This window comes from Haemorhous mexicanus, chromosome 6, assembly GCF_027477595.1.
Source record: "Haemorhous mexicanus isolate bHaeMex1 chromosome 6, bHaeMex1.pri, whole genome shotgun sequence".
Taxonomy (NCBI): domain Eukaryota; kingdom Metazoa; phylum Chordata; class Aves; order Passeriformes; family Fringillidae; genus Haemorhous; species Haemorhous mexicanus.
In genome coordinates, this window is record NC_082346.1 from 61996138 (window position 1) to 62067319 (window position 71182).

The following is a 71182-nucleotide window of genomic DNA, read 5'->3' on the forward strand; positions in this document are numbered from 1 at the left end:
TGGCCCCAGGGACCTGCAGTGAGGGCATCCTCCTGCAGCTCCCCCTCACCCCAAACCTCCAGCTGCTGCTCTTGGGCTCTTGGCTTTACAGAGTAAAACTCTCTGAGAAGGGAACACGGACAGGAGGGGGGATTGGGGAGTGTGAGGAGCCTGTCAGGATTTTGGCAGCACCTGGGTAAAACACCTGATAAAGCACCATAGGCTTGAGCATCCACGAGGGTTTCCACTGCTCCCACACTGCATCCATCACTGCATTTCATTCAGGATTTTCCCAAGCTGCTTAACAGGAATGACCTGTTCTCAGCTGGGAGGGAAGGTAAATAAAATAAAAAGCATAAATAGACAGTGAGCACTGAGACACTTGGGAGGGAAGCAGGGTGATGATTTTACATTTTCATCTGAAAAGAAGAAGGAAAAAACAAAATAACACAGGCCAGGCTGCTCTGCTCCCTTGTGCCCTGTGAGACCTGGGAAAAGCAAAGTCATGAGAGATGTTGGTGCTTTGTGGCTGGAAACATGAACTGGTTGGGATTTTCCAGGGGTGAGTATTTTCTCCTGGGGGCAACCAGGTCTAGTGGAAAGTGTCCCTGCCCATGGCAGGGGGGTGGAACTGGAAGATCTTTAAGGTCCTTTCCAACCCAAACCCTTCTAAAATCCTATGCTTTTATGAACTATCAAATATGACTCACTTTTACCAATATTCTCAGCTTTGTCCTAAAGCTGTATTTTTTCCAGCAGTGCCTCCAGCCAGCAGCAGCAAAGGTGGGGGAAGCTGCTGGGCCAGGCTTTATTTCTAGGCCAGGCTTTATTCCCTGGATGCTTCTCCCATGCAGGATGGGAAACACTTTAACCCTTCTGGAGCTCCAGGGATTGAATTTCCTTCCAAAACCTGAAGATTGAGCAAAAGACCTGCTTGAAGAAATACCTGCAGGCCAGCTGAGGTGGTGGCCTGGTTGAAAATCACTTGTAGGTAAAAACCAAAGTTTCTCCAGGGCTTGGCACTGGCTCCTGAGCTGCTTCCCCCTCTGTCCTCCCTGCAGGGGAATGGCTGGGGATGGGTCAATGTTTAACCAAGCTGGGAAGGACATCTGTGGGAGCTGGCAGGGAGCTGCCTGGGCTCTGGGTGGCTCACAGAGATCCCTCTCCATGCCCAGGGAGGATGGTGCCTGAGGGGTTTTCCTGCTCCTCTCCAAGCCCTGGCTCTGCAGGATGGGCCTGAGCTCCTCCAGGGCGCAGCCCAGGGTGACCAGGGTGGCCCCAGTGCCCAGCCAGGGGGATGTGGCTGCTGTGGGTGCCCTGCAGGGGCTGCCCAGAGAGCCAGGCCAGCCCTCAGCCTGGGCAAAGCCCATCTTCCAGCTGGAACTGCCTCCTCTGCGGGAGACCTGGTACGGGAGAGCCTCGGCAGGTGAGGGGGCACTGCTGGGACATTGTCACCTGGGCTCTGGGTTTGCTGCCTGCACTGGGGAGGGTGCAGGGGGCAGCTGTCCTGCCTCAGCAGCTTTGTGCCATTTTTGCCATTTCCAGGGTGAAAAAAATGCTAATCGCCTGTTTTTAAAATTTTAAAAGTTTAAGAGTAATAAAATAGTTATAAAAATAGTAATATGGTTAGAGTAATCATAATTTGGACAATTTGGATTAGGACAATATGAGACAATAAGAACAAAGAGTTATGGACAGTCTGGGTATCTTTTCTGGGCAAAATAAGCCCGAAAAAGGACCCACATTAACAGAGGATTAACCCTTAAAAACAACAGCCTGTTGTATATTCATACACCTCATCCATGATGCATAAATTCCATTCAAACACAGGATTCTGTCTGGTCAGTGTCAGCTTCTTCCTCTGAATCCTGATGGCATCTTCAGGGCTGAGCAAGGCAGGAAGAAGTTCATTTCTTTGGATAATGGAGCAATAAATTCTCTTTTTCTGAAAGATTTAGGTGTCCTGTGGCTGCTATCTCACTGTGAGTCCTTTCTTTAGAAAAAAATGTATCTTACATAGCACAGCTTCCATTTTAACCTTATGTTATAACCTAAAACTATATTTAACACACAACTTAAAGAAATTATTACAGCATCACTTTCTAACATAACACATCTAATATTCATGTCAATATTTGCCAAAAGCCAATCATAAAATAGGCATTTTTCACACCAGGGTGTTTCAGCTTTGAGAAAACTTATTTTTCCCCTTCCACTGTTTTGGAAAGTGTCTCAGTCAGCAGAGCCCAGCTCCTTGCTCTCATCAGGCACCCCCTGGGAAGAGCCCAGCATCCCCCTGGCACCCACCTGTGACCCCATCCCAGCCCTGTCCTGCTCTCCTGCCCCTGCTGGGCACAGCTCTGCCCTAACCAGAATCAGATCCTGGCCAGGGAGAACTCAGCCCTGGATCAGTGACAGATTTCCAGGAGCAGAGGAAGGCAGACAGCCTGGCTGGCTGTGCTTCCCTACAAGCAGCCTCTAAACCCCATCCACTCCCAAATCCTTCCCAGAGCTCTGCATCCATCTGGAAGAGGAGGTGCAGCCCTCCACAACGAGCTGGATGCTGACAATTGCTTCCCACAGCTCTCAGGGGAGTGTGGGGAGAAACATCCATGAAAACCAGGGTGGGGGAGGAAGGGCGAGGCAGAGGGAGGAGGATCTGCACCCCCAGCACCCCCTCCCTGCTTCTCCACTCCCAAAAATCAATTTCTAACCCACACCAAGAGGTGTTAAGCACTGCTGCTTCACCAGAGGCTGGATATTTCCTCCTGGATCGTTCATCAGGTGGCATCAGGAAGCAGGGAAAGCAAATAAACCTCTGGAGTGATAGCAGTGACATTCCCAGAACTGAGGTTTTGGGGAGAATACAAATCAGAGCTTGCTGTAGAAAAGCAGGTTTTATGTGCTCCACGAGAGCAAGAACAACCAAATGTTCCTGTTCTGGAAAATTGTCACTGGGCATTTAACAAATGCTTGTTATAAAAAGTGTATTTTATAAAAAAATTAATAAATGCAATCTTCCATTACTTTCTATTTTCAGAAACAAGATGAGTATGCTCAGGAGGACTTGAGTGAAGTATTAACTCGAGCTGCTGTCTAAATAAGCAAAGCCTCCCAGAGAATAGGTTTTATTTGGTTTATGAGGGTTCAGCTTGACTTATTTTAAATCCAGATTCCCCCAGAGGGGAGGATCTGCTGCTGCTCAAGTGCAAGGGTGAAAAAGAGGAGAACAGGAGCCACAAGGATGCCTTGAGCTGGGGTTTGGTGATCTGGGGACAGCCAGCCCCCAGCCCCAGCTCTGTATCTGCAGAGGATAAGGACAAATGTCCTACAGGCCCCTTTGCATGGATAGGATGGGAGGGAAAAACTCAAAACAACCCCAAACACAAACCATCAAAGCTCATAAGGGAGAAATAACTTCCTCAAAGCCCTACCCTTCACCTGGACAAGCTTCTCCCAAGTCACAGCCACCTCCCTGTGTCTTGTCCCTGCTCCCATCTCTGTGGGACACCTCCTTCCCTTTTCCTGTCCCCTCAGAAATTCCCTGTGCACCCACTGCCTGCAGACAGAGGCAATAACCCCCTTTTTCTCTAACAAGCTGCTATTCCACCACGTGTTCCCTGCAGGTGAGGTTTGTCTCCAGAGGAGCCTCCTGTGCTGGAAATTTTCCTCTCAGGCTCCCATTCCTGCATGTGTGGAGCAGCCAGAGCTTCACTCCGTGGTTAAACATTGCCAGGGCTCTGCAAAACATTTACCTGGTGGAGGAGTCACCACCTCCCAGATCCCAGCACCCTCACAGGAGGAAGAAATTCCTCCCTCTGGGGGTGGTGGGGCGCTGGCACAGGGTGCCCAGAGAAGCTATGGCTGCTCCTGGATCCCTGGAAGTGCCCAGGTGTTCCAAGGATGGGGCTTGGAGCCACCTGGGACAGTGGAAAGTGACCCTGCCCACGGCAGGGGGTGAGGAAAAAAAAGATCTTTAGAGTCACTTCCAACCCAAACCATTCCATGGTTCTGTGATTGTCTTCTCTCTCTTCCCCAAGAGCCCAGCCTGGGGATCTTCCATGAGGTTCAAGGAAGTTCTCCATAAACTGACCTCCAAAATACTGCTTTTCTTGTTAAATATGACTAAAATTTGATTAAATTTGGCATCAGCTGTAATGTTCTTCCTGCACTTTATCCCCAGCTCTCCTGCCCTGTCACCTCCTCAGGAGCTGCTCAGCCACACCCCTCGGAGCTCCAGGTGTAAAATGTCATTTGAATGCAGCAGGAGGGTCTGCTGGGGTGGAAAGGTGGGATAAGCAGATAAACTGCTGTGTGAAAGAAACACTTGCTGCACATGCAAGTATTTATTTGTGCAAGAAGAGAACAAAAGGGGCAGTGGTGTCCAGCTGAGAGCACCAGCACAGAACAGCCCCGAGCCCAGATCCTGCCCAGGTCTCAGAGCAAGCTCTGCCCTAATAACTAACAGGGATCACTGGGGTGTGAGATGTTCTTTGGGCTGAGGTCAGGGTCTGGGAGTGCACCCAGCCCTTTCACTGCTGCTGCTGCTGCTGCTGCAGCCCAGCTCTGCCACCTCTGGCAGTAAATCAGCAGAGGTATTGCTCAGTCCCACCAAAAACACAACAATAATCAGGGGCTGAGCAGCAGGAAAAGACCCAAACTGCTGCCTGGGCCTGACTTCCACAGGGCAGGCAGCAGAGATCAGGGTTGCTTGGCCAGCTGATGGTTACAGGGCATGGGATGAGAAGAATCCCTTGCCCACCCAAATCCCAGGGGCTGGGAGGTGCCACAGGAGACACAGGGATGGCGATGGTCATGGTTAGAAGCATGAGTGGCTGCAGAGGGAAGCTGGAGAGGTGTTTGTTAGAGATCACAGGCACACCCACTTAACTCCTATAGAATATTCCAAGTGTTACTGGAATACACAGCCAGGGGCTTCAGTGGGACCTCCACCCAAAACACAGGGCACAAAGCTATTGCTGAGTGCACCTGATCACCCCAAAGTAACTTCATCCATTTCTTTAACCCTGAAGGGCCCCTCTCTTGGAACACCTTGCCAGGACAGGATGGCACCAGCATCATCAAGCAGCACCCACCTCGGAGGCCTCAGGTAAGGCAAATTGAAATTTGGGTCTCCTCAAGCCAGGTCTCACAAGCTCTTGGAGATCTATTTCACACCCAAGGTAGCTCAGCTACCTTAGAAGGCATAAAACCAGCAGGATGGCTTCTGTGGGAGTGTTGGAAACAAAAAGGTTTTACTAAAAGGCAAAATAACAAAACTCTTTACAGAGAAAAACCCAGCCAGGTGCAAGAGGTCCTCCTGCCCCTGGTAAAACACCTCACAAAAGTGATTGGTTTCTTTGTTCTCTTCTTTTTCTAGTAAATTGCTCAGGTGGGATCTTTTGGCTCCTGTCCTGTTGGCTATCCTTAAGTTTGAGGTGAAGTCCCCCAGGTCCTGTGAGGTGTCTTTTTTGCTGAGGAGAGAAACTTTTGGGCTTTTTTCTCTTTTAAGGAGACAAAGGACAGTTTTGTCACTCCATCAACAGGGGGGACATTCCTACATTGAGTGTGGAGCTCCCTGGGAGCTGCTCTGATGGACCTCTCCCCGTGGGCTTTTTGGGGACAGGGACATGTGTCACAGCACCATGGGGGGAAGAAAATACCCTACAGGACATACCCTACAGCAAATAATAGCCTCCACCAAAGGGCTACCCTGACATAACTAAAGCTCAGAAACATCCTCAAATCTTTATTTCTCTCCCCTGTACTTTGTGGTGATTGTGAGGGTTCCCAGGATGAGGTGAGAGATGAGAATTTGACTCCATGTTCTCAGAAGGCTTATATTATATTATATTATATTATATTATATTATATTATATTATATTATATTATATTATATTATATTATATTATATTATATTATATTATATTATATTATATTATATTATATTATATTATATTATATTTCTAAAACTATACTAAAGAAAGAGAAGGGATACATCAGAAGACTTCACAAGAATGACAATGAAAGCTGGTGACTGACTCCTCAGAGTCCAACCCAGCTGATGGTGATTGGTCATTAATTACAAACAATTCACATGGAACCAATCAAAGAAGCACCTGTTGATAAACAATTTCCAGACCACATTCCCAATCAATCAGATAATTATTGTTTTCATTCTTTTCTGAAGCTTCTCACCTTCCCAGAAGAAGAAATCCTGGCAAAAGATTTTTTCAGAAAATATCATGGTGAGAGCACTTGTCACTGGTGAGGCCACAGCTCAAATCCAGTGTTCATTCATGGGCATTTCTTCCTAATATCCAGCCTGAATCCAGTTGGAGCCTGGTCTAGTGAAAGGGCTCCCTGCTCATGACAGGGGTTGGTCCTTAAAGTCCCTCCCAACCCAAAAAATTCAAGTTTCCATGATCCTGTGAACAGTAAACCCACTGGAGCAAGGATCCTTTGCTGGAGACCACCTTGCTGTGATTATGATCTTTTAAATATAATAAAGAACAGAAGAGCCACCAAATAGGGTCACTTAAACCTGTTCCCCCAGGGCTGTGGCTCTGGGTGACACTGGTGGCTTCAGGGCTCAGAGATGGCCACCAGCTGTGGAATAACTTGTCCCTGGGTCTGGTGGGATGCTGCAACAGTGGCATCTGAACTGAGCCCACCTGCACCCTGAAAACTGGGAGAAACCCCAATAGCTTGTTTTTAAAATTTTAGAAGTTTAAAAGTTTAATAGTAATAAAATGGTTATTAAAATAGTAATATGATTAGAGTAATCATAATTTGGACAAGTTGGATTAGGACAATATGAGACAATAAAAACAAAGAGTTAGGGACAGTCTGGGTATCTTTTCTGGGCGAAATAAGCCTGAAAAAGGACCCACGTTAACAGAGGATTAACCCTTAAAAGCAACAGCCTGTTGCATATTCATACATCTCATCCATGATGCATAAATTCCATTCAAACACAGGATTCTGTCTGGTCAGTGTCAGCTTCTTCCTCTGGATCCTCACAGCATCTTCAGGGCTGAGCAAGGTGGGAAGAAGTTCATTTCTTCTGATAATGGGGCAAGAAACTCTCTTTCTCTGAAAGATTTAGGTGTCCTGTGACTTCCTCACTGCAAGTCCTTTCTTTAAAAAAGTATCCTACATAGCACAGTTTCTATTTTAACCTTATGTTATAACCTAAACCTGTATTTAACACACTACTTAAGAGAATTAACACAGCATCACTTTCTAACACAACACATCTAATATTCATTTTAATATTTGCCAAAAGGCAATCATAAAATACGCTTTTTTCACAAAAACTCTCATATGGAACCACAGTTTCCTTCAGAAACCTCTGACCAGCATGGAATTTTTAATGACTGATTTAATTTCCATCCACTGTGTGTTATTAAGACACTCACTGTTAGCACTTACCTCAGGACACAGACTCTGCCAATCCTACCCTGTTCTGCTGCTGCTGCTCTTTGGGAGTGTCCCCAGCTCCAGGAAAAGCCTTTTCCCTGGGGGAACACTCTCAAAGGCAGAGGAGCAGGAGGACGTGGCCTTCTCAAGGACTTGGAGGATCTTGGTCAGAGAATCTCTGCAGACAAAAATCTGTCATGTTCACAAAAACTAAAGGGAAAAGTCAATTTTACAGCCTGGGACAGAGTTTAACCCGTTTTGGTTTTTTTTTTGGCTTGCCCAGCAGGGCAGGGTGATGGGCTGGGGGAGGATTTCTGCCTCCAGCCAGCCCTGCTGGTGGCCTCGGTGCCTTCCTGGGGTGATGCCAGCCTGGAGCACGGCTTGTGGTGGCACATGCTGCCATCTAGTGCCACCTTCAGCTTCATATTTGGCTTTGTGGGGTTTTTTGATGCTAAGATGTGCACTAGGCTGTCACTGTCATATTCTCTGAAAAATTCCTTCGCCAGGATTCCTTCTCCTGGCAAGCTGAGAAGCCTCAGAGAAGAATGAAGACAATAATTATCTGATTTCTTCTCCTGTGTTTTGCTCTTTGGAATGTGGTTGGAGATTGTTTATCCAACAGGTGAATGTTTGATTGGTTCCATGTGAATTGTTTTTACCTAATGACCAATCACCATCAGCTGTGTTGGACTCTGAGGAGTCAGTCACAAGTTTTTATTCTCATTCTTGGTAACTTTCTGTCTGTATCCTTTCTGTGTTCTTTAGTATTGTTTTAGTATAGCATTCTAATATGGAATGGAATGGAATGGAATGGAATAGAATATATAATCCTTCTAAGAACATGGAGTCAGACTCATCTCTTCACCTCGTCCTGGGGACCCTGCAAATGCCACACTTGGCACTGGGGACTAGTGGGGAATTGTCCCTTTAGCTGACACTGATTTTTCCCTCCTGCATTTTTACAAGGATCCTAAATGACAGCTCAGGATTCAGCAGCAGTTCAGTGCAGACATGGCCCTGTTGAGTCTTAACTTTTTTTGGTGAGGGTTGGGATTAAATGTGCGAGATGGTATTTTTTGTTTGGATTTAGATGTTTATTAGTTTTTATTTATATTATATCATCTTATAAGTTGTGAGTTTTATAGTGTTTTATTTTAGTAAATTAAAAAAATTGAGTTGTATCTTTTTTATAATGTTTTTAAGGATAAATTGTTTAATTAAGAAATGACACTTAAATTATTTTTATTTTTAACTTAATACCTCAGTATTTGTGGTTTGTAATGTAGACTTTTAAATTTAATTTTATAATATTACTTACACTTATGAAGAAGGTGAAGAAGAAGGATTAGTTTTTGCTATAAAATTTTTATCTTAATATATATTTTAAATAATATGTTTTCAAATAGAAATATGAAATAGCAAATATAATGTAATAATAATGAATTATATAATAAATTTATTATAAAATATCAAATAATGGATAAAATTTTTAACAAATATTTTAATATCTATTTTAAAACTTTAAACTCTAAGTTCTCTACTATTTGATATTATATACTTTTATTTAAATTATATACTCATAATCTTAGTTCTATTATTTAATTTTGGGAGCCTTCTCTACATCCTCAGGTCAAATGCAGTGTTCCTTTGGGGCTCAGTGCCTGTCAGCACAGAAAATCTAAATTTCTCAGTAACCTGGGTTCCAGCATGTCCCCATTTATTGGCCACTTGTTCACAATCAAGGAGTCAATGGTGCCCCAAATAAAACACAAGTCAGGTGTTACAAAGTCCTTTATGATGTCCCCTTTAATTTTTATTGAGCTGTACTGAGCTCCCCTCCTGGAAGGGAACTCCAGGTGGAATCACCACCCCTGGGAGTGTTCCAAAATCCTGTGGATGTGGCACTTGGGGACATGGCTTAGTGCTGGACCTGGCAGTGCTGGGATAATGGTTGGGCTTGGTGGTCTGAGGGGTCCTTTCCAACCTGGTGATTCCATGGATTCCAAGCCAGCACCACCTCAGAGCTTGGCATGATTTAAGGAGGCTCCTTAGGATAAAATCCAGGCTCAGAGCAGCCTGTAGAGCAAGGCTCTGCCTGCTTTCACCAGCCACCAGCAAAGGAACTTTGTACCATGCATGGTTCTGCAGAGAGAAGTCTTATTTAGGCCAATAAGAGGCCTTATTTGGGCTGGACAGAAGGACAGAAGGTGCTCCAGGTCTCCTCTAATTGGGATCTGCCCTCTGATGACCTGAGAGGATTCTCAAGATTTAATTAGACACATTCAGCTTTGCCATGAAGCAATCTGAGCTGTGGTTTGGCTTCACTCTGGGCTTGGATGGAGCTTTGGGTGCTGTTGGGGCTCAAAGAGAAATACCTGCAGGGATGGATTACTGTCAAACTGGGGCTTTGCTGCCTGTGCTGAAATGCGAAGGATTTCCCCAGTTTTGCCACTCCTGAGGGACCAAATGATGCTCATGCCCCTGAGATGCCAAACTCCTTCCTGTATCCCAGGCAGCTGGGCCAGAATTAGAGCTGGAAGAACATCAAGGCAGTTTCATATCCTGTTTTATGATCCTGTGGAATGAGCAATGCTAAATATTATAAATACTGGACTTGCAGAGGCTTGAACCTGCCATCCCTCCACAAGCAATCACTCCTGCCAAGCCCTGGAGTCAGCCAGGCGTGGCTGCAAGCCCAAAGCCAAAGGTAAGTGCATGAGTTTGTGCCCTTCCCCAAGCCATTCCTGGCTGCAGGCTCCTTTCCCTCCCCCTTGGGGCACCCTGAAGGGCAGAAGTTGGTGTTTAACCACTGGCTGTGCCACTGTCCCTGGCTGAGCCCAGGACACTGAGCTGGAACGCTGGCCCGTGAGTGAGAGGATCCAAAATAAGGAGAAAGCTGCCTGATCTCCAGCACGACAGTTCCCTGGATGAGATGGACCTGCTGAGCCAGGATATTGAATATTTTAGAGGCTGAAAGTATGAGAGGCACGTTTTTTAATGACTTTCTTGAGCACCCATCACCTGCAGTTGGTGGGGAGAGGGAGAGACCTCCTTGTTCTCCCTGACAGGAATTTGGAGCCAGGTGGGGCTCAGGCTCTGCTCCCGGAAAACAAGAGATGACCTTGTGCCAGGAGAGGTTTAGATTGGATTTTAGGGAAAATTCCTTCACTGAAAGCATTGTCAGGCATTAGAACAGGCTGCCTAGAGAAATGGTGGAGTCCCCATCCCTGGAGGGATTTCAAAGCCACGTGGATGTGGCACTTGGGGACATGGCTCAGGGGTGGCCTTGGCAGAGCTGGGGGGACAGTTGGACTCCATGATCCTAGATACCTTTTCCAACCTTAACAATTCCATAAGTCTGATTTAGAGGCTGCAAACACTGTGTGCCACAAACAGCCCCTGCAGCCCCAAACATGCAAATGCCATTCTTCCATTTGGACCATGAGATTATCTTGGAGAGCCAACTCAAGGCAGTAACACCTGGGGGGGGCAGAAGCACGAATGCATTGTTTTAATGAAGTTTTTCCCCCTCTGGCCCCTGAGCTGTGGGATAAATTGCAAGCACAGTGAAAATCTGAGCTGAATTCCTGCAAGCTGGCAACACTGGGAGATGCTGGCTGCCTTTATCTGGGAGTGCCTGGGGGGTCTGTGAGCTGGTGGCTCTTCCTTTCTCTTTCAGAAAGTGCAGGTGTATTTATTTGCATCTTTAAATACCTTGTAGGTGCTGGAGAAGAGGGGGCAAAGCCTGAATCCCCTCCCTGGCAGGAGGCAGCACCTGCACAAGCTTCAGATGCTGGACTTGACCCGCAAGCGACGAGAGGTAACGCCAAGGCGGATTTGGGGAGGGGATGGGGGTGTCTCTCCCACGGACCAGGAGGCTTCAGACCTCTTGCTGGGAAGGTGAAAGGAAGCTTTCCCTGGGTCTTAGGCAGAGGGTTGGTGGGGAGCATCCCCAGGGCCCCTGTGATCAGCAATGACCTGTGATTTTTCCAACGCTTTGCCCTCATTTGGCTGTGACTCACAGCGAAACCACAAATCCCTGTCCCAGTCATGTCCTGTCATGTACCCAGTCTGGCAAATTCCATTTGCTTGGGTTAAAGCACTCGGCTGTGCAATTATTCCCAGGGCCAACCCCCTAACGCTGCGCCACGCCGAGCTATTAAAGCACATTAAAACACATTCGCACCTCTGCTGCTCCTGTTGACAACTCATTTGCAAACCCAGGCGGAGCTGAAGAGGAATCTCCACAGGGAGGCGAAAATCAATAAGCAAAACATCAAGGAATTCAGCCCCAAGGATGTCCTTGACAGTCCCCAGAGAGGTGACAGCACCAGAAGCCCGGACCCCATCCCTGCTGGGCACCATCAGCGTTTTCCTGAAGACAGCCCTGGTGAGTAATTTTCCAAGGCGATGTAAAACTCACCAGCCCTCCTTAATGTTCTCTGAGAAGTTTCCCCGTGGAAGATTATTCCACTGCTCCACCTCCTGCAGTGATGAGAAGCAGGTTCAGGGGGAAAAGGCTGTGTTTGCAGGACAAAGCATTGGAATTGTTATAAATAAGAAGCTTGACTAGGCCAATATTCAAGCAGCAATCAATTTATTAATTAATATGGTAAAGTATGAGCAACACAGTGCTGGGTACCGTGGGGGAAGTTTTCCCTCACACTGCACACCGATAGCTGGGGCTTACAGGTATTTATAGGGGAACCCATAGGCTTTCTCAGCAGTTTCTATTCCCAATTTTTATGTCACAGTTGTATACACTATTGTGATTTAGTTTTTCTCAGGATGTATCCTAGCTGGTGGTCCAGTGAAAGAAGGAAGGAGTATTTCATCTGGTGAAGTCCAGTTTCCAGATGTGGGTTCACCTTTTGATTGCAAGGACTATAAATCTCATAACAGTGATGTCCAGCTTCCCTTGGTTGAACCTATTAATCCTTGAGTTGATGTCCATCTTCCTTTCTCAAGCTGCTTTTCACTGTTTTGTTAAGTCATGAGATAAGCAGGTTTCCTTTCTATACATTCCAAAGCTGTAGTTTCAAAAGATCCTTACTGCAAGCAATATTCCAAAAATTCCAAATATTCCAAAAATATTCCAGTTATTATTGCAGAACTCTTAAAGGCTTCACTACAAGCAGAAAATTATTGTCAAAAAGCAACATCTTAAAACTTTAATTCAAATGCTCCTAAATCAATTTAAGACTTATAAAGGTTAATTGCAAACAAAGGAAAGGTTCAAAGGCCTTCCTCCATGCTTTATTCTTCTCAGTCTTTATTAGAATTCCTCTTTATAACTGTCCCATGGTTGGTTTCCACACATATCACAATCACAAATACCCACGTTGCCTGTCTGTACCTGACACGAAACACAGCTCTGTATTTCACAGAATGCTTCAGAGAGCTCTCGGGGGTAAATGTGACACTCCCTGAGGCTGATCACTTTTTGGGTTTAGGGGTTTTTTTCCCCACTGTCCCTAAGGAAATGGATCTCAGCCACCTCTTCCTCCTGAGCTGCCCAAGGCAGGAGCCCCGTCCTGCTCTGCCTGCATGTGACAACCTTTGGCACAGGCTGGGAATGTTCCACCGAGGCTGAAAGTGCTAAAATCAGTGAAAAACTCACCTGAGGCTGAACTTCCACCAGGAGGAAGGGCAACAAACCTGGCTTCCCATTCCCCTGTGGTTCTCCACCTCAGCTCTGTTCCCCTGGGGGATAAATCCATATTGCCAGACTCTGTAATTCACCAAACACAGCACTGAGTGTGTCACACCTCCCCCTGCCCCAGACGCGGGGTCTGCTCCTACAGGGAGCTCTCAGGATTTTCCTTAGGTGCCTCCAGCTGTCCACAGCCATTCCCAGCTCAGCTCCAGCTGACTGAGCAGCACTGCAAACCCATGATATTTTATTTTTTTTCTCTTCCCTAGGAAGCACGTGGGCTGGAGGACTCTGCAGGGCTGAATCCTCTCCAGACAGGAGGGGGAAGGTTGACCTGTGGTTCTGCAGGGAGCCACGGAGCAAGGATCTGTTCTGGGACTCCTCCAGCACAGGCTCAGAGGAGTGGGAAGAGAGGGAAGAGAGGATTCACCACAAACCCACGCTCGTGAGGACCAAGACAGAGAGAATTTCCCTCTTTGATGACTTCTTTGACAGGGATTTCTAGTGGCATGTGCCAAAGAAACCCCCCCAGCTCTGGAGGGGCTGGATCCCCCCAGATGGACGGGCGGAGGATGGAGGCAGTGAGTGTGGAGGAGTGAGGGGAAGATAGGAAAAGGCAGATATTTCTAGTTAAAAAATACAAATTTGAGCTAAAGGGGACATTGCAGTTAAGTTCTGTACCTGTCCCAGATGCCATCCTTGTTCTAGACCACAGTCCCCTGGCTTCTCAACCAGGGATGTAATTGTGGCTTCTGAAAGCATTTTATCATAGAATGGTTTGCATTGGAAGGGACCTTAAATATCATCTAATTCCAACTCTGTAAGTGTTGGAAGTGGAATATCTGTGAGTATGGGCCAGTGGGAAGGACATCTGGAAATGAGGAGCTCACTGATGAGGGGTGAACAAAAACCCTCTGGGTTGTGTGGCTAAATCAAAATATCTGGGCAAGAAAGCCTTGGATGGAGCAGCAGTGAAATGGGGGTGGAGAGAGGAGGAGGGGGCTGGGGAAAGTTCTGGGTTAACCTCAAATATCAAATTTCAACTGAAATGAAATGTTTCTCTTGCCTTTGAGTTACTCAATCCTCCTGGTTAAATTGGGGTTAACCTTTCCTAAACCACAAACCCCAGTTCAAAATGCAATGTAAAATGATTCATTTAGAATGCCTTTAAATTACATTTTTTTTCACATTTCTAAAATTCCTCTTTCACTTTTGTGGCTTTTGGTGGATTTTTTTTTTTTTCTTTTCAGTTTGTGGGGGTTTTTTTGTTTGTTGTTTTTGGTTTTTTGGGTTTTTTATTATTTCCTCTCCTCCCTGTCCTGCACACAGAAATACACGCACTTGCTTCAGAACTAACCTCCAGATTTATATATAATCTGAAAAATCTGGCTTTGGTTCACTTTTTTTCCCTGTCCAGGGTTCAGTGCTGGGGAGTGACTGATGGAAATGGAGAAATCTCCATCTTTTTCCTGCAGACACTCTCCCAGGGATGCTGATCAAGGCTGCAGCAACTCCTAGGGATTTTAACAAGCTGCCCTGTTGCAATCTGACATTTCCAACCACATTGAAAAATAGGGTTCTATGAAGGTGTCTGATCTATCAAAAATGCTCTTGCAGTTTCCATCTCACATAAACAGAATTTTTTTATTATATGATCTCATTTTCCTTACAAAAAAATAATTTGTTACCTGAGAGGGAACTTCACTCAATTCTCTGTATCCCATCTGGTTGTCCCTGGAGGTCCAGAAAGGCCACCAAGTTTGTGGCTTCACAGCACTTATATAAAAGGAGATTTCAGTTAAATATCAGTTATTTTAACGTGGCAAACTGGATAGGAAGAGGACTGGTGAAACACAAGGGAGGGGGAGATTTCCCCAGCAGCCCTGGGGGGCAGACAGCTCTGATTGCCAGCACCAGCCTTGCCTCTGTTGGCAGCTGCAGAGCTGACCACGGGCACTGACTCTTCCTGGTGCCTCCTGCTTGTCTCCCTCCCTTCCCACCTGGTCTTTTTGGAACTACCAGGGGGACAAAACATCTTCAGATCAGCTCCTTGCTGCAGGGCAGGGCTCCAGGTGTAGCAAATATCATTACCATTGTAGCCTCTCTCCGGCGGCCGCGGGGCTGTGCGGGAGCCCGGCTGGGTGCCCCCGGCCCGGCCGAAGATGGCCACACGCAGTGCCACTCCCGGATCCCCTCCGGTAACCTGGGCAGTGGGTACCGTCTGCTGCGTGCATGGTGCAGGCGGGATCTCGGCTACGAGGTACCGAAGCAAAGGAAGGAGGAGGGACGCCTGTATAAGTACCAAGGATCTTTCAATCTCCTTTCCCCGCGGGTTCCGGGACAGGCGACAAAAGGGATCCGAAAGGGGGGCGCTGATAAAGGGAGTGGGTGTGATGGGAGGAGACACAAAGCTTACCAATAGCAAGGACCCAGGGAGGAGCGTGGGTTACAGGTAAGCCACTGAGGATCACACAGGGGAGGGAAAAAACCCCAGGGGCAAATCATACATCAAATTAAGGAATGACTGACACAGAGAATTCTCGAGATAAGGGGGGTGGTCACCATGACAGGCAGGGGAGGGGGCAGCTCCCATAGGGAGAAACCATTGTGAGGGAAGTACATGGGGGGGGAACCGAGGACCGAACCATTATTGAATTACAAAAGGAATAACCCATTCTAAAAACACACAATGCCACATACCATCACAGCACTTTCAGCTGGAAATCCGATCCTCTCATTGTTCAAGCCAGAAGAACAAGATCGGAGTCAGTTCTGGGTTCCCCAGGACCAGCAGAGCTCGGGACAGGTGAGGCTTGTCCTGCATCCCTGTGCCAAACCTGTGCTCCCTCCCACAAAGCTGCTGTGGTGTGTCCGCACTGCACCCTGAGATTCCTGATTTCCACAGCCAGGAAAAGAGCAGGAGACACATTTTTACACTTATTTAAGGGAATGAGACACCCGTGGCTGACTCACTTTCACCAGTATTTATCTTTATTGAAAATCTCAGGCAGAGCAGGAGCTGGAAATCACAGAGCCCTAAATCAAGCTGGAGCCTCCAGCCAGGCTGCCCAGGACTGAGCTGCTGTGTCCTGATTTCACCTGTTTCTGACATCCCTAAATGGATGGCCCATTACAGAATGTCTGCCTGCTCCGTGGGGAAAGCTGCACTTTGGAGAAAGCCCACACACCATGTGGGATTCCACCACAAAAACACAAAAACAAACCCCAGCACAGGGAAGGAAGAAGAAGAGGAATCATTTTAATGAGAAGGAGCTGCTCATGGCTAATGAGTCCATGTCTACAGTCTGTGTGTTTTAAAATGCCCCAAGAACTTTGCTGATGAACACAGTCAGTCTGTGTGAGCTGGAAATGCCCTGAGAGCTTCAGAACTCAGTGTTGAGGGTGTGCTGAAAAGGTCAATGATTTAATGGGCTGGAACAATTAATCTGGCACTTGTCTATACACCTGTTCTCTTAATGATGTGACACATCGTCCTTCTGTGTTCCCATCTGTCAACAATTAAGCTATAATTGGTGGAAATGCCATTTATCTCAGATAGAGCTGATTTGTTTTCCAATAATGGTGTTGCCAGCCTTGGGGAAGAGTGCTGCCCACGGAGAAGTGTCTGTGGACCACTCCATCCATTTCAGAGCCTGTGCAGAGAGGCTCTCTGAGCATTAATTTATCAATGTGCAGTGTGCAAAATCTGCTCTTACAGAAGGGATAAAATCAGCAAAGCTGCTCCCATCGCAGGGGGAATGGCTTCCCACTGGCAGAGGGCAGGGGGAGATGGGATTTGGGAAGAATTCCTGACTCTGAAGGTGGGGAGGCCCTGGCACAGGGTGCCCAGAGAAGCTGTGGCTGCCCCTGGATCCCTGGAAGTGTCCAAGGCCAGGCTGGATGGGGCTTGGAGCAGCCTGGGATAGTAGAAGATGTCCCTGTCCATGGCAGGGGTGGAACTGGATGAGCTTTAGGGTCCCTTCCAACCCAAACCATTCTGTGAGCCTGTGAAATATTTCTGGGGCTCAAAACTGTTTGACTGTGCTGTTCTTGATTGTATCAATTGATCACAACCTGTGGAGAGGCAGGTGGCATCTCATCCTCTGCTCATGTTTTCTGACATCCTTCCAGACACTGGAAATGAAAACATTTTCTTTGTGACTAAAGGTGAAACACAGACCTTTCTACAAACTGCAGAAGATGGGGGGGGGGGGGGGGGGAACCCCCAACCAAGCTCCCACAATGTGTGTTCTGCAACTCAGCCATGGAGATTTTAGGGAGAGGCTTTCAGCCCCCACTTCCAAATGCTGGAATCACCTGAAGGCTGAGCCAGTCCAGGCAGCTCTGGAGGGGACACAGTTGGCACTCACCATGTCTGAGCACACTCAGCTCCAACCCCAGTGACACCCACAGGAACCAGAGACGGTGTCCAGCAGAGCCTCTCACCCCCTGTGCCTCCCCAGGCTGAAAATTTGCTTTTGTGGCTGTCCCACACTACCCAAAGCTTTAAGGCAAGGCTGGACCCTTCCTACAGCTTAGAGGAGTCTCCACACAGGAGCTGTGCTGGAGCACCTGCTCAGCCCAGATCCAGCACCTTCAGAGAATTCAGATTATCATTTTTCACCAAAACAGCAAAGAATGGAGATTTTAACACTTAATGATGTGGGGATGGATAGCAGCAAATGGTACAGCCCCTACAGGAGATGTAGGTCAGATCCCTGTCCCAAAGGACATTGGATGTCCCCAGGGAAATTGTTATAGGATGTTTTTGTCAAACGTGGCCAGAGCAAGCTAAGTTCTTTCAGCTCAGGATTAGCTGAACTGGTTTTGCTGAAATGTGAAATCAAAGTGATAATGCTCAGCCTGAAGTCAGCACCAGCCTGGCAAAATCATTAGCAATTAAATGTACAATTTATAAGAGGAAATGTCAATGAACTGCACTTCTGTATTTAAAAAAGGAGCCAGGGTTGCTGTAACACCTCTGTTACTGTTCTTGAGGAAAATAAAATTAATTACACTTAGCAAAGAGAGGTGTTAGGTAAATAAAGCTGAACAAAGCCAGACTGTAACTGGATCTCACTGACTAGTCTGGATTAATGGGATTTTCTAAGCTCCCTGGGCTCAGTCCCACCTGGTGCTCAGAGCACTTGACCTGCTCAGGAATGTCTGAGTCTCCTGCATCACATCACATCCCCCTTCCCCGGTGCACACAGGCATTCCAAAGCAGGGAACACCCCACCATCTGAGCCACTGGGATCCATCAGCAGCCCTGTTAAAGCCTCCCTGGAAGATGTGTGACAGGCTGGGATTGCTGCAATCTGCTTACACAAAGCTGCACAGAAAAGCCCCCGGGAGCAGCGACTTGAGCAGCTCCTTTTCAGGCTGTACACCAAGATTAAAGCTTTAGCACCAGCTTGAAAAAATACCCAGCTTGGCAGGTTTTTGTTTGCCAAACCAGGTGCCCTCAGACTGCTCTGCCACAGCCCAGCCCCAGAGCTGCTGCTTTCCCTCAGTCACAGCCCCCAGCTTCCTTTAAATAATTCCTGAAAAAGGTCAAGCGATGGCACAAGGGTCCTCTGGTGAATTAAGAGGAAGGAGGCAGCTCCTGTTTGTCTCTGAGCCTCTTTACCTGCTCTGTTCCTGATCTGAGCTGGCTCTCCCTGGCAGCAGCTGCTGCAGGATCTCTGTCCCAGTGGGAACACAATCCACAGGGCTGCCCACAGAACCCTACTGCTCTTGAAAGAGGCAGGAAAAATATATTTATTTCTTGCTTAGTACAAGGGTTGGAGCTTTTTGCCACCTACTGACACGTTGTGGGAACAGCTCAGCCAGAGAATTCCTGCAGGAAGGCTCAGTCCTGCCCTGGCTCTGGCACCCAGTCCGTTGGGAAAGCAAAGCAACCCCGACAATGGGGAGAAAATTATGCACCTGACTCCACTGAGATCAGAAGGCTAATTAATTACTTGATTAAACGATATTATTCTATACTGTATTACACTGAATCTGCCAAGCACTCAGCTCCACCCAACTGCCCAGAATCTTGTGACTGCCAGCCACACACCTGGAGTAAGTTGGTCAGTGAATCAAAACACTCACACCAGAACCCAATTAACAACTCCCTCCAGGTAAACCACCCTCCAGGGTGCATTCCACTTGTGAACAACAAGAGCAACAGCAATTGAGATGAGAATTGTTCTTCCTTTCTCTGAGGTTCAGAGAATGTGAATCCCAGGAATATCCGTGGGAAGTTGTGCCTTGCTTTTCTCTGTGAGGAGAAACGTGGCCACCCCAGTCCTGGCTGAGAGGGACATGAGAATAAAGCCAGGAGTGAACAGGGCACTTGGTGAGAGCAACACTTGTCCCACAGAATCCTTCAACATCCTGGCCTGGAAGGGACTCTCAAACATCATCAAATTCAACTCCTGTCCCTGCACAGACCCCCCCAGCAATCCCCCCCTGAGCCAGGGAGCACTGTCCAAACCCTCCAGGAGCTCTGGCAGCCTCGGGGCTGTGCCCATTCCCTGGGCAGCCTGGGCAGTGCCCAGCACCCTCTGGGGGAAGAACTTTTTCCTAATATCCAACCTGACCCCCACTGACACAGCTGCAAGTCCTTAGGCCCAATATTTGATTTGTCCTAGCCGTAATTCCCTCTTTTCTCAGCCTCTGAGCACCTCATTTCATCATTCCAGAGGAGAGGAACATGTGAGAAATCATTTTCCTGCTGGCAAAACCAAGCCTTGCTTTCTTCCCCTTCTATCTTGCCTCAGTTCATTTATTTTTTCCCCCTTTCTCTCCGCCTAAATTCCCTTTCTGACCAGGTTGGATGGGGCTTGGAGCAACCTGGTTTGGTGGGAGGTGTCCCTGCCTGTGGAATTGAAATTAAAGATGATTTTAAGGTCCCTTCCAAGCCAAACCATTCTGGGATTCTGTGGCATGGGCCTTTACAAAGTGTCCCCACAGGAGATCTCTGTGCCAGTCCAGGGGAGCTGTAAATCTGGGCATCCCCCACCTGCCCAGAGCTTCTCCCACCTTTTGCTCCCTACTTTTGTTCACTCCCATCAATGCTGATTCTCCCCCTCAGGGATGGGGCAGAGCAAACCCTGCTGTGCTCCTGATCCAGCCCCAAATTTCCCTGATTTCCCCAAATTTCCCTGTTCCTCCTGACTCACAGCTGATACCCACCCTGGCATTAACTGCTGGTCCATGCAGCTGTGATTTAACACCCAAAATTATCCATTTTACTCCATTAAAATATTAAATTACCACTGTTCTGTGAGAAAAGTGACAAAAAGGAGCAGTTTTGCAGTCACCCCTCGCAGATACACATTTCTAATTAAACACTGAGGACCAAGCAGTTGTCTCTCACTGGTGGCCCCTTGTCCCCAGCTCCAAACAGCACCCAAACCACCCAGCACAGCTTTGGACTTCCACAAATTCAGGCTGAGCTTAAAAACCAGGCATTACTCCTACTTAACACACAAACCACCTCCTTCAGTTTAGCCAAGTTGACCTAAAAATGCAGATTTTTGCCACACAAAGATGCCTTTCAGAGCTGCTGGAGCTGATTTTTTTTTTTTTTTTTCAGTGCTCAGGAAAAAGCTTCTGAAGCTTCATTTGGCTCCATTGCACTAGACAGGGGCTGTGAGGCCATGGCTGCTGCCCTGGGGTGGGGATTGATAAAATAAGACACTTAATTCTTAATTTTCTTAATTTTTCTTAATTTTTCTTAATTTTCAAAATGTGTCTGTAGGTCTTTGCAAAATGTATTTTCGAAAATTCTGCTTTTCCCTAAGAATCTCCCACTCTTATAAAAACCAAATAAACAGAAAGGCACTGAGGTTAGGAACAGGGGTTTTGGTTTGGGATTTTTCTCTGGTTTTCATTTATTGAAATCCCCACTTTTCAGCCACAACGAGTTACTGCTGCTATTTTTGAAAAGATGATTTGTAACAATGACCTGGCAAGATATTACTGGAAGTCATCACAAAAATGTGGCAGAAAATGCTGAAGCTAAAGCAGGAAAAAAGGAAAAAAAAAAAAAAAAAAAAGAGAGAGAAGGCCTCTCTGCAGCAACTTTTGCTTTCAACTTTTATTTCAATTTTCCCTACTATGCTCCTAATAAACCTCCCCTGGTGCAACTTGAGGTGATTTCCTCTTGTCCTGTCACTTGTTCCTGGGAGAAGGAACCAGCCTGGCTAAGCCCCATTTAAATCCAGGGGTGGCTTTAGGCAAAAATCATCCATCTCCTGGAGAAAGAGTGGTGAGGAGTTAAAGTCCTGGTCCTGCTGGTGCTGGAGTCTTGCACAGCCAGATGGGACAAAAATTGGGGTTTTTGGGGCTGGAGTCAGTGCCAGCTTTGCCTCAGCAGCCCATGGTCACTGCTCTGGCTTATTTTCCCAGCTCTGCTCTGTGTTCTTCTGTCACATTCACATTCTCTGGGAAAAAATCTCTTCACCCAGAGTTTTTCTCCTGGGAAGCTGAGAAGCCTCAGAGAAAAAGGAAAACAATTCTTATCTCATTTGCTTCTCCTGTGTTGTGTTCCCATGTGGAATGTGTTTGGAGATTGTTCACCCACAGGTGATTGTTCCATTGCATTCTGCTGGGAGTTGTTTTCACTCTTTGGCCAATCAGGGCTAAGCTGGGTCAGGACTCTGGAAGGAGTCACAAATTTTCATTATTATCTTTTTAGCCTTCTGTAAGTATCCTTTCTGTATTCTTTAGTACAGTTTAGTATTCTTTAATATAATCTAGTATTATAAATAATAAATTAGCCTTCTGAGAACATGGATCCAGATCCATCATTCCTCCCTTCATCAGGGCACCCTGCAAATACAATACTCTTCCTTTCTTCCATCCCATGGCAAGAGCCACTGACTGAGATCCCAATCTTTGGTGTTTAAAACTTGAGGTTTTCCCCCCTCTCAGCTGACAGGAAAAATCCAGGAGTGAATCCACAGCTGGGCTAAAGCACCTTCCAGAACCTAAAGAGGCCCCAGAAGAGTTAGAGGGGGACAATTGACAAGGGGAAATGGCTTTAAATTGACATAGGGCAGGGTTAGATGGGATATTAGTTGGGAATTCTTCCCTGGGAGGGTGGGCAGGCCCTGGAACAGGGTGCCCAGAGAGGCTGTGGCTGCCCCTGGATCCCTGGAATCTTCTCCTACGTGGGAACACAGATATTAAATTTCACATTATACAAGGTTAACCCTATCTTTTTCCTCTTTGGATGCAACACACTGAAGAGTTTTCTGATCCAGGTGTTTAAATGACAGGAGTCCAGTCTTCATCTGTGTAAGAAGGAAAAAAATAATTACAAAACATTAAAAAGATTTAAAAAACCCCAACAAAAATACCGAAAAACATCTGAGTTGGAATTAGGCAGCTGCAGAGAGGGAAAAGGCTTTTTTTTTTCCCCTCAGCAAGGAAAGTCATGTAAGTGGTTATGCTGTGGAAATAGTTAAAATGAGTGAGTTCTTACCTCTTCATTTCCCAGCTCTTGAGTACTCAGATTCTGTACCTGCTGTTCTAGTTCAGCACAATGAGACCTGGCTTTGTGCTCATACCAGGAACTGGAGAGGGGCACTGAGATCTGGAGCAGGGAGTGAAACCACTGCCCTTAGCCCAGATGTGTCCAGCTTCAGCAAAATCACCTGCCTGGGGCCAGCCTGCCTGTCTGGGGCTGAGTGAGGTGACTGGAGCCAGGCTGGGAGAGCTGGGGTGGCTCACCTGGAGAGGAGAAGGCTCCAGGGAGAGCTCAGAGCCCCTGGCAGGGCCTGGAGGGGCTCCAGGAGAGCTGGAGAGGGACTGGGGACAAGGGATGGAGGGACAGACACAGGGAATGGCTTCAAGAGGGCAGGAATGGATGGGAGATTGGGAAGAATTCCTGACTCTGAAGGTGGTGAGGCCCTGGCATAGGGTGCCCAGAGAAGTATGGCTGCCCCTGGACCCCTGGAAGTGCCCAAGGCCAGGCTGGAAAGGGCTTGGAACAACATGGGACAGTGGAAGATGTCCCTGCCCATGGCAGGGGGTTGGAATGGGATGATCTTTAATGTCCCTTCCACTGTTACAGAAGCCTTTTTGAGCAAGGTCTAATGAGCTCTCCGGGGTCTATAACACACGCAAGATAGCCCAGCCACCCTTGGAGACCTAAAAATCAGCAGGATGGCTTCTGTTGCAGTGTTGGAAACAAAAAGGTTTAATAAAAGACAAAATAACAAACAAAGAAAAGCCGAGTTAAGGCCAGGAGGTCCTTGCCCCTGGCAAAACACCTCACAAAAGTGATTAGTTTCTATGTTCTCTTCTTTTTCTAGTCAATTGATCAGGTGGGGCTTTTTGGCTTCTGTCCAATTGGCTGTCCTCAAGTTTGAGGTGAAGTCCCCCAGGTCCTATGAGGTGGCTTTTTCACCTAATCAAGAAGAGAAATTTCTGGGCTTCTTTCCTTTTTGAGGGGCCAAAGCAGAGTTTTGTCACTCCATCAGCAAGGAGCGCACTCCTACACCTCCCAGCCCAAACAATCCTGTGATCCTTCGGTGGCTGGTGGTCACCGAGGGCTGCTTTGGAAAGTGTGGCTCTTCTGCAAGGAAGGTTTCACAAAATCTGTGAGGACATCATAAAATTTGGCTCAGTGTCCCAAAGCACTTCCCATCAGACAGGAGAGAAATAATGAAATGCTTTTAGGGCAGCGTTTTCCCTGAAGTCACCTCCCTTCCGTGTCAGATTTTGCCAGCCATAAGCAGAATCCCTGATGGAGCAGAGTGATGAGTCAGGTGTAAAACGGAGCTTTCCCCTCGGGGCTCCCTGTCCTGCAGGGCTGCCTGCAGCCCCCCCAGCCCCATGGCTATCACCTTCCATCCCCTCCCTGCTGCCTGCTCTGGGGGCCAGGTGTAACAGGATTCAGCGGTGCTGATTGCGCTGATTAACACGCAAATCACGCCCCGAGCCTGGATGCTTCCTGCAATTCATCATCCTCTTGGCACCCTTCAAAGAGCCCGAGAAAGATGATTTAAAAAAAAAAAAAAAAAAAAGACAAAGAAAGACCTCAGGCAGAAAAACAAAGCAAACAACCGTCCCCAAATGTGAGAGCAACATCAGCTCAGGTTTTCTGCAGGTGGTTTTTCTCACCACCACCTTCCCACTGCTAGGAGAAGGAAGGTGTTACTTTGGTGACCAAATAAAGGCACACCAAGCCCCTGACCTTGAGGAAATGTCCCTACTTTCAGAGGACAGGCAGTAACCCAACACCTGGAGGAGCAGCGCATTGCCCACACAATTAAAGGCTGTTAACATGAAACCCAGCCTTTCATCCCAGACACAGATCTGGGGTTAAATGTGCTGGGAGATGGGGAGAGCAGAGCCTGCTCTGAGAGAACAGCCTGGGGTCTCTTCCCATCCCCTGAGGGGACCTTATCAGCCCTGAGCAGGTCCCTACCCTGCCACACCTCCTGTTGCAGTGAAACCTTTCCCAAAGGTTTATGGATTGTAGCCCCTTGGTCCTTTACAGCAAATGAACAATGTTTTGTCAGAGAAGTTCATGGATTGGGGTTCAGTTCCAGGATGAAGCTGATGAGGTAATGCTGTGGCCATGGTGAAGGCTCTGAGGGATCCCTGGGTATCCATCTCCCTGAAGTCCTTTAGAGTGGACAGAGGTGGCTCAGAGGGATGCAGCCCACACCTCCAGCCACCAGAAAAAAAGGATTTTGCACAAATTTTCAGTTTGTTCCCCTCTCAGTTCCTGGCCAGAAACAGACAATAACCCCAAAAGCTTTCGAAGGACATAGAAAGCTTAACTGAAAGAAAACAACTGAGTTTCCAAATGGAAAAGCAGGATTTATCATTTCAGGTTTCCCAGGTAAAGCTTCAGCTTGTTTACCAAATGGATTTGGGAGATGTGATTAATTCCCTGCTCTTAAACATAAGAACATTTATCTGCCTGCTTACAGCATCCCAGGGGAGGCTCAGCTCTCTGAGGGCATCATAAAATGCTGCTGAGCACCCCTGGAGCAGGAGACCCTTCCCTGGCCACATGCATGGCTGGGGTGATGCCTGGAAGGGCTACCTGGAACAGAGGCTGGGCAGAGTTAAAGGAATAAAGGAGGAATAAAGGAATAAATAAATTTATTAAAAGGGCTTCAAAGGATTCACCTTGGGCAGTACAAGAGCCCAACCATGGTTCTACCCAAGATGGACCCCAAGTCACGAGTTTTTGCACTTTTATAACTTTTGGTACATTTCCATATTGGGGTTAATTGTCCAATTCCACCTCCAGATGATGCAGTCCCATCCTCAATTGGTCTCCTCAATTCCCTGTTGTTTGCACTTTTTGGAGCTGAAGCTGCACCAGTGTCCTTGGTTCTGGGGCTGGAAAAGGATTGTTTTGTCTCACTAAACTATGAGGAGAACTTGCTAACAATTTGGTTCAGAGTTATGCACTAAGGCAGTAAAGAATCTGGAAAATATGAAAGCTAAAACTTAAGGCATCAGGGGTTTGGTGGGCACAGAAGTTGGGAGCAGCTTCTGGAGAAGTCCCTCTGCTTTCCTGCTCCTCTGGGAGAGCCCTCACTGCCACACCAGCCTGGAGGAAGAAAAATTAATCAGAGGGGGCTGGAAAGGCAGAGACTGAAGGGCAGGTGATTGTGTTCCTGAGGGAGAGGGACACAAGAGCAGGGTTCAGTCTGGGTTATTTTATAACTCAGTTGGAAGCTGCTCCATGGGGGACGACCCAGGGAGGGCAGCCAGCCCTGCCAGGGCTCAGCTGGGAGCTGGAAGGGGTCACTTGTGATGGCTGAGCTGCTCTCACAGCCAAAATAACGAGGTCCTCCCCTCCGTGCCCTTGTTCCCAGCTTGTCCTCTGCTAGCTGAACCTTTCTGGGTGCTGCCTCAGTTTATCACCCCAGCAGAAACACATCCCCAGGTGTGTGTTTCTGCTGAGGGACACAATCTTCTCAGAGGAAGGCACACACAGGGCTGCTCTTCCACCCTGTTTTGCCTTTCTGTGGGCTCTGGTAGCCCATTCTGCACCAGGAGCTCATTCTTTTCACCACCTCTCAACCTGTTCAGGCATCTCCTCCTGCCCACACAAAACTGCTCAGCTGAATCAGCTGCTGCCCTTTCAGAGCAGCCCCTCCTGATCCCTCTGCAAGAGGCATCACGTTGTTGGCATGCTTTGCAGCCCCAAATTGTCTGTGAAATTCCCCTCCCAGCCCCCCAGAGTGCCCATCTCTGTGCATGCAGGAGGCACTGGGGACAGCCCACGAGCATCACACCTCGGATTTCCCATCCCTGGCACTTCCCTCTCCTCCTATCCCTCCTATCCCTTAACCCTTCTCTCCTCACCTGTGTTACCCCACCCTCTTTGAGGCAGTTAATATCAAGGAAGAATCTGTTTCACCAGGCTTGGTTTGCCCCAAGTATGCAAAGGAAATATATAATATATAATATATAACATAATATAATATATATTATATAATACAATATATAATATAATATATTATATGAAATTATATATACTTTATTATAAATAATATATTATTTAAATAATAATATTATAATATTATACTATATAATATTATAGAGTATATAGTATATAATATACTTAGAATATAGTATATTAAAATATACTTATAATATTATAATAACAATATTATAATATTATAAATATATTATTATACTGTATTATATGTATACTTTATTTTATATATTACTATACTATATATAATACTATATATAATGTATATTATATATAGTATAGTATATATAGCATTATATAGTATATATAGTATTTAATGTTATTATATTATATATTATACATTATATATTATATAATATTATAGAATATTATATAATGTTATATAGATAATACAAAAATAATAAAATATGGGAGTTCTGTGCCCTCTGCCCAGCTTCATCCATCAGCCCAGCCTTGCCTCCCTGCTTCCTCCCCATATTTCCTATTAAAAACCAAGTGCAGAGATGAGCTCTGTGCATCCCAACCTTCTCTTGCCTCATTTCTATGTAAAGCTCTTATCAGCACACCCAAGCTGCTGCCTGGATCACCCAGGCAATGGTGGAGCAGGGTCCCAGCAGAATCCAGATGGGATGCAGCTACTCCAGATCTTCAGGAAGCAGCCTGGTGATACTTGTTGAGCCACATAAAGAGCACTGCGGGGCACAGCTGGAGGAGCCAGAGGACTGGAAAAGCAGCTGGAAGCTTTACAGAACCTTTCAGAAGGAGAAAAGTCTTGCTGTAAATTTTGACTTCCAAAGGTGCCCAGGTGGTCACATGGAGCAAAAAGTGGCTCCACTTTTTGTGGCTCCACCTTGCTCTGGATGCAAGGCTTCTCCTGAAAAGACTAATGCTTTCTGGAGAGTCTGTATCTTGAGATTTTTGAGTGAATGCCATGTACTCACAGCAACAATGTGGAGCATTATGGAATCATTTAGGTTGGAAAAGCCCTCTAAGATCATCCAATTCCCCCAGTGCTGCCAAAGCCACCACAAACCCATGTCCCCAAGTGGCTTTGAAATCCCTCCAGGGATGGGGACTCCATCCCTTCCCTGGGCTTGACAATCTTTTCAGTGAAGAACTTTTCACCTGTATCCAATCCCAATCTCCCCTGGCACAACCTGGGGCTGTTTCCTCTTGTCCTGTCCCTTGTGCCCTGGGAGATGAGGCCAGGAGGAGTCAAAGCCCCCAGCCACATGCTCACAGCCAAACTGATGCCAACCCCATCAATGCCCCACTGCCTGCAGGCAAATGGGTGAAATTCTTGCTGCTAAACCAGCAGAAATGTGGGAAATGTCCAGGATACATGGGGGTATGACTGTGGCTGTAATTCCATTTCAGGACCCAGGACATTCCTCTGGCTGCCCTGTGATTTTAGACCCTGGCAAGAGGCTCAGAGACCTTGGCACAGAGTCAATGACGCCTGTGCCTTCGATTTTAGCCCATGGAAACAATTAACAACTTTGTGTGAGGAGTTAGAAGCCACAAGAGTTTGAGTAGAATGACAGTGAATTTGTCACAGGGTGAAAAAGGAGAATTTTGGGGATTTAGAATGGGGGTTCGAGAGGCAAGATGGAGGAATCTGGGTTTGTCCTGTCCTGTCCTTCTCCTTCTTTTTGTCCTCCATCTTCTTCTGGGATGGTGACACTTTTGGATTGGTTTAGAGTAGAGACAGACTGTCTAACATAGGTGATAGGTATTGGAAAATTATAGTAAGTAAAGTACATGTAGTTCTTAGTATAAAAAGCCAACACCACCCCAAGGGCAGGGGCTGTGCCACAACCCGACCTGCTGGGCAGATCTCAGCAGGGCAGAGAAAGGATGTGACAGATAAGAGAAAATAAACAACCTTGAAAAGCAGAACCGAGGAATCTCAACTTCTTCCGTCATGGGGCTGGGAAAAAAAGAGACTTTCCAACACCTTGGGAGCCATTTCAGCCACAGAAACCTGAGAGTTCCATGGCCAGGGGGTGGTTCTGCTCTCTCTCTGCTGGAGAGGGAAAGCAGTGTCCCAAGGCAGGGTGACAACCAGGATGGCTGTGATGGGCAGCAGGGATTTAGAAGTGCCAATTAAAAGCTATTGCCTGTTGCAGAGAGGTTTCAGAGAGCTGCCCCAGCTGAGACAGCTTCTGGAGTAGCTGCTGTTTCAGGAGGTGGTTTGCTTTATTACTGTTTTGTTAGCTGTAACCTACTGTGGTTCACCATTCCCCCCTCAAGTCCTAATTTTAAGGAAAAATTCAGTTTCTGTTTGGTGAAGCAAGGCTGTCTAAGCCTCGAGCCTCATCTGAGTCACAGGAGTCAGAGTGCCCATCCTGTGTCAGGACCAGCTTTAAGGATTAACCCCCAAGGCTGCAGAAAGTCCCCAGCAAAACCTGCTTTGGCTCAAGTCCATGAGATCAGGCTCCTGTAACAACCCAGCGCTGACAAATGGTAACTCCCAAACCAAATCCTTGCTTTGCTCTTTTCTGTGCCTTTCCCCTGCCATGTGATCTGGTGGTTTAAGCAGGATAATGCTTGCTCAGGCCATTCTTGTTTGCACAGAGAGAAGAAAAGGGTGGAGGATGAGCAGATTTCCTAAGGACACCCCTCCCATCTGTACAAGGTTTGGACAATCCATGTATTCCAAGGCATGATGACAGCACTTGCCTCTGAAGAAGCAGCAGTTCTGATTTCCAGAATTCATGAATCCAAAGGATTCCAGCACACCCAGCCTCTCCTGCCTCAGTTTCCCCTTTTTCTTCCCCAGCCTGTCCTGAGCCAGTTTGCCCAGAGCTGACAATACATCCAATGCAGGCTGACAGAAAGGAGTTTTGGGGCTGGATACAACCAAAAGAAACCCCAGAAAATGATCTTTGCATTTCAAGGAGCAGAAATTTGCAGCTTAAAGAAATCTAAATCTCCCTGGAAACTATTTACCAAGGAAAACTTACCCAGAGTAATCCATCCTTGGAGTGTTAAGCACCTTGAAACTAAAAGTTTGCAGAGCTCAACCAGGAGGGGAAGAGGGATGAAGCTGACAAAAGTTCATTTAAAAATGTTTTCCTGGAATTTGATTTTTTTTTCCATGCTTGGATTAAGCTCTTCAGCTGGTGAGGAAAAAACAGGAGAAGTCATTCTCAGGATCTGCGAGGAAAAAAAAGGGCTCTTTCTGTAGGTTCAAAATGTTCCTGGGATTTTGATGCTGAGAGTTTTCTGAGAGCACTTCTTCCAAAGGACTTTCCAAGAACACACAGTAAACTGCAAAACAATCTGACAGAGAACTACGAAATTCCTGTTGGAGAGATAGAAAAGTTATTTTCTATTCACAAGGACAGAGCCAGAACACTGAAGTTTGACATTTCAATAAATGTATTTTCTGGCCTGTTTTGACACAGTAGGAGGGAGTGAGAATACTGAGATTATAGAGCCCAGTGCAAGGCAGCACCTCTGTAAATGTCTGCTCCATATTCCATTTGTCAGTTTATAAATGGAGCCACTGGAGTAATTTCTGCTTCATTGAGATCACCACATTTTCAATTTCCCTTCAATAAAAACAAAACAAAAAAAACCCCAAGAACACTTTAGCTTTTTAATCATATCCAGACCTGTTTCCTGTAATGAAGAACTTCTTTTCCAATCCCATGAGAGCAATTCTTTGAATGTCACTTTCAGACAGTGAGACAAAAATCTCTGCTATTTGCAGGAAAAGGCTCCAATGCCATTTGTGGCTTGAACCACTTCCCAATTTATTTACTTTCTGAGGCTGTTTACATTTTCAGGCAGCCCAGCTCACTCATCCCTAACAAGCTCAGTTTATTGCTGCAAGAAACACAGCCCTGTGCCAGCCACAGGAGAGACTTCAGACCTAGGGACACCAAAAGGCTTTTGGATCAAGTCACCTGAGGAAAAAAAAATGGGTGGAAAAGAAAAAATTCAATTTTGTGGTGAATTCTGTCACTGACCAGCAGCAGGAGCCACGGATGGTGCAAGCCCTTCATTAGGGCTGAGCCTGAAACTGCTTTTCATTCCTGGAGAGCTGCAGGACTCCCAGACCCGCATGGAGAGGGGACACGAGGGACAAGGACATCCTTAATTTGTCTGAAGAGCAGCTGGTTCTCTTCTTTATGTAATTATCTCCTCCAGCAAAGCCTCCTGCTCAGAGTCAATGGGCTGGAGCACACTTAGCCCAGCTCAGGAGTGACACATCAACTCCCTTCATCAAATGCACCCAACTCCAAGGGCTCCTTTGTTTGTTCTTGCTGGTATTAAAGACTAATTTTGATTTAGACTAAGAGCCTTTTCCATCCCTTGGGAGGGAGCTGTGGCAACACCAGAGTATTCAATTAACTGTGTGCTCTAAATTACTCATGGAAAGGAGTGTGCTCATGTGGACAGGGATTGTCAGGGTACTGTCTGGAAGGGGGTTGAATAGCTAATATAATAAATATAATAAAATTAATATAATATAATATAATAATATAATATAATATAATATAATATAATATAATATAATATAATATAATATAATATAATATAATATAATATAATATAATATAATATAATATAATATAATATAATATAATATAATATAATATAATATAATATAATATAATATAATATATAAATATTCCCAGGAGTTGGAGTACAATAATCTTTATGGGTCCCTTCCAACTCAGATTATGCTATGAATCTATAATATTAATATTATTATATAGAAGTAATTACTTCAGCTTTGCAAAAATCATTCTTGCTCTAGCAAAGCTGCTTGGTCACCTACTTTTTCAACCTTCTTCTTAACTGGTATTTTACAAACAAAAATAAAAAGAGAGCAGCAGGTGGCATCTTGTTACAGATAGAAAGTAGAAAACCAGTTGTTATCAAGCTCCTGTATTCAATCTTTGGCCACAACCTCCCCTTTGTTACCTTCTCTCAGTCTTTGACGCCTGGAGAGAAGCATTCACTTCAGCAGAAAGTAATTTTCCTTTCCTGCTTTTGCTTTCTTTTTTTTTTAAGGAAAATTCCCCAAATCAAGACAATAGCTGCAGAAAATAGGAAAAACACCTCTCAGAGGAGTTAAGAAGCTCTTTAGGGCATTTTTTGCTGATGCTCTCAGGGTTCAGTTTTGGTTGGGATAGAGAATTTCTTAAATCCAGGATGGAACCTGTGGTGGATGCAGAGCTGGAATTTAAATCTGTGTCTCCCAGCTGGAGGTTCCATCCTCCAGCCACCTGCAAGGGCTGAACAGCTGGAGAATCATTCACTGCAATAACAGAATCATGGAAGGGTTTGGGTTGGAAGGGACCATCTCTTTTCACCCTGCCATGGGCAGGGACACCTTCCATGATCCCAGGGTGCTCCAAGCCCCATCCAGCCTGGCCTTGGGCACTTCCAGGGACCCAGGGGCAGCCACAGCTTCTCTGGGCACCCTGTGTCAGGGCCTCACCACCCTCAGAGTCAGAAATTTCTTCCTCATCTCCAACCTAAATGCACCCTCTTTCAGTTTGAAGCCATTCCCCCTGGTCCTGTCACTCCACCCTTGTAAAAAAGTTCCTCTTTAGGTACTGGGAGTTTGAAGGAATCATGAAAGAAACTGGAAGGAGAAAAGCCTTGGAGCTTCTGGCAGAGGAGCAGCAGTCTCTGCAGGTTGGTTACAGCCCTCAGTCACCTGCACACCACACACAACTGCTGGCAAATCCCCAGGATTTTAGGAGCCTGGACAAAATGGTAGAGGGAATAAAGCTCAAAGTACATGGAAAGTTCTTTGAGAGGATTTTAAAAGTACATTTTTTCTAAGTACATACAGGACTCCTCTGTATGCTTTGAAGAGTTCTCAGCATTGCAAGGGCTGCAAACAGCTCTCAATTCCTGCTTACTTGCAACCAAAATAAGAAACCCCCTTCCTTACCTCCCAGGAAAATCCAGTGTCTGTGTTAGTCATGACTTAACAGCCATAGAAAAGGACCCATTTCAGTTCAGCTGTGACACTGTTCAGACAAATGATGTTCAAGATGCTCCTGACACAGCCATGAGAGTTTTTAAATCAAGCCACAACAGGCAATTTTCTCTTGTAAAAATTTTCTCACCATATCTCTGTCACACAATCCCAGAATGGTTTGGGTTGGAAGGGACCTTCAAGACCACCCCTGCCTTGGGCAGGGGCACCTTCCAGTTGCTCCAAACCCCATCCAGCCTGGCCTTGAGCAAGCGTGTGTTTGTATTTTGTAAAGAAAGCAAAACAAGCATTAGAACCTTCCCGTTGAAAAGGAAATAGATAAACAACGTAACCATTTATTTGACTGCATTGTATTTAGACAACTTGTACATTTTGTAACCCCACTGGTTTTGTTCTCATCAAAAAGGATAAAGGGACAGAAGAATATAATCCACTCAAAACAGCAGTCCAGTCTTTTGAGATACACTTGCTATTTTCATAGATGCCCACCTGATACCTGAACTCCAATACAGGTCGTAATGTTTATACAAGACCTGAAGTTTTTTCAACACAGCACTGAGTTGTAGCAATGTCTTGCAGTGCCCTGAAAAATAGTTTGTGACATACTCTGCAACACCAATCTGATGATGCCTTGAAGGTGATGAACCTGATCATTTCTTTAAAAAAACAACATAATGAATGCAAACATCCAGACTGACATGTCAGCCAGTAGCAACATCTGGGCAAATTTAAATATAAAAGCAATCAACTCCTTAGTTAGATTTGTCATTGCAGAAAGGTGAGGGGGAGAGAACTGTGTTTAGCAACAGACAGGAGAAATAACCAACCTTTCCTTGCTAGATTCCTTTTGAAAACCTATGCAAATTCAAGGCTTCCCACTTGATTTCCTAATCCCAAGCAGCACAGAGAACAAATCTGTTTGACAGGACCCAGCACACGCAGCTCAGTGTCTCCTGCAGTGAACTCTGTGACGCAGCAGCAATGGCAGAACCTTTCAGGACATGTACCCTTTGAAAAACAAAAAAAGAGAGGTCTCCACCTATTTTGCTCAGTATTTTCAACACAGGCATGGCAGCAACCACTTCTTACAGTAACCAACCAGAATTGTATTTGAAGTCTGCTCCAGAGGGATGTTTTTGGCAGTGAGGAGGGATTTCAGCTCACTTGCCAGTCGGCTTTTGAATCTGAAGACACCCACGGCTTAGGTATTAACCAATAGAAAACTTGCCTGTCTGGCTTTGCAGACTGAAACCCCAGCAAGACACACAAGGCAGCCCAGTTTGCAATTTGTGAATCAAGCCCAGCAGCTGCTTGCAAGGTCTGAAACCTTCCTGATCCAGCTCCAGGGCAGTCCCTACGTCCTGGACCACAGCTGAGGGAAACCTGACTCAAGGGATTGAGTCCAACATTGAAGTCTTAACACTGATCAAAACTGCTGAAAAGCCACCCAGAAGAACTGGCAGCCCTGAGGGAGCAGGGTAACAAGAGGTTTTATGGTGTCACAAGGCAGCAGTGGCTACACACAGGCTTTAGGCTGAGCTCCAGAATGTCCTGGGAGTAACAGACCTCACTTACAACACTTTGTCTTGGGCACCCTTTTAAAGATGAGTTTTCTTTACTGAAGGGAACAGACCCCCTCGACAGCACAGATGGTGTCTCTACAAGCAGAAAACTCAGCAGGGCCAACTTCCATTAAAAATCTTTATTTTCAAATACAACTCATGATTTGTACATGGTAAGAAATGTCCATCACCATGTGTGATTGGTCTGTGCAAAAGGCGGCTTTGCTCAAATCCAGTTTTCCTGCACAGGGCTCTTTTCCAAATGATACTGGAGGTAGGGGTTTTGTTGGTTTTGCTTTTAGTGTACAGTAATTAGCAAAAATGAAAACAAACAAACAAAAAAACCCCCAAAACCACCCCCATGACTCAAACCAAACCCTAAAAAGGAAAAAAAAAAAAAAGTGTAGTAAGGCAAATCTGGAGAATTCGCTCGGTTCCATGAGTGGATTCACTGAGAGTTCATCCTTTTGATCCCTCTAAGGACCATCCACCTCAGAGCTGGACTTAATCCTGGTGGGCCCCTTCCAACTCTGAATATTCTGAGATCTCTGATTACAGAGGTGCTTCCACAAGTCACCTAATAACTTTATTTTTGTCTTCAAAAAAAAAAAAAAAATACCCCCAAAAAACCCCACAAAACAAAACAAAACCAAAAAACCCCACAAAAAAACCCAACCCAACTGATTCATAGACCTGGGCTATGGAATCACACAGAACAAGAAAGCCTCGATGCTGTCATTACTGAAAAAAATTGATGGGTATTGGTAAAACCTATGTAAGAATAAAGAAAGGAAAAAAAAAAAAAGAAAAACAGAGCAAGAGTGAATGCAAGAAAGACAAGAAAGAGAGACAGAATTCCTTCCCCACTGCTTTGATTTCAGAGGGGAAAAAAATCCCCCAATAATTTAGCTCATGTAAGTTGAGAAAATGAGCAGCTGAAAATGAATATTATACACCTTGAAATTCACTTCCAAGACCAAGAACCAAAGATTGAAGCATTTTAGAACACTGAAGCAAAGCAATCTGAATCTGAAAAAAATTGTTCCAACTATCTTAAAATAGCTGTTTCTCAGAGCTTCTAGCAATAATTTTGATTAAATAAAAATCATACCAATTTACATTAATTTTCTATATCTTCTTTTAAAAGAAGTCCCTCACTCTTTTAATGACAAAAGTGCATCCAAACCCAGCAGAGATTCACTGGTGCCACCAGGTTCTTTTAGCAGCTACTCAAGGTTTTCAAAATAGCTTACACTTCTTGCTATAAAAAGGGCCTTCCAAACCCTTGTTTGGGAGAAGTATCCGAATTATAAAAATCTGAAATAATTTATTATCAAATCCAGAATTTAAATAAAAGCAGATTTTTTTTTTTTCCTTGCAAAGACAACTGAAGAAAGTAAAAGAATAAAAGCATGCACTCCAAACTTAGAGGTGAAGACAAATATACTTATCTATACAGGCACTGGCAGACGCAATTTAATGGTTACTCGTTGTAACACACACCCCACCCTACAATACATTTTTTCATTCACTAATCACTGAGGTACCAATATTTAAGAATGGAAAAATTCAATATTGAAAAATAAAACCTAAAATTGAAGCCTTTTTTTTTCCTTTTTCTTCTTCTTCCCCAGAAAACTATGGCAATTTTTGTATGAAATGTTAGTATACTTATAGAATTTTACAATCTACATTGGCTTTATTTTGAATTTTCGGGAACCGAAAGCGGCGTTCCCATCCAGGTTTTCTCTGCTAAAACGTTCACTGTGTGGATGTCCTAAAGAGTCAGCAGACTTGCAAATGAATGAACATATCTTGGCTATCACCTGGCACATCTGGCTGGTACCAAAAGGACTCGGAGTCTGAGACAATCGGCTTTAATTCGGAACAAATGCGCCATGCCAAAGTGCAACGAATGTGTGCGACACTCAATGGGACACTGACAGGTTTAAGAGCTGCATGGAAAGTACTAAAAGTCCACCTTGCAAAGCAATTTGGGACAAATTGCATTGCATGCAAAGGACAACTCTGCGCTGCTGGGACGTTGCTTGCTGGCTGGGATGGGGTCTCCTAACGCAGCCACAGTTTCAGACGCAGTGCATCCACTCCATTTAAATAGTATCTGAACAGCCTCTTGTCTCGCACAAAACCAAGGTTTTCATAAAGTTTCAAAGCAGACTTATTTGTGATTTCTGTTTCCAATACAACCTTTAAGGGAGAAAAGAAAGAAAAAGAAAGAATAAAAAGTGTGTTATGTTAGTTGGCAGTTGCAAGTACATGATTGCTGAACCAATTCCAAAGGTTTTATTTAAAGGTATGGTTGTTAGCAATGAATGGAATTAATTTCTTCTTATCTTTACTTAATTAAGCAATATTTCCACATTTGGCATCCATTTCCACATTAAAAAAAAAATATAATGCAGCAGTTCATCCACAACTGTAATGGTAAACAACATTCAAGATTTTAGTTCTTGGCCATAAGTGACAAGCCCTGCATCACCTCCACATAATAAAAACTAACTCTGCCTCTTGACTGGTGTCCAACTCAATTATTTAAGGTTCTGCTAGAAGCAAGAACAGGGGCTGAACTATCAAGGCCTGGGCTCCATGCACCCCTGACAGTGAACATCCACATATTTAACAGCAGCTGATGGTCACTGTAGAAAGACCATAGAATGAAAATACAGGACCAAAATCAGCCTGGATTTGTAGAGCATGTAAAGTCCATCTACTCTATGGCTTCTGTGGTCTCCCTTCCCTCAGGCCACATTCCCACTCCCTTTTCCCTGGCCTCTTCTGCCAGCTCTCAAGGCTGATTCCTGAGCTCCTTCCAAAGCCACCTGGCAGAAAACCTTTCCTTTTTCTCTCCACAGGGTTTGTTTTCTGCATTTTCAGGAGTGGCTAGGCCATTGTGAAAGGGGGAGGCAGCCAGTGGTCAGAGTGGCCTGAAATTTGAGTCAAATATATGCATTAAAAGGATTTTTAAATCTTGTTGGGGGTGACCAGTCTAACCACTGGCTGCCACATTCCAATGGGCAATTCCACCTGTGTTTCTCAGTGTAAGGATATTGAAAGAACAATGAAGCTGGGGATAACAACCCAACGAACAATATAAGACCTGGAAACAGTTAGTTTTACAAAAAGGAACTAAGAGTCACACATTGAAATATTAATCATCAGAGTTCTTAAATTACAGCAGGGCAGTGCTGTAGCTGCACACTTAAGACAACCTAATTCAATTCTCAGTTTTGTGACAAGAATGAGAGATTGAATTTCTCTGTTTGGCACTTCCCAGAACATTACTAGCAAGTCCTGTGAGCTGATGGAGAACTCCTAACAGCCTTCAGCCATTAAAAGGGGTAACTATTCATCTGTAAGAAATTATGGAAGCACCATCATTTTGCTGGAGAAAGCTATTTTCTACACATTGTAGAACTCCTTAATTCCAATTTAAACAAAACATTGAAGCCAAAGAAGGAATCTGACCTGTGCAGAGGATTATTTATTTGAACTCTCAGCTACCAAGGGCATTCACTCTCTCAAAGGTTCAGTAACCTGGCACAGTGATGTAACAGCTCTCTATTCAACTGCAAGCACCAACACCTGGCAATGCTAAAACACTTCCAGCACTGCAGGTGATTGAGCTGAAGGGAGTGGTTAAATGTTGAAATACAGGTTTGTTGGAATCCCACTACCTGAGTGAATGCTCATCTTGAAAGCAAATGCAAGAGATTTGCTCTGGTATTTCTAAGGAAGTCTCAGCACAATGAAAAGTAATTCCCTGATCTCAACATACTGCAGCTGAAGACATGTTCCTGTTATCTGAAAAGGAAACACAGGCATATTTTATTCAGATTTCATTAGTTTCCTTTGGTGAAGAATGCATCTCTTCCTGTGTGAGATTTTCAATCAAGCTCCAAACCTTCAATTGTTACATTTATTTCTGCTCTTGTGGGTCGATTTTGTTGTAACATATGCCTGTTAAATCCTCTGATATCACAGCAACACCCCCCCGAAAGGCAGCAAAGCTCTGATTAGATTTACCAGCATTTTCTGCTCAAGTTGCAACTTTCTAAAGGTTGTGACATTCTCTTTTATCTTAAATTTCATAAACCAAACATTTTAGCTCAACTCTAATATTAACTGAGTTTAGAAGCAAAGAGCTTTCTATATTAAGAGTGGAGTGCAATGTTCCTTGTTGCTACATTTTCACACCTTTAATTTATTCCTGAACTGAAGCCAACTGGAGTGGTCAAGCCCTCTCACTTCTTAAGCTCAAACTCTGAAGGAACTCAAGTTTAAAACTCAAGTCATAGAATGGATACAGCCAAGTCAAATTAAGGAAGTTCTCTCAGCCCTCAGAGGAGGTTGCTATTCTTACTTTTAAGTCTGGCAGATCATCAGACTCAAGTTATGAGGGCTTGTCCAGCGTCCTTAATCAATTTAACTGCCTTAACTTTTAAAGACAGGCACTACCCAAAATCTAAAGTTCATACTTTTTACGTTTTGTAGATTAGGGAGAAACTAAAAATATCAGCAATGTAATGATTCCAAATAGGATTCCATAAAAATGCACATTTCATTTTTACTAGTGTGGTGCTGAATTAAAATGACACACCTACTGATGTGGCCAAAAACCTCCACTCTAAATCACCCTGAAGTTCCAATGGGAAGTCCCATGAGAATCTGTGGTTCCCTTTCACGTTCTACAGTTTTGCTTAAAAAGAATTTTGGAAGTCACACTTACTGGTGTCTTATTTTCACTAGTTACCAATCCATTCCCTTCATATTACTGAAATATTATATTATTTCAGTAATATGAAATGAATGTATTATATGCAGATTCCTCAGTCATTTGTTACAGATGGAAAGCCTGCATATGAACAACTCCTCCTTTCTAATTGTAATTAAGGGATGTAACAGTTCCACAGGATGGTCTTCAGCTGCAGAGTTGTGGGAAATTGCTTGCCAGCAAAAACAGTACAAAAAGCAGCCAAGACACCCACCTTGCTGCAGTCAGCACATGCTTTTCTCTTTTAAACTGGAAGAAAAATATTTCCAAAACTTTGGAGCTGAAAGTAGAACTAGTCACCTTCACCTGATTTATTTCCATAGTTCACCTTTTCTATGCAACCAGCCCAGAGTTATCCTAAATCACTGTGATCCACTGGAAACTCAGCCCAGTCCAGTTCACAACCCCAAATATCAGAATTCATGAACATCAAATACGTGAGAAAGTCACAAAGGTAAAAAAACCAAACAAATCAGAGATAGATGAGTTTTGTAATGTTATATGCAGACACTCCAGCTGGAAGCTGCTGTGTGAGTGCTTTCTCCAGGCCTGAAGGTTATTTCTGGTTCAAGCACCCACCCCCAACAGCAGATCACTTCCCTGGTTTCTATTCTAATGTAGGCCATGGCCAGCTCCTCCCCTGCACACAGATTCCATTCCACTCAATTCACCTCCTCACTTACTCCACAGCTTTCCCAGAGAAAATCTTCCACACCCCTGAGGAAGACTCTGCCTCTCAGGCAGGGTGCTGACCACTGTAAATCACTTGTTCCACAGGCCTGCCTTGGTTTATTCCCACTAAAACAGCCTACAGGGGGAAAAAATGTCCTCAAACACCAGAACATTGCAGCAGGCTTTGAAATGCCACCTATCAGCTGTGATTTGTCAAGATTTTCATCTGTGGTGTTGTATAAATCCTTTGTTTTTCAGGACTCAATGCTGGTACCTCCAAAGCCAAATCTGTGATACTTTGAAAAGCAACACACTGAGTGAGGCATTTATCAGATTATATGCCACAAATTATTAAAATTAAGTCTATTTACTGCATCTATTCCATAATTAGATTGAAGGGAAGAGTTTCCAAGCAGCCTTTGGAAATTTTTCACAACACCCACAGCTGCATATTCATGTTTTTAATCCTATTCCAAGCAAGTTTCAGAAAATAGCATTTTGTTTTTAATTGCACTCCATCTTATCTCAAAAAAAAGCAGTATCTTTTTATTTTCATCAGGATTCTGATTTTATTAAAAGATGTAGAAAAATACCTTAAAAGCTGCAGGGATGATTAAACTATTTCTATGCCTCACACAGACAAATTATTGTGATGCACTACTTTGTGTTTGATGAGCTTTAAGCATCAATTAATCAGAAACTGATCTCCTGACAATTGTGAAAACTGGTGAGACCCAAGAGCTGGGCAGAGCTTTTCATGGGTGCCTAGTTAGATTTTTCAGATTCTGGTCTGACTGAAAACTCAGCACTCCACCACATAACATCTTATTTTACACCATTTTGGGTATGTGGAAGAAGCCTACTCAGTGGCAAAGGAAAAAAAAAAAAAACCCAAACATGGAAACATTGGCTGTTTGGTTGTGGATAACCTGTATGTGTTAAAGAAAAGCATAAATAAAAATAAGTGTGGGTGTGCCTAAGTTGATGGTGCAGAAAAACAATCAGAAAAATACTCTGCTTATATTCCATGCTCCCTAAAGGGCTCCCAGGTGAAAATTCAGTGCCAGCACAAGACTCAGTGGGTGCAAAAGCCCCCAAAAATCAGGGTATGAGTTTGAAATCATAGTTCTACAAAGAGCAGTTCCAAAACCATGGCTGCCCCACCCAGCACACAATTCAAGAAGTCTGAATTGCAGTGCCTTTGAATAAAGAGACAGAATCTGAGAAATGCCCTCTGCCCCTGGTCCAAAGCATTTATACAGCACCAGAGAGGAAAATCTGTGACTAAGACTTAATGAGACCTCACTGCAGACCTGCAACCCTTACCACATTTATTTCATGTTTATGGAGATAAAAAGCCAGCAAAAAGGGATCTTGGATCAATATGACAGTGGTAGAGGAAAAAGACACAGAAAAAGGTCACCTGTTAGACAGTCCAATCTAGAAATGAATTTACATGAGGAGTAGCACACAGACATTCAGAAATGATACAGTAATTAGTGCAACTCAGAGCTTGAGTAGAAACACCCAGTTCTACTCCTGACTCTCTAATAACAGTGGGTAATTCACTTCCCTTCTTTGCATCTCACTTCTGTGGCTCTGGTGTGAACACTGTAACCCTGATCCTCAAGTGTTGTGCAATTTTTTAAAAATCTTGACTAGTCTAGAAATGGGAAATCAACTCAAAACCATAGTGGAAAGCAATGAGCAGAACAAACCAATCAATTTCTCCTTGATTAGTTCAGTGTAGACAAGTAGTGAAGGAGATTAGAGGAAAGCATTTTAGAAACCAGGATTGAAGCAAGAAGCCAAAATAAAGAACTTAAAAGAATTACAGACTGCACTGTAGTGCCCAACTACAACATAAATTAGAAGGTGAGGGGGAAGACAACAGCAAGCAGAGGCATGAAGGGATCTGAGGGGAAGAATAAATCTCCCAATGAATGAAGCCAGAGCACAGGCAGGGATGCTGCAGGAAGAGAAACACAACAAGTGGAAAAATAAACTGGAGTGTGTGCCAAAAGTCCTGTGACACCAACTGTAGCTTTGCATAAGAAACTTCCCCAGGGGCAGTGGGACAATGGAGGGAGCAGTGGGACAATGGAGGGAGCAGCTGAAGTGAGATAACAGAGAGATCAAAGGCTCATTATATGACACACTGAAATGACAGTGCTCACATATCAGGAACAACTGCACTGTGCCAAGGAGCTGGAAGCTAAGGGACAGATAACCTGGTTAAGGAGGATGGATGGATGCAGGGAGAGCTCCTCAAAAGTTAAACAAAGCACACAACAAGAGAGCTGCTTTCTGTATTTATATTTAAAAAGAAAGCAGGAACTGTAATCTGGTGGAAGAGTAACAACTTGTAGGGCAGGGAAGTTTGCCAGTGGTTCAGCCACTCTCCCTGCAGGTCTGTGTTGCTGAGCTAACCCACTGCAGCCCTGCTCTGTGCAGTGTCAGAACAGGCTGATGAGTGCCTGTGATAAATCCACATTCTGCAGCAGCACAGCACACACTGTTCTGTGCCTGGGTGTACTCTGAAGGGATGGCAGGGCCACCAGGACATGCTCATCCCACTGCTCAGCTGCACCTCAAATGGGGCCCCTGCAGGAAAATGGGCCTGAGTGAAGATTGAGGCAGCTTCACAATGTAAATTGCTGAATTTCAGCACTTAGGACAAATTTAGAAAGTCCATCTCCTATTTGTGCCATACTTCTTTTAGAGGTTGTTTTCCCTTTTATTATAAAGGAGCTTCTTACCAACTTATTTCCCACCTAAAAAAAGTCCTGGAGAAGAAAAACCTGTGAAATGAATCCACATAACAAGAGAGTGCAAACCATTTACATTATGAAAGTTTTGATTATAAAATCTTACCTCATCACAATCTCCTTCAACCATAGCATAAATAGCTTTCTTAACCAAGTTTGTACCTGAAACACAGATTTCAGTAAGTGTCAGAGTTGCAGTGCAAAACAAAAGTGCCAGTTTATATATGACTAATGTGTGCTACCTACATAACATGACACCTGGGGAAAGCAGGGAGGAAAGAAAAACAAGGAGTTGCAGTCAAGCTGCAGCCTCAAGTTTGAACACTAAAATAATCTGTGAAGTTATCCAGAGACTCAGCTCAAGTGCAAGATTCTTGTAACACAAGGATATTAGAAACTGGCTGCTCTGCTCAACATGGTGTTAAATATAGCCTTCCAAGATGTGATTCATTCCTTTTTGTTGCATTTAAAGTCAAAATCTGCTGGCGTGTACTTGAAGGACATTCATCTTCCATGGGAATTTCCTCTTACTAAAACAAATACTTGAATTAGTAACAGAACTTATGAAACCACTGGTTTTTATGGCTCACTCCCATTTGGGTTTGCTAGTATCTAATAATATTCTCAAAGCCCATCCCTTCCCCTCAGTCTTTAATTTTTTAATCATTATTTTTCATCTATTTCACAACAGTTCTACAAATGTAATATCCCTACCTGTCTGTAGAATTGGGGTGAAATTGAAAGTTAATTTCAAAGTTATTAGTGGAAAAAACTGCTGTTCAGTGAAATTGCATAAATCTCACTTCCATAAGAAAACCATGGAAAAGGAAAAAAAAACCCAAGGAATCTACAGAATGTTTCAATACATTCTCAAAACTTTAATCAAATAAGATTTTCACTGAATGTGATGATAAAATTGTTCTACATTTAAAGCAGATCTTCAGATTAACAGCACACTTTGAGAAACAGCAAAGTGGCAAATGTAGGAAAAAGTCAACATATATAAAACATATATAATGCTAAAGTAAGCAAGGCTTTAAAGAAAATTCTATGTATGTAATTCTAATTTAACCAACTGACTAAAGTGAGGGAAAAGTCTTGCAGTGATCTTCATAATAACAGCATTAGCTCTTATTTACTTCTGAATCCAAGCACCTGCAATTAAATTATGGCAGACTCCTTCATGACTCAGCTAAAAGGAAAGGAGAGACAGTGATTTCTCAGTATCATCTTCCTCTGCTCCACTAAGAAACCAACAATGGCTTTTGAATTGCACTGGGGAAAGAAAAAATCTACACATGCTTGAACAGTCGTGGTAATGTGTTTTTTTGGAGGGTTTTTTCTGGAAGAAAGCAAACACAATGATACATTCTGCAATGGATCACTGTATTTTTTGATTGCAAGTAATTTTCTGTCTTTAATCACAGAAGCATGAGCTGTTCAGTGTGGATGAGTGGTGAAGCACAGTTCTAAGCTTTGGAGCTGACATCTACATTTAGTTAAAAATACCTTACAAAATGTAATTTCACAATAACCAGCATGAAAAAATTAAGTTCCGTAAGAAGAAATATTTAATTAAGCCAACTTGGCTAACTGGAGTCAGAATGAAAATCCCTTCATCAGGGCAAAACTGATTAATGAGAAAGGGCAAACTCCCTGCCAAGAGTGATTTCTTTACCACGCACCTTCCCAACAAAACAGATCTCCATTTCAATCATTCAAGTAACAACACACAGCTATTTTTCTTCCCTGATTAATACAATAATGAGCTCCATACATTCTCCCTGATGGGTAATATATGCATAATTTATAGGGGGAAGTCAGGAAATAAGTTCACTGTAAAAAAGGAGCCTGAACACAACATGGAAATACAGTGATGAGGGCACACATAAAACCACAAAGCAGTTTCCACTGTTATTTGGCAGTGGTAGAGGCAGAGGTAAGGGGCTGCTGCCTGCCTTTCTTTTTAGCCTCATCAGATCCCAGGTGTGAACCTCACAGGGCATTTCAGGTTATTTTAACAGAATCAGAAAAGCCACTGGGGAGCATGTGTGCTTGAGTAAGGTGAGGATGACACACAAAGCAAAACATCCCGAAGTTCAGTTCAGCTTAAATCTTTATGACAGCTACAGTTATCCCAGCTAGAGGATTTAAGGAAGAAAGAAGAAAAAAAGGCTATTCTTACCAATTCCTTTTCTTCTGTATTTGGAATCCACTGCTAACATGGCTATATAACCTCTGCGGAACATCTTTTTGTGCATATCCAGCTTGCAGACGATGGCACCTACACACTCCTCACCTACCATGGCCTTAAAGACAAACATACACGGATGGAATTCTCAGTTTGGGATCCACAGTGCTACCAAAAGCAGTAAACCAGTTCATTTTTCAAGTCAAAGAGCTACATAAAATTTGTTTGTATAAAGGTATGAAACAGTAACAACGTAAATTTTAAAAGCATTACTAAGATTAAAAGACTTAATTGCTTTATTACATTCCAATAAAGTTCCAGGACAGTTAACAACCAATGAATTATTCCTGGAGAGAAGCACGTTATCATTTCACAAAGTGCACAGGCAAGAACATGTATGAATAAAAAGGGAAAATAAATAAATAAAAGGAAAAATAAATAAAATAAAAGACCAGGTTAAGGCATAAATTACCCTTTCATATGGGCTTCTGCAGAGGAAAAAAGTCCATTCCTGTTTTATAGTGATCTGAATTTTCCTGTTCAAGGGCTGTGCTAGATAACACGCTTAATTTTTGTCTGGTTTTAATGTCAAGGCCACAAAGGATCAGAGAAAAGTGTTGCTGCATTTAATCTTTAGACACTGTCGTTTTCAGTCATATGACACCAGGAGAACAAACAAAAAAGCACAGTTAATTTCACACATTTTAACTACTGGGGATTTCGTTTGTTAAGAGCTATGCACCGGCAGTTAATCCCAGTGGCATTGTCACAGTAACTGTGGTCAAGGAGACGTAGGCATCCTGAAATATTAACAAGAAAAACCCCAGAAAGGAAAGGACCCAACTCCTCCCCAAACACTCAGCAAACCACTTGCACACCCACTGTGTTCACCAAAATTTTACCATGAGAGAAAGGAAAACTAAGTGATGTTAACTGAGGGATTAGGCAGCATGAGGGATTAATGACATTATAACCTGCAGCAGTAGAACTGAGTAATGCTGCAGAGTGGGACAGCATCCAAGGGGAAAACAAATTCCTGTGCACTCAGGAAAGATGGGCAGAGATAAAAAGAAACTCCTAATTTTACTTATGGCTGTGTGAGTGGATCCACAACCTCTGACAGACCTGCAGGGAGGACCAGCCTTGGGCTCAAGTGCAGAAGCTAAACCAGGACCACAGCACATGATTGGCACGAGCATGTGCTGGCACAAGGGCTGTGGATAATCCAAATTTACAACTCTAAGACATGTCAAATGAAAAGGACTTGCTAGAGCCAGCACTGCCAGGCCTCAGAGCAGCCACCTGTGAAGCCAGAGCTCACTGCTCCAAAGCCTGTGGTATAAACTCAACCACCTGAACCTTCATGCACAGCTTGGAGACTAAAGCTCCACGGACAGAAGATTCCTTCCTGCAGGTCATACTGCAGGCATGGTCTCTTCACCCCAAAAATAATCAAGTCTTTGAGCATAATAACCCCCCTGGATGGGGGTTATTAACAAGTCAGCTGTCAACCAGGAGCTGCAGCAAAGGTGAAATGAAGCAGCCAAAAAAAGTACAAAGCCCTAGGATACAGCATGATTATAACCCCATTTCTAATGCAGCTGGAGCAAATATAACTATTGCTAAGTTTTTATTTGGCAGGAAAACACATTTCAGCAGTATCCAAGAACAACCCTGAACAATCTAACGAGTGGTTTTTAAAATAACAAACAAAACTGTAGCATGATCTAACTGGACTGAAACACAGAGCCTCTAAGCAATCTTTCATTTGTTCCAAAACACAGGTTATTCCACAGAAAAGACGAGCTGGGCCCATACTCAAGCAGTGCATGCAAAGTTTCAGCTCAAGGCAAGTTCTGTATCTCAGCTCAGACCTGAGAAAAACAGGGAGTTAAATAAAGAGTATCATCAGACAAACTGCTCAGAACATTGCTATAATTATGCAGAGTACCTAGATGTAATCTTATACCACACTTAAAAAAAAAAAAAAGGCACACCACAAACTAGCATGTTATAGTTGTGCTTTGCCCTGGAGTGAACACATGCAAACTGTTGATCCTAACAGTTATGTGGAGAATTTTTAAGATAGATATATATAAATATATATATACGTACACACACATACTGCATGTTTCAGGAGTAGTGACAATCTAGACATCTAATATAAGAGCTCTTTCTTATACAGGGCACTTTTCAGAAAAGTTATATTCATGAATCATATATTTAAAATGCTAAATGAACAGCAAAGAATTTTGTTTCAGTGATCAAAGAAGCAAATACCCACTGGTTTTACCACTGCTGCCAGAGAGCTGAATAAAGAATGACTCTGTTACCAGTTCTCCAAACCCTTAAAACTATTTCTCTGTCGTAAGGCAGGTAAGTCTGGCAGTTAATCTACAGCTGTTCCACTCACAAAGGGCATGCTGCATTTCCACCTCATTTAGAGGGGGTTTTGTTGCCTTTCCTCTCCTTTCAAACCTTATCTAAAGCTATAAATGAACCTAAACCAAAATGATGCAAAACTTTACAATTTAATTTCCTGGAGAAAGTTAAACTGTGTGAATAAAAAATACCCCAGACTGAAATAGGGGGAGTTGTGAGGAGGGAAGAAAAGTAGCTCCCACACAACATCATTCAGGAAAAGATAATCATGGGCCAAGTATTCCTTTCAGGTATATGAGAGTACTTCTAAACATGCAATTTTCTACAAACAGAATTCAACCTAAGTCACTATTATAAGCTCCACAGAGTACTAGAAGATTTACTCCAATAGTAAGTTATTAGTAGCAGGATTAACATACATTAATCCAAATCCAATATTTGCATCATCTTTGTTCCTATGAATAAGTTTAAATGCTTAAAACAAACCAGATTTTAATATACTGGAAGAGCTAGTAGAGAAATGTCTGTAAATCAGCAAGAACATTACTTTTCACAGAATTAATCAATTTGTAATAATTTCATTATCAGAGATGGCATTATGTCTGTCAGCCACAGTCTGAGTATGCATTTAATATCCAGATCCTGTGAGTTTTGTTTAAAGCAGATTAAAACAACCAACTAGCCCCAAAAGAGAAACATTTTGCAATTCAAACACAACAGAACCTGCACTGCTGCACTGCATTTTTCCTTTCACACCTGCACCAAAGTCCATCCCAACCATCCCAGGCACAGCTGGGTAGGAGCTGGCTCACATTTAGGGATCGTGTTACCAAATGCCATGAGAGGATACATGCAGGGTAATGGTTTTAACCTCTGCACTTCAGCCACAGCTCTTCCCAGGACCTGGCAAATCACCACCTCTCTCTGCTTCCCTCCATGAACCTGGACAGCAGCAATTCCCCCTGTGTGAGGAACACCCCCTGGAATAACTGCCCTGGCTGCTGTCACCTGCTCAGGTGCTGCAGGGACTTCAGTTTTCATCGAGCCACCAACGGTGAGAGGCTGTCTGAAAGTGTGATCACGCCTAAAAACAAACTGGAGTACAAAGTTTGCAAATTTTCCTACAAAACTTCTTCTTCCTACGTCTGCCACGAGGCCAGGAAGACTTCTCAGACAACCTCCTGACTTTTCTGGTTCTTCCTTTAAGCCCCAGGTTTTCCACAACTGAAGAACAGGGATGATGTCTTACAAGTCTTAATTTCAACACACCAAGACTCTTGAATCAAATCCAATTTAAAAAAAATGCAAAGCGTTAGTATAAAACAAGACTTAACTGCAGTCATTTAGGATTTACAACACATTTAAAACCACTTACATGGAATTAATGGGTTATTTTTAAACTTGTGAAAGTTTAAATTATAAATGCTGCTATAGCTAGTGGCAAAGTTAAGAACCCAATAAAAGCATAGATTTTCTAGATTTTTCTTAAAAGGCAGCTGAGCAGCACAGTGAATTACAGGAGAGGTTACAACACTCAGCCTTTTATTACATTCTGTCTTATCCAAACTCTGGCACAGAGCAAGGTTTCCTACGCTCACCTCTCCCACGCTAAAGGATTTTGAAAACAATTTTCTGAAATATTTAATTTATCAGTCTGAAATGCAAGCTTTAGAACTTCAGCACTGCTAAGACTAGAAGCTTCAAAACCACTTTAAAAGAAAGCTACAACGTTGAAAATGCATTTACAATCCATCTGGGGACAAAGACGTAACATTGCTTAAAAATACTTCACATGAAACACAAGATGCCCCTTGCCCCTGTCATTCTTTGACAGAGGAGTGGGTATTTGAGGAGAAACTGAGCTGACAGAGCTTCTGAGAATAAGTAAAAAGTAGGCATTTACTGGGCACCCACACCTAACACACAGTGCAAACCTGCTCTTCTGACGACAGGCAAAACATGAGTTGAACCAGACAGCTGGAGTTTTACAGAATCCCAGAATGGTTTGGGCTGGAAAAGACCTTAAAGATCATCTAGTTCCAACCCCCTGCCACGGACAGGGACACCTTCCACTAGAAGTTTTTGGAGGAAAATGTTACTACCTAGCCACGGTCCTGCAGTGGGACAGCTCAGCACTGAGCAGTATTCCCAAGCTGCTACCCCTAAAGTCAGGATAACGGTTATGTGGATAAATGAGATATTGAATTTAACAGGGTTTTAAGACTCTGAGTACCTCCAGGTCCTTTCAAAGTGGAATATTAACTTCTTCTTTGAGTGTGGAGTTAGGAAGTGGTCTGAGCCTGAAAAACTCTGGTCACTACTGACCAGTCAGGGTTGGTCTCTGCCTTCCCTCCAGCTGTGCACTCCCACCTCTCCTCTTGCACCAGTGCCTGGGACATCCAACAGGAATAGATTTGGAGCTCTAAACCAACAGAGCATCACCCTAAATCAGCTAAATACACACACATTTACAAGTATATGCTGGTCAGAGGGGTATCTTGGCTCCCAAAATCACAGGAACACAGGGGCTGGCACAAGGCAGGAAGAGGGAGTTGAAGAGACAGGAAAAACAAGCACCAGCCTGGGCTGCACCAGCCCTTAGAGCAACTGGGGCAGCTTGGGAAGGCCAAACCAAAATTCATCAAGTTTCAAATCTATGCAGTAAAGTTAATAATGTCCCCAGAAATTAGCTTTGCATTGACAGAATAGGGAAATTACGTTTCAGATGGTTCACCAAATAAACCACCAGAAAGAGACAAGTGCTGTTTGTTTAGGGAAAATAGACATCTCATCTTAAATTTCAGTGGTGTCAGTCAATTTCACTGACAGGGAGAGGGAAGGAAAGGTGCCATTGACAGCACAGGGAAAACAGGTGAATGTGCTCTGGAAGAGTTTTCAAATGGTGATGGTGAAATTAAGTAAAGGAATTGGCTGAAGCCTTACAGATCTTTTTCCAAATACAATCAAATCACAGGCTAACCCCTCTTCCCAAAACACTCAAAACCTGAAACCAGAAGGGTGTGGGGCCACAATGCATTAAATCAAATGATTCTGTGAGATCAGGCACTAAGCTTTATGCTCAACATCCTGACACTTCTTGCTAATTGAAATATGCAGTCCCTGACTGAAGATAAATATTTTAAAGCTATTTATTGGAGAGAAGTAGTTCAGGAGTCCATTAACTGCAGGAACAAATTATATTTTATAGATCAGAAAATGTTCAAGGCAACCTCTAAGAAACAAACCTCAAAAATACTAAAGCTAGTCACAAAAAAACCCAGCCTCCCAACAGATGAGTTTGACACAGCATGCTGCAAGGCCTTCAAATTATTAAGCAGACAACAATTTGCTGGCTTTAGACATTCACAGTCATATACTATTCTCTACACTTTCATGTACTTCACATTGTTTCACCTTTTTAAAAAAATGGCAAATACATTGAGTTCAAGAAAAGTTTTGTTGATTCTTCAGGGCTATCAAAAAATGAAGCTGTCACTACAAAATAAGCTTTCCTTCCCTTGAGTGATATCTTACTCTTTAAATACACTTATTAGAAATCATCTGTTTTAGTTCTCTGTCAAACAACTTGTCACTGCTCTTCTCACAACAAAATTCTGCAGTTATTCCCTGACAAAAAAAAAAAAATTATAATGAGTGAAAGTCTAAACAAATGCACTGTGATCTGAGAGTATCCAACATTGCCTTGGCATTACCAGGGCTGCACCTGATGCTCAAAGGATGGACTTTTGTAGTTCTTGAACACTTTACTCCCAGTATGAAGTAAATCTGTCACAGGAAGAGCTCAGTGTTTGAACATCACTTAGCTCTGATCAGCATCCTTGTAATGGCAAACATGACTTTGCATCCAACAATGCTCTTCAATATTTTCATATTCTGTTTTGTTCCAGAAGGTCAACACTTTGCTTTGCTACTGTAATCCCTCTGCAGGGTTTTAAGAGGCACAGTTCCAAAAATCCTCCTATACACCATATCAATCCTGCTATAAATTCTAGCAGATCCCAAACCAGGAACATTCAGGAAGTTGAAGGCCAGATGAACTCCATTAGCCTCACCTCTTATACTCAAAATTTCAGAGATACCCCTGAACTGAAGGGTGACTTGGCTCTGGCTAAATCAGACCTTTCAGAGGGGTGTCCAGCCTTAATTAAAACATCAAGAGACAAGAGTTCATAATTTTCTTTAGCAAGGCAGTGCCACAAACTCCCCTAAACATTCTGTCTTGCAGCTGTGAGTGTTCCTATGAGTGAATCAAGCACAGCTAAGCCCTTGCTATGCACATACACTCCTCAGGCCAGCTTCTACTCACTTTCATTTACCTGTGGATGCATTGTCATCCTAAAAGCATGCAACTGAGACACAAAAAGTGCTAAACATTTAGGAAGGCAGGGGGCAGCTAAACCAGCCTTTCAACAGTGCACTAGGAATAATACAACACTAAATATGCTGTTAGTGCAGGGAGCCAACGTGAGAATTCCTGCATGCTGAGAGCACTCTCACACCTGTAAAAGCAACACAGTTGGAATTGTCTTTGTCAAAGTAAGCTCACAGATCAAAAAGTCTGCTAAACCTTTCACAGTGCCTCTCCACCTATCACTTAACATTTATGTGCCAGCCCTGCTTCAGTCAGTTTTAAAACCATTGTGCAAGAATTAGCAAGCAGTTACAAGGCATTAATGGACTAAGTACTTTCTTTTTTAAATCCAAGCCCAGGAACTGAGACAGAATCATAAAATGAGCTACCAAAGGTCACAAAAGCCAATGTCAAAACCAAGATTAGAAGCCCTGAATTCCTGGATCCTAGCCCTGTGCTCAAACCCTTTCCCCACCATTTAAAACGTGTGTTAATAAATGTAGAACTTCAGGCACGTGCTTTACTTGTACCTGCACGGGTCACAGGGGGACAGGTATTCCCAAAAAAGCTTGGTCTTACCCACAAAAAGATGATTAAAAGTATTTCCACAAACGCCAACCCTTCCATCCCCTCCTCCCCAGCCCCAAGCCACTCCCAACTCCTGCCCTCCCTGCTCCCTCCGGCACTTACCAAAAAGCAAAGTTGTGGCCAGTTGTGGATAAAATACCTATATGTGTAAATGGAGTAGGGTTCAGACAGATCTTTGGTGATCAGTCTCATGATATCGGGCATCTGCAGCTCTGACTCATACTGGACGTATCGTATCGTTAGGTCCTCCTCGGGCTGACAGTCCGTTCCCGAGCCTTTCAAACTGCACGCTGCTGCTAAGGACCCGGAGAGTAGCTGCAGGGACTCCTCCTCCCCTCCTTCATCCCCCTCCTCCTGCTCTTCCTCCTCCAAGCCAGTCTCTCCTGCCAGCCCATTGCGGGCTGCAGTCTTAGCAGCAGCAGCCGTGGTTGTGGCAGCAGGCTGGCTCCTGTCCCCTTTAGCTGGGGGAGAAGGAGGAGGAGAGGGTGCAGTCCTTCCCTGGGGAGGGAGGTGGTTGGCGTGGGGGGACGAGCAGGGCGCTGCGGTGGGGGGCGACGACTGCTGCTGTCCGGAGCCCATTGTTTTGCTGGCTCGCTTGTTCTCCAGCCCCTCGGGGGCCGCCCCTGCCTCCGAGCCGAGGATCTTGCCCTTGAGGGAGGCCCGCAGGTGCCGCAGCTCGGGGCTGATGAGGCCGTTGAGCTGGTGGTTGTGGTGCGGGGGGTGGTGATGGTGGCGGTGGTGGTGGCGGTGCTGCGGGCCCCCCTTGCCGCCGTCGCTTCCTCCTCCTCCTCCTCGCTGCTGCTGCTCCCGTCCGCCCGCGGGTCCCTCCTCTTCCTCCTCCTCCTCTTCGGCCTCCTCGTCCTGGGCGCCGGTGCAGGCGGCGGCGGCGGCGGCATAGGAGGCGGCGGAGGAGGAGGAGGAGGAAGCAGCCCCCCCTCCTCCTCCTCCTCCTCCGGGGAAGGGGGAGAGCGTGTCCCCCTGCGGGGACAGGACGCTGCTAGGCCCCGGCGGTACCTCGGCCATATCCTACGGGAGAGACCGACACAAACTCACCGGGGAGGAGGAGGAGGGCGCCAAACCCAACGGGGGCGACGGGAAGGTGGGGGGGAGGCGCGGCGGCCTCACGGGCCGCGCTCGGCGGGGAGCGGAGGGGGGGCGCGAACAAAGGCACGCACGGTGCCCGGGCCGCGCCTCGCCGCCCCACCGCCCCGTGTGGCGGCTGCCCCGCTCCCCCCGCGGGCGCGGGCGGGGCCGTTCCCGCAGCGCTCGGGGCCCGGGGTCCCCCCGCCGCCGCCACTCACCGCCGCGTCTGGGCAGCTCCCGCTCCGCCGCCGCCAAGCGCGGCCGCCGCGGCCGTAAAACCCACGGCCAGTTCCTGTCGGCCCTTACGACACTTCCTTCCTTGGCGGCGGTGCCTGGCGACGGCGGGGCGGGGCCGGCGCCCTTAGTCCGGGCGGGGTGCGCGGGCTCGACAGGAGCGGGACAGGGGAACGGAGTCGGTCATAGAGTTACGGAACCAAATGGGCTGGAAAAGCCCTCTGAGGTCCTTGAGCCCGGCCCATGACTGAACACATCCAGTCTTTCATAGACTCGGAGTGTCCTGAGCGGGCAAGACCCGCAGTGATCATGGAGTCCCGCGCCCGGCCCTGCACAGGGCACGCCGACAATGCCACCCTGTGCCTGAGAGCTCTGAATTGTCCCAGCTCTGAATTCTGTCAAGCCTGGGGCTGTTCCCATTCCCTGGGGAGCCTGGGCAGTGCCCAGCACCCTCTGGGGGAAGAACCTTTCCTGATATCCATCCTAAACCTGTCGTGCCTCAGCTTCCTGCTGCTCCCTCGGGTTCCCAGAGGGACCAGACTGGCCCCTGCCCCTGCCCTGCTCTCCTCAGGGAGCTTCGGCTGCTCAGGTCTGACCTCTGCTAGGGCTGGACACACCGAGTGTCCTCAGCTGCTCCTCATGAGGCCCCTCCAGACCCTTCCCCATCCCTGCGGCCTCCTCTGGATCCTCTGGAATAGCTTCGTGTCTTTTGCTTTCAACACCTCCGGGGATGGTGACTCCACCACCTCCGTGGGCAGTCCGTTCCAGTGTCTGATCACCCTTCCAGTGAGGAAATTCTTCCTGACATCCATCCCTCGGCACATCTTAGGAGTGTGTCCTATTGTCCTGTCCCTGTTCCCTGGGAGCAGAGCCCGACCCCCCTGGCTGTCCCCTCCTGTCAAGAATTGTGCAGAGCTACAAGGTCCCCCCTGCTCCTCTTTTGCTCCAGACTGAGCTCCCTCAGCTGCCTCTCATCAAACTTGAGCTCCAGAGCCTTCCCCAGCTCCATTCCCTTCCCTGGACTTGTTCCTGAATGTCATCCTGGATTGTGAAAAATGCCTATTTTATGATTGGCTTTTTGCAAATATTAAAATGAATATTAGATGTATTATGTTAGTGATGCTGTATTAATTTTCTTAAGTAGTGTGTTAAATATAGTTTTAGGTTATTACAAAGTGTTAAAATAGAAACTGTGCTATGCAAGATTCTTTTTTTAAAGAAAGGACTCGCAGTGAGATAGCAGCCACAGGACACCTAAATCTTTCAGAGAAAGAGAATTTATTGCTCCATTATCAGAAGAAATGAACTTCTTCCCACCTTGCTCAGCTGCCGTCAGGATTAAGAGGAAGAAATTAATGATGACCAGACAGAATCCTGTGTTTGAATGGAATTTATGCATCATGTATGAGATGTATGAATATGCAACAGGCTGTTGTTTTTAAGGGTTAATCCTCTGTTAATGTGTGTTCTTTTTCAGGCTTATTTTGCCCAGGAGAGGTACCCGGACAGTCCATAACTCTTTGTTTTTATTGTCTCATATTGCTCTAACCCTTATTGTCCAAATTTTTATTACTGTAATTCTATTACTATTTTTATAACCATTTCATTACTATTAAACTTTAAAAATTTTAAAAACAAGCGATTGGTGTTTTTCACATGGATGGAGGGACCCAGGGCCGGACGCAGGGCTGGCAGTGTGGCCTCAGCAGTGGCCAGCACAAGGGACAGTCACTGCTCTCGGTTCTCAGCCCACAAGGATGTTCCCAGCTCTGTTTAGTCTGGGGACAGGCGCCAGGGGTCTTCTGGTGACACTGGTGCAGATCAGGGCGCAGGAGTTTTTGCTTTTCCTCCCAAAAGCTGCATGAGGGACATCATTCCTGCCTGGATAAACCTTGGGTTGTGTTGTATGACTGGTAACAGTGGAAATTCAGCAAGGATGAAAGACTCTCAAGCCATCTCTGCTGCTCTTCTGCCTCAAATAAATTCTTTTGAGATACCACAGCAACAAACAAGTCCTTTAGAAGTGAATATTATATTAATGTGCACACAAGGCCCCTCAAAATACAGAGAAATTGGGGTTTTTTTCCTTTTCTCATATGAAGCTTTGCAGGGCCCTCATAAGACTTGCTCATTTTCGTTTGCTACAGTTATTTTTCAAGGAAGTGACAGGTCTGGCTTAAAAGTAAAATCCAGGAACTGCTCTACGTGTCCTAACAGGATTCTTTAATTAGGAAGAATAAATAGTGTGGGGTTACAGCCTCTTGTTTATTAACTGCTTAATGCTGAAGTAAAGTGGGGGAAGAGTAAAAGACTTGTTGCAAATTGAGGGAATTAAAGGCTTTTATTCAAAGTAACCACTTATGGAAATACTGAGATTTTGGGAAAGAAATGGGTATCTGAATCCTTTTACATTTATTTATTCTTTTCCAAGGCTCCTTTGCCCCATCCCTGGAAGTGTCCAAGGCCAGGTTGGATGGGGTGTGGAGCAGCCTGTTCTAGTTTCTAGTGGAAGGTGGCACGGGGCAGGGAACAAAATGATTTTTAAGGTCCCTTCCAACCCAAACCATTCAGTGATTATTCTATGATTCAGAAAGGTTAATTCATATTATCTCTATCCATGTTGGCTTTGTGCTCTGCAGATCTGTTTTTAAACGCTTCTCTCTGCTCCACAGAGGTGCTCACATACAAAACTGTGTTCAAAGGTTTCATTTTTATTTTTGTGTGTGTGTTGTCAGGTACCAAAGGACCCCTGTGGGCCCAATGGAATTGCTGTGGCACAAGTTCACTGGCCTGGGGTAGTTTAAACAGAAAGAGCAAACAAATGTCAGTGCAGGACTGGCCCAAATTCTGCTCTCACTTGCCATGTAGCTGCTATGGGAGTGAGAGAGTCAGAGCCACGTGTTAGGGTGATGTCTGTGTGAAGAAGACAGTCCAGGCCAGGAAACATTGTTAGAGAGGGTGATGATGATCTAAATGATCATGAAAGTCTGGTCTAGTGGAAAGTGTTCCTGTGCATGGCAGGGGGTTGGAATAAAAAGATCTTTAGGGCCCCTTCCAACCCAAACCATTCCACAGTTCTATAATTTTATTGCTACTGCTGAGATATGCTCAGTCTTAGTTCCTGCTATGCTTAAGGTTGTCTTAATTCTCCTCTCTGTTATTGAAAACAGCTGCTTTGAAAATGCATGTTCTCAACCAGAACCCACACCTTTTTATTCTTCCCCCTAATTTTAGGTACATTTTGCTCCTTAGTTTTCCTCTCAGTGCTTTCTGAACATCCCTCAGCTGTGAGCACACTGCCCATCACAAACCACATGTTCTGAGGCAGGGATGGGGCTCAGACCCAGACCTTGCTGTTTGTCATTCTTTGTTCAGTAACTCTGTGACCTTGGAGGTGCCCATAGTTAATTTGTTAAGAAAACAGCAACTTAGCAAACTTTGGAAACTTAGTTCCAGTATCTGTGAAAAGAAAGGGAGCTGCTGGTGGCCTTCCTCTTCTCTTCAGTGTTGAAGAACCTACACTTGGATTTAGTTTCACAGTTGCTCTTAAGGTATTATTATAGTAGAAAATGGAGATCTAAATTTGCCTTTGTTCCCTGTGGTAACAAAGGGACATCCCAGCTGCACCAGAAATAAGGATGCTGGGCACAAAATACTGAGCTGTACTTAGTCTGGGCAATAAAATATAGGAGCATGTCAGTGCTTAATAAAGAAGTTGTTGGGTCTTTTCTCTAAGAAGGGGAAGTAGTTTGACATGAATGTTTGACAGGGAAATAGAACTGAAAAGTTCTCTGTTGTTCTTCACTTATTAACAAAAATTATTTTAAAAAGTTACTCCTAATGGTGACTGCATTAGTTGAGAACACCAGCAAAGCAATAATTAAGTCTCTTTTCCCTCTCCATCTGTCCAAATAAAAAATAAATTATGTATTTTGGAATCTGCTTTTTCACATGGGCAAATAAAATTTTTTTTGTGGGACTTGTTGTTGCTATGGCCCTGAGGGTGTTCCCCTTCCAGGGATTTGCCCATTTGGAGTCAAGATCAGCTTTGAGACTGATGCCTTGAGAAGGCTGACCTAGAACAGAGACTAGACAGGGTTAAAGAATAAAGTAGGGATTTATTAAAAGGCCTCAATGGATCCACCTTGGGCAGCACAAGAGCCCAGCCAGGGCTGCACCCAGGATGAACCAAAATGGTCACAAAATGCATGACTGGTCACAGGGTCTCTCACTTTGATCAGTTCTGCTCCATTTGCATCTTGGAGTTCATTGTCCAATTCCAGCTTTAGCCCAGGCACTCCCACCCTGCTTGTTTTTCTCTCTTCAGCCCACATTGTTTGTGCTCTTGGGGCTGAGATTTGGATCATTTGTCCTTGGTCCCCAGCTGGAGCAGGAATTGTTTTGTCTCCCTGCTCTGTGCAGAGAGCTCACCATCCCCTAATGTGAAGCCCAGACCCACACACTAAAGCTGCACAGAACCTGAAAATTATAAAACTGAAACCTGAGGCATCAAGCTAAGTCCAGCATGACCACTCCTGCTTCACCCTGTGCTCCCCCTGGACTTGTTGGGCCCTCTGGGCTCTCAGCTGAGCCTGGTCACTGTCACCAAGGTGTCTCTGCTTGCTTTGCTCAAGTGTGTTGGGCTGTGCCTGTGACAGCCAGGCCATCCTGGTGTCCTCACCTGTTCCACCCATCCCAACTCTCTGCCACACTCAGTCCTCAACTTCCCTTCCCTTCCCTTCTGGAGCAGTGTCCAACTCTGCCATTCCCTTAGAGCAAGCCCACACCTCGCCATGGTGAGCAGGAATTCTGCACTGATTCCTTTTTTTTTTTTTTTTTGTGATGCTTTCAAAATTTAGAGACAGGCACTGTGTGGGCAAAGATGCTGTCATTCCACTGAAGCAGGCTGGCTCTGATCCTCTGCAGCTCCAATAAATCCAAGAGAATAGCAAAGATGTACCTGCAGGTCTGAAATTTCTGCACTGAACTCTGCATTTAAAGAGGAAATGCAATGTGTGCTGGCAGAGGTGGGAATACCAGGTCTGTCCAAGTTCCTGAAGCAGCAAATAGAGAATTTAAAATATAAAAAATGAGAATTTTTTATAATTTAAAATGATAAAATTTAATTTATTCCGAATTCTAAGAATTTAATATATAAAAAACAACACAGGGTTACAGGTACAGGGAAGGAGGAAATCAGAAAAACTAAAATGTATGTGAATATTTCAGACAGTGTTGTTCAGTTCCCACTGAGGAAAGTGGCTGTTTGAGGGCAGGGCTGGTGCTCAGGGAGGAATCTGCCATGTAAAAGAGGTTAATGGGGAAAGGCTGCGGTTTGGGAAGTGTTGTAACGAGAGAAATCACAAGAGGGGAGTGTTGTACAGCACTCCAGCATCTGCAATTCCCACAGCACTGACCCCGTGCCATAATCCAAGTTTATTTTACCAGAGGAAGATACAAAAGTCACCGCCTGCATCTCTTTTGACAGCAGTAACATTTTTCTCCGTGTGAGACAAGGATTTGTCATGTCAAGATCAATAAGCAGGAGAATTGCCATCTCCACCTCTGTAGCTGTGTTGAAACCAAGTGTGAAACGACAGTGAGAGGTTTGACAGGTTAAAAAAAAAGGAATACAAACCAGAGATGTGTGAAGGATGAGTCAATCATGACAATATTTATTTCATCTCTTGGTCTTACCTCTTTTTTTCATCCTGTAAGTGAAATCATGAGAGTCTTTGATCACTGACTGGGAGCTGGCTGCTTTTTCCCTGTCTACTGTCAGTGGCAGGAAGAAATCATGACTCAGCAGGAGGAAAAGGTGTGTCCATAACCTCATTCTCCTTCTGATAAGGTGCTCTTAAGCTTTTCAGGAAGAGTTTCCTTCTGTCTGCTACCCTGCCAAGACTCCTTTTACTTCTCCCTGTCTCCTGAGAACATAATGCCCTTCAGTAGTACTGGAAAAAACAATGCAAAGAGCAGAGAAAATCTCTTTCTGTTGAACCCAGGTTTGATATGTGCTTAAAAATCCAGTGAAAATGCACTTAAGAGCAGAGATGGTGCTTCAGAGATGATTTCATGGAAGAGGATTGACTCCACTGTTCCTGGCATTTGGCCTGGGAAGCTGATGGGGAATGATTAATTTCAAATGATGCACTGCACTGTGGATGGCTGGAGACAGCTCTCCTCTTCCCAAACCTTAATTGAGAATGGGAGAGAAGGAAGAGTTTGGGGGAAGTGTGAGTGTGACTTCCAGGAAAGCTCAGTGTATGGCTGCAAAGCTGATGCTGGCAGCTGATCCCAGCTGGACCCAGCTGCCCTGGGAGCAGCCCTGGCACAGCAGGGAGGGTGCTGTGAGAATTGGGCATGGCTGCCTTTCTCATCCATCATTGTTCCCTGCTCCCAGCATTGCACAAGGAGGGATTTGCACTTGGGCAAGCCAATATGTTGATCTCCTTGCATGAACTGCTCACCCACACACTGTGACCCATCCTTCTTCATGGTGTGAAAGGAGCACAGTGGCAGGAAATTCAGTGTAGTAACAGCCATCAGCAGTGTCAGGCTCAGTCTGGCCCCCTTGGCTGGGTTTGCTTTGTAGCTGTCAAGGAGAACAGTTACAGCATAATAAAAAATCATGTGATGCTGTAAGTGAGCTTGCTGAAAGATGTACAATAGAGACAGACCCAAACTGTAGTGTTTTGGAAAAAAAGCAAACCAAACCCAAAACCCCATAATAATCTGCCTAAAGCTGATTAAAATACCGTGTAGCAAATTAGGTCATTAAACTATGATCATCTTTTTAGAATGTCCTCTGCTAGTTCCTGATTTGCTGATAGATTCTCTAAGGTATGAAATATTTGATAAGTACCTTAAAACACTGAGGGTGAGGATGAAAATTTAATAAAAAAGGGGAGGGTTGAAATGAGTTAGGGAACTCTGGACACATCAGTTTACCTTAAATTTTCTGAGAAATCTTCTAACAAATAATCAAACAATTTGTAAGCATGTAAGAGAAGAAAAGGAGATTAAAGGGAGTCAACATGGATTTGTCAAGAACAAATCATGTCAAATCAACCTAATTTCCTTCCATGGCAGAGCAGCAGGCTTTGGGACAGAGGGGAAAACATTCAAGTTGTGAGTCTTGACATTAGTTAGACTTTTGTTGGGAAAGACATAAACAAGACAAGGAAATATTGTAAATATGGAGTTACAAAGAGCTGAGTGCAAAGTGTTTCAGAGATTCACCAGGAAGGTGTAAGAGATGTGTACTGACCAGGAGAATTCTGAAAAAGTGACCTGTATGAACAGTGAAGTTCTGTAATAAACTCCTAGAGAGGTTATCATGGAAAGCTCTCAAAAATCACTCAGCTGATTCTGCCCTGTTACAAAGAAACAGAGTAGAGAAGGCTCTTGAGGTCTTTTTGTACTCTGCTTCTATTAAACCCCCAGCCATATAATAATCTTTGGTTGTCTGAAGTGGATTTTACACCACAGAATCACCTGTGCAACAGGAAGGCTCAGGCCATGTCACTCACATTAATGTCACTGGCAGAGCACTGAAAACAGGGTTAGCAAAGCAGTTTGTGGCTGCCAATCTAATTTAGTAAAAGTTACATTACCTGAGTATTAATCAGTGTTCCAGTGTAAAGTGGTGTACAAAGTTTGTTTACTTCTCTTATGTGACACTACATGGCCAAATTCCCCTTTCAACAGGATTTCCTCAGGGAGCAGAGGGAAAATAGCTGGCCTGGGAAGTGAAACTCCTGCTTACTCCACACCACACTGCACCAGTGCTGGGCCTGTCACTCTCCCTTCACCATGGCATAGATATTTGAGATAACCAGAAACTCCAAAGTGCTGCAGGGAATTAGGCAACTTAAACCACCATCCTTGCTAAAATTTATTACTGTACATGTATAAACCCATTTCTATGCACTTAAGGCCAGTACATCCAGTCCTGGTATTTTACTTGGGACTGTTCATGACCTTAAGCTTAGATGTGGGTTTAAGTGTCTTGCTGGCTGGGATCTCATAGTTTTGCCTGGATTTTTTATTCTCCCATTCACACGGAATCAATTCCTGATGCCACTGAACAATAACTCAGCTCTGGTTTCCCCAGGGGAGGGATCCAGCTCGTAGTGCCTGTTCTACACTGAGGCTCATGCAGGGCCAGGGATAGGCAGAGGTATTTTGCTTTTGGGGAGGAAACCCAAGTTTCCACACTCCCTTCTGAGGCAGAAAAGAGCTGCCTGCAGTGCTCAGAATAGTTCAAGGGAATTTTTTTAATGCTTTCAAAAATATCCTCCAAGTGAGCCTTGGCAGTGTCTTCTGCACCACCTGCTAGTGATACTCAGGAAATCAGGAGTGGCTGAAGGAGGATGGTTGGAATGAAAGTTCCCTGGGAATGTCACCTTTGCACTTGTTTTGATGCTCAGCAAAGCCAAAGAAAAATAAGGAGGCACTTTTTTAATCTGAGTGCTTTTACTCTCTTCTTTCTCTCAAAAGTCTGACTGGGGAGGTTTTAGCCACAAAGCTTCAGGACAGAGGATGTTTTGTTGATTCTTGGTTCCTGGAGGATCTCTGGATGTTGGTTTTGCTCTGTGCATGCACAGAGTGACCATCTAGCAATGTGCAATGTGCAAGAGGTCTGAACATGAGCCTGGTGAGGGCAAAGGGCAGCTGGGAGGTTGGGAAGCTGAACTTTGTGTTTTGTTGGCTCAGAGGGCAGGAGGTGGGGCTGAGGGCATGCTTGGATGGACAGCAGCTGTTGGATGTTGCTCACACTGGGCACAAGTTTGTCAGATCCTGCACCAAGAACAAAGTTTACAGAAATCCCATGCAAACCTCAAAGCCCAAAGGAGTAATAAGTGTGAGTGGAAAAGAAGAAATGGTCAGAAGCCAGCCTGATTCAAGAGGCAGAGAATTCAGACCTCTCCTACATTTACAAATGGGAGTGCAGGTTTGGATCCAGTTCAGTCTGTGCATCATTCCCACACTTCCAGGTGGTGGTACCCAGTGTAAGTACTGAAAATCAGGGATGGCACAAGGGGAGCTTTTCTCGTGCCTGTGAACCACAGGGTGGCCTGGGTTGGAAGGGACCTTAAAGCCCATCCAGTTCCAATCCCCTGCCATGGGCAGGGACACCTTCCACTATCCCAGGGTGCTCTAAGCCCCATCCAGCCTTGCCTGGAACACTTCCAGGGATGGGACAGCCACAACTTCTGTGGGCAACCCTTTGCCAGGGCCTTCTCACCCTCCCAGCCAAGAATTTTTTCCTAATATCCCATCTAATCCTACTCTCTGCCAGTGTGAGCCCTGCTTACACTACATGAGAACAGTCAGTCTGGCTCAGGCCATGGATTGACCATTATTTGGCCCAGAGATGTGTGATTTTGCAGTGAGATGAAGAATTGCAATTTCCTGATGCATGAGGGGTGTCCACCTGGCTGAATCAGGACTGGCTGGGCACTTTAGCACCAGGGTGTTGAACGCTGGATGCTGCAGACACTGGCCCCAGCACACAGAACTCCCAAATCCTGTGTCTGCAGCCTGACAGCCCAGCTGAGCTCACTCCAGCCCCTGCACTGAAGGATCCTTGATTATTGCCTAATTTGAGCCTGGGGACTCAGCCATAACGAGTGGGTGATTGAATGAATCATGCCTCACTTTCTCTTCCCCAACACAGCAATTCACCCACATTTGTTCATTACTCAGACTTGTTTGCCAAATAATTTATGCACATAATTTCAGGGTCGGTAATTCATTCACATGCAGCCTGGGTAAGTGTTTAGCAATTGAAATGAGAAAGTCAAGATGTTTTGTTTGGGCTCACAAGTTTTTGTTTCTTGATTAAACTCTCAAAACCGTGTTGTAGGGGTGACTGCTCGTGTCAGTGAAATCAGAATGTAATTTTTGCATTTACCCTCTAATGCACACATACATTCATGATGTCTTCACTTGCTAGTAAACACGTTGATTGCAAAGTCTGTGAAAGGAGAACACCAAAGGAGCCTAAATTAAGCTAATAAATTAAAACAATGAAACATATGGAAAACTAACCTGTTGTGTGATCTTTTAATCTGTGCAAAAGAAAAAAGGCTACACTGAAATCTGGCCAAAAAGTAAAGTGATAAAATGAGTACTGGATGCTTTCCAGCATCCTCTGAAATGTTCAGGGTAGAAAATGTCAAACTGCTTGAATTTGAATCTTTGAAAGAGAAAAAATAAGCATCAGAAGTGTAACCAAGAAATCTCCTGGATGTGGTGATACTTAGCAGGGGAGTGGAAAGTGATAAATGGGGCACCAGATTTTAACCCTGTTGTGTCATGATGGAAGTCCATAAGTCATAAATCCTTCTTGGGAACCCCAGTTCTGGTTCCTTTATGGATGTGGAGGAGTTTTATGTACATATATACATAGAGGGGGGTGGCAAAAGGCTGTAGGTAAGGTGGAATAGGGAATGACAACTGTTCGTGTGTGTTCAAGAGAACCAGAGGGAAGCAGCAGCTGAGGGTTTCCAACTATCTGCAAGTACTTGGCTCAAGAAGTTCCCAAAAGGAAAATTATTGGAGTCTGAGAGAGTACCAGAGGAAACATCACTCTATCTCATCCTGCTCCTGTACTTTTCCTAGATGTTCACTTTGGCCAGTGCTGGAGACAAGATAAAAAGCCAGTGTGGGTTGGATGAGTCTGGATCAGTGTGGTTGTGGAGCTGGGAGAGGCAGGAGGTGCCCTGGAAACCACAGCCTGGCAGCTCTCCTTTCTGTAGAGGCAAACTGGCAGGGATCCCCTGGGATACTTGGATATACTGCAGACTCTGGAAGATCAGTCCTGCAGAAAATTTTATAGCAGTTTTATTGCAATAATTTTTAAAAGAAATTGCTTTATTATGGTGTAAGATGAAAGCCCTGTCAGGGATTTCTAATTGTTTAAAGAAAGGAGAGAAAATACAGAAACAATGGTCATTTTCCACTGCAGAGTGATTATCAAGCAGGATCCCCTAAAGGTCTAGATAAGCTCTTCAGGAACTGACCAGAAAAGAAGGGGATTTCTGAGGTGCCAAAGCTTGCTGGGATCACACAATGACGTGGGATGGTTTAACCTAAATATTTGTGTGAAGGGAAGAGAATGGATCCCCACTCCTGTAGGGTAAACTCCAGGGAAATTCTGTCTTGGTAAGTTCCAAATAATAAACATGGGAAAGAGTAATTAACCATATATATATGTAATCATAGACTCTGATGGGTATTACCTGCTCAGGAAAGAAATCTGCGTGGGAGTATTGATAACTCCATGGAGACAAGAATTTAATTCCCTGCAAAATACAAGAAGATAAATAAACCACTAGGCAGAGAAGGGAAAATCTATGTCCTAATAATTTATTCTTTTTTTTTAAAAATACCATCAGAATTACTAATAGACTTTAAGTAGCCAGGGAGATTCCAAAATGTTTTCTGCTGTCATATTCTCCTCATAGCATGAGCATTCATGTGTTCCAACTTCTCATGTATTTGCATGATGTCAAGAGCAATGGAGAGATAGGGCTGGTCACTGGTGTGGTATTGTCCACAAGGGTCCCAGGATGAGGAAAGAGACAAGAAAGTTGACTCCATGTATCAGAAGGCTTGATTTATTATTTTATTATAGATAATATATTAAAACTATACTAAAAGAATAGAAGAAAGGATTTCATCAGAAGGCTAAGCTAAGAATAGAAAAGGAATGAATAACAAAGGCTTGTCTCTGACCGAGACAGTCTGGGCAGGTGAACTGTGATTGGCCCTTAATTGGAAACAACCAGATGAGACCAATCACAGATTCCCCCTGTTGCATTCCACAGCAGCAGATAATCATTGTTTACATTTTGTTCCTGAGGCCTCTCAGCTTCTCAGGAGGGAAAAATCCTAAGGAAAGGATTTTTCGTAAAACATGTCGGTGACGTCCTGGCCCTGTTTTGGAGCAGTCAGCAGTGACCAGGAGGTTCCTTGGCCTTCAGATGAGCAATATGTCAGCTGTGAGCACTTTTGGAACCAAGTGTTTGTCTTGGCTGTCCCGTTTTCCCTGGATGCCCTGGCCGTGTCCAAGCTGGTGCAGATGGCACCTGCCGGCAGAGTTAGGTCTTCATTCACAAATGGAAGGTGACAGGGAGCTGCTGCCAGCCCTGACCCATCTTCCCCATCACCTGTGCTGGGAGGGAGATCAGCTTCACACCAAGCCCAAGGCTTGGCAGCTTGGCTTGGTTCCTTCAGTGGCTCCCAAACAGCTCCATCCAAATTCCCAGGGATGTGGGAGTGCTCAGCTCCAAACCAGACCTCGGCTCTACAGGATTCAAACCAACCCCTGACAAAGGGAGGAATGATGCATGTGACTCCACTGATACCAGAAGGCTAATTAATTACTTGATTATACTGTATTATTCTATACTATTTTACACTACATCTAAACTGAATTTGCACATGCACCCAACTCCACTGCCCAGAATCTCCTGACTGTCTGCTGACCGACGTGCTTGGCCCTGACAGGCCAGGGAAACAAAACCCCATCCCTCTGGGTAAACAATCTTCACACTGCATTCTACTTTGGCACAAACACAGCCTCAGAAAATGAGATAAGAACTGTTTCTTCTTTCTCTGAGGTTCCTCACTGCAATTCCCAGAAAATATCTTTGGGCAGTTGTGCCTTGCTTTTTTCTCTGTGAAGAGAAATGTGGCCACACAGAGCTCCTCACTGGGAGCCCTCCAGATGGAGCTGGGTGCTGTGGTCACTGCTGACTGCTCCAAAACAGAAGCAGGGACCAGCCCCATCTCTCCATTGTTCTTGACATCACACGTTCTTGCACAAATGCATGGGTGGTTGGAACATGGGAATGTTCATGCTATGAGAATATGACAGCAGAGAACATTTTAGAAGCTACCTGGCTACTTAAAGTCTACCTGTAATTCTGATAGTATTTAAAAAAAAATTAATTCCCTGCAAAGTACAAGAAGATAAATAAACCACTAGGCAGACAAGGGAAAATCTATGACCTAATAATCTTTTTTTTTTTAATGGCATGTGGGCATTCCCAGCCCTGTGGAGGTCAGCAGTCACTGGTATTGGTCTGGATGTGAATTTAAAGGCTGAGAGCTTTGCTCCAAACCCCTCTGTGTTGGGCCTTGCAGCTGGGGCTGGCTGCAGAAGGCTGCCCATCTGTGCCGAGGGAGAAGCCATCAGCACTGACTCACTGCTCCACCACCTCCTACTTTTGGCAGAGACCAGCACAAGCAGGCTCAGAGGACCCTGGCAGAGCAGAGCACTTGCAGTGAGGGGTGGGGGTTGATGCTGAAGGGATGTGACATCAAACCATGCTCAGAGCAGTCATTCCTGGGTAGGTGAGTGGCATCCAGGGTCCTGTGTGGGCTCATGGCATCACTGTGTGGGCTCAGGGACTCACTGCATGGACTCACTGCACTGTGGTGTTTGTGAGGTCCCCAGGATGAAGTGAGAGATGAGAATTTGACTCCAGGTTCTCAGAAGGCTGATTTATTATTTTATGATTTATATTAAAAGAATGCTGTACTAAAACTATACTAAACTTTGGAGAAAGGATACATCAGAAGGCTAAAACAAGAAGAATGATAATGAAAGCTCGTGACTCCTCAGAGATTCAACACAGCTGAACCATGGCTGGTCATTAAATTAAAACAATTCACATGGAACCAATCAAAGATGCACCTGTTGGTAGAGGATCTCCAGACCACATTCCCAAGCAATCAGATAATTATTGCTTTCATTTTTTTTCTGAGGCTTCTCAGCTCCCCAGGAGAAGAAATCCTGGCACAGGGATTTTTCAGAAAATATCATGGTGACACTGCACCCTCAGTGAGCTGATCTGTTGGAGGGCAGGAGGGTTCTGAGAGGGATCTGCAGGGGCTGGATCCATGGGCCAAGACCAACAGTGTGAGGTTCAGCAAGGCCCAGGGCTGGGTCCTGCACTTGGGTCACAACAGCCCCTGGAGCTCCAGGCTGGGGCAGAGTGGCTGGAAATTGGCCCAGAGGGAAAGGACCCGGGGCTGCTGGTGACAGCAGCTGCACATGAGTGCAGATGTACCCAGGTGGGCAAGAGGCCAGTGGCACCTGGAATTGGGAATAGTGTGGCCACAGGACCAGGGCAGTGACTGTCCCCCTGTGCTGGGCACACCTCAAGTGCTGTGCCCAGTTCTGGGCTCCTCAGGACAAGAAGGACATTGAGGGGCTGGAGCGTGTCCTGAGAAGGGAACAGAGCTGGGGAAGGGTCTGGAGCACCAGGAGAGGGTGAGGGAGCTGGAAAGGGGCTCAGCCTGCAGAAAAGGAGGCTACAGGCAGATCTTCTGGCTTTGCACAACTCCCTGACAGGATGGGACAGCCGGGGGGGTTGGGCTCTTCTCTCAGTAACAAGAGACAGGAGAAGAGGAAACGGCCTCAAGCTGCATCCAAGGAGCTTCGTGTTGGTCATCAGGAGGAATGTCAAGCATTGGAATGGGCTGTTCAGGGGAGTGATGGGGTGCCCAGCCTGGAGGTGTTCAAGAAGGGACAGGATGTGGCACTCAGGGCTCTGGTCTGGTTGACAAAGTGGTGATCAGTCAAAGGCTGGATGATCTTGTAGATCTTTTCCAACTTTAATGATTTTGTGATTCTGTGAAAACAGGTTTCAGACAACAGGAGTGAATTTTAGATCACTTTGGCTGGCCAAGCACAATATCTACAGGCAGCAACCCCTAGAGCTGGAATAAACACCCTTGGCTCCCTTTACTGAAAAGACACCTTTACTGAAAGACACTTTTTAATCCTGAGGTCTGTGTTCGTGCTACAGTCACTGGGTGAAGTTTGGATGGTCTTGCCCTTAGAAATGCATATTCATAATAAAGAGCCTGAGTAACCAGATCATGGAAATATAGAGTCATTAAAGCTGCAAAAGACCTCTAAGGTCATCAAGTCCAACAATTAATGCAGCATTGCCAATGATGAAGTCAGGACACCTCTTAAAGGTCTGGGAGAAGAACCTCACCCTGCAGATGCAGAGATCTATCTCTGGAGTTTGCAGCTTTAAGGAGCCTGAAAATAAAAACATCCTTGAGGCAGAAAATGCCTACCCAGACATGCAACAAAAGGCTGCTGTTGGAACCCTGGGTGCTGAGAATTTTAAACTTTCTGCTGAAGGGCACAGACCCACAAGAGAATACTGTATTTGACCTGAGGCTGTGGAGAAAGCTTCCAAAAATTGATTGATAACACTGGAATTGTGGGTGTGTAGTTTGATTAGAAGTATGTAACATCACTGTGTGGAAAACTTAGAGTTTAAGGTTTTAGAATATAGAAATAAATATAAAGCAAGATGGAGGTTTTAGGGAAGAGGCTGGTCCTTCTTCTTCACCCTCTTCTTCCTTCTTCTCCATGGGTTTGGTTGGTATTTTGTCATTGGACAGAAAAGTCCAAAAGACTTGGAGTGATTAGTTGTTGGGTTAAAAGTGAAAATAATTCAGGTGTCATTTCTTAATTGGACAGTTAAGCCTTAAAAGACCTTGTAAAGAAAGTTAGCCAGCCATTGTTAGTGAAATACTGCAGAGCTCACTGCTTGTGAGACGGTAACATAGATAAGAAATAATAAACACCTGAGTCTGAGCACAAACCATTGTCTTGAGCCTTCAATCCCGACCTTGACAGAGGCAGAAAAAGCTGCTGAGAACCTGCAGACTGCCTGCTCCAAAATCCTAACCTTTCCCTCCAGCCAGGAGTCATGGCTGGGCCTTAAAGAGAGTGGGATCCCGTGAGGGGAGGAGGGCAGAGCCAGAACCCTGCTCTTGTATGAGACATAAACTTTAATGAATTTAGAGATTTTAGAGGAGCTAAGATTTTAGTTAGAGATCAGCTTTATTGGAGTTAATTAAAGTAAATGGGTAGGCCTTGATGAAGTTAAGAGTTAGTAGTTAACTAATAATTGATTGCTTGTCAACATAATGTTTTGTGAGCTGGGTTTTTAATGAAGAATATAGAAACTGATAAATAGCTTTTAGGAACATAAGACAATTCAGCCTCCTCTGTTGTGAAACCACTTGAAGATGGGGAGTGGGAGTCCTACCAAGGGCTCATTTGTCATATTTGCATTGAAAAGGTAGAAAGGTCAGAACGAGGAAGACTTCATTTACTTCCTCATTTTAGGACCCCTCCCCGTGAAAGGGACCAGGGACCCATTTCGAGGAACAAACTATGCATGCTTAATGGCTTTTGAACTAATTGCCACACAAAACAGGGAATGGGATGTACCCAAGTCATGAATATGCATTTGTGTATTCAATACTTGTACGGATAAAAGGGCTCTGTAACCACCTGTAAATTGGGGTGTGTATTTGGGAGCCATCCCACAATAAACACACACTTTCTAACTCTAAACTGTTAGAGAGTGTTTGGATATTGGTACCAGATCAATATCCATACTGGGAATGGGATGTACCAAAGGCATGAACATGGATTTGTATTTTGGGTATTCAATACTTGTACGGATAAAAGGGCTCTGTGATCACCTGTAAATTGGGGTGTGTGTTTGGGAGCCATCCCACAATAAACACACACTTTCTAACTCTAAACTGTTAGAGAGTTTTTGGATATTGGTACCAGATCAATATCCATACTGGGAATGGGATGTACCAAAGGCATGAACATGGATTTGTATTTTGGGTATTCAAAACTTGTACAGATAGAAGGACTCTGTGATCACCTGTAAATTGGGGTGTGTGTTTGGGAGCCATCCCACAATAAACACACACTTTCTAACTCTAAACTGTTAGAGAGTTTTTGAATATCGGTATTAGATCAATATCCATACTGGGAATGGGATGTACCAAAGGCATGAACATGGATTTGTATTTTGGGTATTCAATACTTGTACGGATAAAAGGGCTCTGTAACCACCTGTAAATTGGGGTGTGTGTTTGGGAGCCATCCCACAATAAACACACACTTTCTAACTCTAAACTGTTAGAGAGTTTTTGTCCTTCACAGTTGGATATCGGTGCTAGATCAATATCCATATTTTTTCAATAAACCATGCAGAGGAGGAGAGTTTTTAGCACGATCACAGCTGATTTTCCCAAAGCTGTGCTGCAGGCACACTCTTGTGGCTGCACAGAGCCAGTGCACGCTGCTCGGGGCCAGCTCCAAGGGCACTTGGCAGCTCCTCCTGCCCCTCCGAGAAGGATCCAGCTCCTTCCTAGCAGCCACAATGAGCCAGGACACTGTGGCAGCCCCCAAGGATGCTGTGAGAGCCTTCCCGAGTGCTTTCATCCAGCTCTGCTCAGAGCAGGGTGTGTGCCCTGAGGCAGTGAATAATTTAGTAATGCAGATATTAACGCTGTGCCTCGGGAATGAGCCTGGTTCTGGGAAAAGGAACACCCAGCTGCTGGGCTGGGATGGGGTTTGGGGTCCCCAATCCATTGGGAGCTACAGGATTCATGTCACCCCACACAGGGCATCCTGTATGACTTTATTTATCCTGGGAATGCCTCCTCATCCTGCCCAGGTGAGCAGCTGTGGATGTTCTCCATCTCCCACCCTCTGCTGCAGGTGCTGGATCTCCTCTGCCTCTGCTCTTTGGGGTTTTGCTGAAGGAGCAGCAAAACCCTTCCTTGCTGGGTGAAAGCTCATCAGCCCTGCTTGTACTGAGAGAGGAAAAAGCTGTTGGAAATTGGGTGTGAAAATTAGAGTGTCACCAAGTGATGCTGAAAGTGGATTTTTCCCTTTCCCTTCCTTTTCTTTTAGTTTTTCCTTTGCTGTCAGAACACGGAGATTCCATCCAGGAGGCTCCACTGTTCATTGTCTGAGGTTCTGGGGTCCAACAGAGACACAGCATCTGTGACCCCACTGAGTTCTTCATAGACTGAGCAAAACCTCCTTTGCCCCTGCTTTTGGGAGTGAACAGAGTCAGGAGGATTTCCCTTGGTTTTTCCCCTCCTTCTCACCTGCTTGCAGCATATCCCTGCCTTCTGGAAAACACAGAGGCCGTGGCCCTGCTGGACCAACTCCACAGGCTGTGCTGCTCA

At 44.8% G+C, this 71182-nt stretch overlaps 2 protein-coding genes across 3 annotated transcripts; one reads left to right on the forward strand and one right to left on the reverse strand.

Moving 5' to 3' along the window:
• Positions 1 to 1109: 1109 nt before the first annotated feature.
• Positions 1110 to 15263, forward strand: CCDC198 (coiled-coil domain containing 198). Its single transcript, XM_059848199.1, has 6 exons — positions 1110 to 1405; positions 5013 to 5089; positions 10022 to 10108; positions 11123 to 11221; positions 11626 to 11791; positions 13324 to 15263. Exons 1-6 carry the CDS (start codon positions 1210 to 1212, stop codon positions 13557 to 13559), a joined length of 861 nt encoding a protein of 286 aa, XP_059704182.1. The 5' UTR covers positions 1110 to 1209; the 3' UTR covers positions 13560 to 15263.
• Positions 15264 to 32790: 17527 nt separating this feature from the next.
• On the reverse strand, positions 32791 to 53206 carry NAA30 (N-alpha-acetyltransferase 30, NatC catalytic subunit). Of its 2 annotated transcripts, none has more exons than XM_059850569.1 (5): positions 53116 to 53206; positions 51917 to 52840; positions 44467 to 44590; positions 42388 to 42443; positions 32791 to 36257 (listed from the first exon to the last, which is right to left on the reverse strand). In XM_059850569.1, exons 2-5 carry the CDS (start codon positions 52835 to 52837, stop codon positions 36120 to 36122), a joined length of 1239 nt encoding a protein of 412 aa, XP_059706552.1. In that variant the 5' UTR covers positions 52838 to 52840; positions 53116 to 53206; the 3' UTR covers positions 32791 to 36119. The 2 variants fall into 2 exon arrangements, with proteins under 2 accessions (XP_059706552.1, XP_059706553.1); XM_059850570.1 differs by lacking the exon at positions 32791 to 36257 and adding an exon at positions 37683 to 37871.
• Between the last annotated feature and the right edge of the window lie 17976 nt (positions 53207 to 71182).

Bases quoted from the DNA above. Each gene is read 5' to 3' on its own strand.
- NAA30 (XM_059850569.1), bottom strand. From the start codon at position 52,837: ATGGCCGAGGTACCGCCGGGGCCTAGCAGCGTCCTGTCCCCGCAGGGG. The intron at 42,444-44,466 runs GTAAGAATAGCC...TCTGTGTTTCAG, and splicing joins ATACAGAAGAAAAGGAATTG to GTACAAACTTGGTTAAGAAA. The intron at 36,258-42,387 runs GTAAGATTTTAT...TCTCCCTTAAAG, and splicing joins TTGAAGGAGATTGTGATGAG to GTTGTATTGGAAACAGAAAT.
- CCDC198 (XM_059848199.1), top strand. From the start codon at position 1,210: ATGGGCCTGAGCTCCTCCAGGGCGCAGCCCAGGGTGACCAGGGTGGCC. The intron at 1,406-5,012 runs GTGAGGGGGCAC...TTAACCCTGAAG, and splicing joins GTACGGGAGAGCCTCGGCAG to GGCCCCTCTCTTGGAACACC. The intron at 11,792-13,323 runs GTGAGTAATTTT...TCTCTTCCCTAG, and splicing joins TTTTCCTGAAGACAGCCCTG to GAAGCACGTGGGCTGGAGGA.